This window comes from Leptosomus discolor, chromosome Z, assembly GCF_034619465.1.
Source record: "Leptosomus discolor isolate bLepDis1 chromosome Z, bLepDis1.hap2, whole genome shotgun sequence".
Lineage (NCBI taxonomy): Eukaryota > Metazoa > Chordata > Aves > Leptosomiformes > Leptosomidae > Leptosomus > Leptosomus discolor.
This window is the reverse complement of record NC_141419.1, coordinates 74,043,614-74,104,561: the sequence shown is the minus strand read 5'-3', so window position 1 is coordinate 74,104,561 and position 60,948 is coordinate 74,043,614. Positions and strand designations below refer to the sequence as shown.

The window sequence follows — 60,948 nt, the reverse complement described above, 5'->3', positions numbered from 1 at the left end:
TTAGGAGCAAAACTGTGCTAGTCTGCAAGCACTGTGGCTATGCCATCACCAGCAGTCTTACTCTGTCATTAATGGACAGACACAATAGACAGCAATGGTTTCTTTTTTTTTTTAATTGAACAATAATAATAATAAAACACAGTTTTTAAAACTAATCAGCTTATTAGATTTACGTTCAAGAGCTCGTAATGTCAGTTATGACACTGTTGCAAAATAGTAATAAAGTATGCAAATATTTACTACATTCTTTAAATAATTCTCTCCAATCTGCTGAAGGACTGTGGGTTTGATCTTGCTCTCACAGAAATCAAGAAAAAATTACTTTTGATATCAGTAGATAAGAATCAATACGTTTGCATGAAAGTAGTCCAAGATAATATTGCTCCCTCTCAGACCTGAACATTTAATACAGTTTAAAATACATTACATGCTAGCTTGAGATTTATGTTTAGGTGTCTCTGATTATCGTGGCAAGAGAGCCTCCACTCCTGTACTGATGTTTGCATGTCTACTGCTGTCATCGTCCTCTTGTTCTAGAGCAGCATGGCTCAGCACTGCTTTCCCAGGTGAAAGCTGCCAGCTTCCACCAACAGTGGCTTTGGGTCAGGATTTTAACTCTGAAGGCTTTGGAGTTTCTGTTGCTCGCAGTTTTAAAATTATGTTTTCAGATCCTGCAGCAAACTTTGGCTGCAGTACTGTGTGCTCCTTCTTTCACCTAAGTCACTCAAAGCTTACATTGATTTCAAAGGAAATACTTAATTCAACACACATTTTCAATGAGAGTGTTCTGTATTATGAGGCAGTTCCTAAACTCATGCAATCCAGGTTCACTCTGACACAGCTACATCAGTTTCCATTTTCTGAGGATCTGGTTGTTTCCAGACATATTAGCAAACCCATCTCAGCGTGGACCTTTATGTTACAAATACACCATCCAGACTGGACTGAATGAGGGACTGCCAGCTCCTACAACACACTAACATGCATGAGTTATTCGTCTGGCCGAAATCGGACCACTTGCGCATGCAAGTAAGAAACAAAGGACCGGGCACCAAAGTACTGTAGGTTGTGGCCACTCTACCACTCACTGAGGTCAAAGTCTTCCCTACCCCTTCCCCTGTCATGGATCAGATGAACTACCTGTGAGTCACAGCTGGGCTGCAGCCAGCAAGGAAGATGGGAAGTACAAAGATCTGTTTGCTGGCCTCCAGCATTGGACCCTCTCTTCCCCAAAAAGCAGATGTCGCCTTATTGGCACCAAAGTAGCTGCTTTGTAGGAACATATATATATTTAAATAATGCTAAGTAGCTTCTTTCATTTCAGGTCCCCCTCTACAAATCCATATAATTTATCAAGCTGCTGTTTCTCTGTACAGAATTTAACTTTAGAAATCCACCTCAATACAAGGTATGTCTACAGTGTCTTGTCTTGGCTAAGTTATTCACAATGCTGGGTATTTTCTCACTGGAGAAAGGTGTATTTATCTCTGAGGAATTGTCATCAAACTTCCAAAACCCAGAGAATTACTAACGACTAACATTGGTTTATTTAGTTCATGCTGTTGTGCTCCTGTATTATTATTATTATTATTGTGATTCAGGGGTGTTGCTTTCTGTCCTGGGATTTGTTGATGTGTGTTTCTTTCACATTGGCACCACACCAACAGTTACTCTTGCCCAAACTGTCCACTGAATTCAGAGAGCACTTTCCCAGTCAGCTGCAAGAGTCTGCCTCTGACATTATTTAAATGAGGAGGGTTGAATGGTGTTGGTTTTTTAATATTACTATACATTCAGGAATCCACAATACATTTCTCTGTTCAAATACTTACCAAAACAAGTATCAAAAATCATATACACTGTACAGTCTATTTTTAAGTAAACATTTTTCTCATGAAAAACAGAATCACAATTGGTCTTCAGAGGTTACATTTTCATATGCTATAGACCTACTTTGTTCTTAAAGTGTGTTGTTGCATATTCAATAACCTGTGAGAAATGGACTCACTTGAAAGTCTTATGAGTGTAAGTAAATATCAGCGAGGATTTAGCCATTTCATTACCGGAGAGCGAATAGCTTTCTCCTTAACAAATTCCTCTTTTACAGAATTGCCATCCCCTGACGCCATGTCGTTCTCTGAAAATATACAAAAATAAAGGTGGATTTCATGAAAACGAGAGAATTAAAATATTGTTCTGCAGCAATGTCCCTGGTTTTGGGACCAGTTCAGAAAAACCTTAAAAACCTTAACTGACAAATCTTGCAGGAATCTCCCTGAATGCATCCAATTATCTAGTTGTAAAATTTCTGCCAAATTATAGTATAAGCCAGATGTGTTTCCTAATAGTTTAAGCATAAGGCAGGTGGTGAGTTCGGTTTCCAGTTCTCACTGTAACAGTGTGACATGGGACCAAGAAGCACACCCTCAATAGCTACAGCAGTAAATTAAACATGCCTGCAGCTATTCTCTGACTGAGGCCAGCTGGCGTGAAATAGCCTGGTGCATGCCACTAAACCCTCTTATCCTCCAAAAAAAAGGTAAAACACGTCCAGTTTGTCTACTGGAAATGGTCACTTGCTGACACTGATTCATGAGCTGTGGCTGAGGTTGTTTGGCACAGCTAGCTAGGCTGGGACAAAGCATACTGGCCGCTGCCCTGCTGTTTGACCGTGAAGGTGGTCAAATTGCAATACGCAGGAACACACTGGCACCATTAAATTTACTAGGGTATATGTACCATAATGTCTTTATAAAATATATGGGCCAGAAGCTCACCTGTTTAAAATACAGAAGCATTCACAGCTGGTTTAATTTGCTGAGGATGCTATAGCTACCTCTGAAGATCACTATTAAACGAAACCCCGTGTGACCACCCGATGCAGTACTACCTGCAGTGTCCCTGGTCTACTTCCAGTGACGGACCTCTGAGGACAGAAATCAGCATGAAGCCTTTGCATCGGTAAAAAATACCATGTGTTTCTATGGGGTCAGTATCCCATCCTGGCTGGGATCAGACAAGCTGCTAAACATTGAGGCAGCAAAAGATTTGGGACCAAAGGCAAGGAAGGGAGAGGAAAGGGGAGAAGGAACTGATGAAAACAGGCTACCTGGGAAGATTTTGGAATATAGGCTAGATACAGAAAAAAGCAAGACAGGAATATTTTTGTGTGTTATTTCAGCACCCTTGGTAATAAACAAAACTTCGAAAGGCAAGAGAGCACGATCATGTAGAAAAATACAAAAGCATCAGGACTGATGCATCTCATAAAGTTTTTTTTTTCAAGATTATTTCACATGTGACATGATCTTAAACTGAAGAAGTTTGCTGCTGTCTAGCTCTCTAAATGCAGAGTGGGGAAAAGATAAATCGTGTTAAGGCAGCAAACTCTAGATAGCTTGATGTAACAGAGGAAAATCAAAATAAGGCACACAAACTGCAGCTGGAGGAGAAATAAAATTCAAACACTTTTTGGGTGAAATCCTAGAAATGCTCCCAGTAGGTCTAGGATTAAATCTCTGATATTTATTTAAAATCTTTACATTTGTATTGGTTTTGATTGGTGTTTAAATTTAGAGTAAACATTGTTCAGTCAAATATACTTCAGTATCATCAGGTGGAAAATAAAAGCAGAAGAAATTTCAATCTCAGCTTTAAAAACTTCAGTGATCTCTCCTGCCTGCCTTAAAACCACTTGTTTCTCACACACTTTTTTTTTTTTAATTCTGGAAAGATCTATTATAGGCTTCAGATATAATCTTAAAGGTAAGAACTTATTCCAGAGATACTGTGATAAATGATGTTATTTTTACTGCATATTAGCTAACCGTAGTAAATGTGACCTAGTTAAATCCTATTCTACACAAGCAGCTACATGCATCACGTCTGCACTGACTAATGCAAACCCTAGCATAGCCTCCCGTTGCGCAGGGGATGTTGTACTGCTAGCACATGCAATGGCTGTGAAGTATTTCGCCCATGTTAGTATTTCAAAATGGTTTTACCATGTGTCACAGCTCACCCAATTCCTTGATTCATGTTAAGGGAGCTGCCAATAAAAAAAAATAAACGTATCTTTTGTTGTTAGCTGTTTGCACAGCTCCACCAAAGTACACAACAATCATGCACAGCGTACACAGCATGGTAGTAGATCACATACAAGGTGATTTCTGCTAAAAATCAACTGCCCCACAAAGTCTTACCTGTGTGTGAAACTATTTTTCGTCGATTTGGAGGCTTTGAAGCAGACAGTTGAAAAAATGGGAACTTCAAACACTTCCCAGTTACTCTGTCACAGATGCCTGAGGGACAGTTGCAGGTTTTCCTGCATTCCATTCCATAGGTACCATAAGGACACTCTGAAAAAAAGTAATATAGCAAAGCGGTCCTCAGTGATCCAAGTCATCTGCCAGTGCTTTTAACAGCTGGTCTGCTTCTATGCTTCTATCCTTAAAAGTGGAAAACATTTGAGTGGAGGTCAGCTGAACCTTAACTGTTTCAGCATGCTGGCTGCTTGTTACAAGTATTTCCCAGTTTTAACAAACCTTGACACACATTATGTACAGAATTTCTTTTCCTATATCTTATTTACAATGTGCTATTGGTGCTCCTTCTCTGAAATACTCGTAGTATTAAAATGCAAATTAAAGGCGGTACGAATATGTAAGTATGTAACCATAGAGGATGTAGTTAAAGGGTTAGCACTGGATTTAGAAAAGAATAAGACTTCAGAAAGCTTCTGAATTCACTGTTTGGGCATGGTATTATCTGACTTATATGACTGTCGTGACTTAGAGCTGCAATCTATTGATGGTGCTGGGCTGCTTGTGGCCAGGGTCACTAGGCGTAGGTATAGTGGAGGTTGCCGCCCCGACCCTGAGGAGCTATCCAGCGAACGCACCTTCCTCCCGGAGACGCTCCTGGCTCTTGGGGAAGAGCCTTCTCCTATGCGACAGCTTCTCAGGCAGCAAAGGTCTGCCTTCTCGTGGCAGACAGCCAAGAGCTCACCTACACCTCCAGCCTAAAGAGTGATCATGCTCTAAAGGGATCACTGGCATTAAAAGGCAGCTGCCTGGTTATACTGCATCTGGTCACATAGTGCCCTGATTCAAATGTCTCATCCCTGAGCAAGCTCGAGGAGGACCACCAAAGGGCAGCTGTCAGGATGGGACCAAATTGTTGTCAAAAAAAATTGAGTCAGGTGCAGAGAATCTGCACCATTCCATAGCTGGCATGTATCTAATGCTGGATCACATAACTTCACAGAGGGTTTAAACCTTGTCTTCTGCTGCCTTGCTGTTGAACAGGGTACCTTCCCAGGACCATAGCTGAAAAGATGGAGACAAGGAAAATCCCGCTCCAACATCCCCTTTCCAAACCCCCAAACAAGAGGTCATCCCAAGAGAAGTTTGGGATGTCCCAGGAGAAAGGTATTTATGCTCAGGCTGTTCTTGCCAAACATTGCAACCCAGGGTGCAATATCACCTTAAATGGCAAGTCCTGAAGAGTTTCCAATTCAACCCCTAAGGGCAGATGGATGACCATTAAGGGCTGGACCAAGGATCCATCCAGCCCAGGCTCCCACAAAACACTTCAGAAAGAAGATGGCCATCGTAAGCACAATTTATACCTCTCCCCTCATATTGTCACCCATTTTCAGCTCTGGGACCTCCTGAGCCACACATAGTTTCTGTGCATATAACACCCAACAACAGGGTTATCCTTCTCAGTTTGTCCAGTCTCCTCTGCAATCAATGCAAATATTTAGTTTTGCTATACAGCCTAGGCTATCTGAAAATCAGGCTAAGGCCCTGAGATGAAACCAACATTTTATAATTCTCTGCATGTCCAATGGGTAAGCTTTTATAAATGAAAAGCACTGGAAAATCAGCCAGTTCCCAGCTAGGGACTGCACAGTGAGTACCTCCAGCCTGGAGGACCTCACTGAGCTTCACCATACTCCCTCTCCCAAGCAAAGACACCCTTTGGCTGTTGGTCCACATAAAACAAAAACAAGATCCTGCCAAAGCAAAGCAGGTTTTGTGTGCACAATCCTCCCTGAGGGACAAGCTGAGAGCACACACCATGTGGAGCATCAATCTGCCTGCTGCAGGTGCAGAAAGCTGGGATGCAGATGCAAAGCTGTGCACAACAGCATGGAAACAAGTCTGAGCCCAAAGCACTTCGATCTGTGTGGATTAATTCTGGCATTGATGCTGCTCTTCAGATTTGATGAAAGTGAGATCTGAGTCAATTTTGATGTTAGAAGGTTTTGTTCAACAGGAGCCTAAGATATTGAAGCCCTAAATAAATTGAAAACAGCTCCCAGTGATCTAAAGGAAGCAAAAGCAGGATCTTTACTGTGACAGTGATACCTCAGGTTTAGAGGGTATTCACTAAAAAAAAGTACTTAACACCAGTATTCCTCAGTTTAGTTTAGACAAGAATGACATTGCTTTTGATAATAATGTGATACACTCTTATAATTCTAAAAGTCCTAAAAAAATTGCTCTGAAACTTATAATGTCCAGGTTTTACCCATTTTAGAAATAAGAAATTGAAGAATGGAGAGTTCAGGTCATTTTTCCACAACTTCAGAGTAAATCAGTTGCGGGCAACCAGAAAGAATTTAGCCATCCTTACTCTGTGAATTATTACAAACATTGAAGTTATTAAAATCAGTGAGTGATCTGGTATCATAGACATAAATGGATATACAAAATAACAATATTTGTCCCCATACTTTGCCTGATAAAATTCACATAAGTATAGAGCAAGATTCACAAAGTACATTGCAAGATCTCAGAGCTGAGATGAAAAAAGAAGAATTAGAAATGGTATTTATAATATTTAGTGCAAACAAATATATGGGCAATATAAGCCTTAAATACCAATTTACAACTCTAAGTCAAGATATGGCTTTATTGAAATTAATGAGAGTTTTTCCACTGAGTCACTGCAAAAAAAAAAAAAAAAATTACTTTACATTTTCTACAGAGCTTCCAAGATTCAGCTACAGGGATTCAGATCTCATGTCCCTCAATGTTTCTTTCTTCCCATTTGAAATGTACTGTTGCAAAGGAATTCATACGAGGACAGTGAAAAGTATATAATCATTCAAAAGAACTGTTAAAGGAATTATAGATGGTATCTTGCACTGCAGTAATTTTTAATAAACTGAAGATCAGTCCGGTATCTCAGTAAAATACTTGTCTGCTGGGTGCACCAAAGATGTGATCTTCATGCGTAAATTTAGAAACAAAAGTAGTATTTTGGGTTTCACCCTCAAACATGGACACAAATTTGTTTTTAAATGCCAGTGTAAGTAAGTCTGTGCTGTACGTGAGTCAGCCTGAATGATTTTTGCAGCATCTGGTCTTAAGTCATTACTTTAACTGAGGCTATTAATACTCCTGATATTTAATTGCCAAGACATCTCCACTTTTAAGGAAGTTATTCAAAGGCATATCTGTATCTACTTAGTGAAGTGGTACATGAACATAGGAAAACTCATTGCATTCATACTTTGCAAAGCCTTTTTAAAAAATTATTTATTTTTAAAACTTTCATCCTACTTCTTAGTAAATTAATACTTCCTTTCCTTTTAAAGATTCTCCTTTTTGCATGAAGTGAGGGTAGCTCTTAAATGAAAAATGACATTATAGTCTACGACTAAAGAAATCAGCATGCATTATACCTGGAATGAGCTGAGAGCAGTGGCTGGCTGCTCATCTCAGTCAGCTCCTGTTCTGTTATTCCCACCTTTCATGCAGCGGGGTCTCTGTTTGCCTCCCCTGACCACATCCCTAGGGTAGCTGAGCACCTCAAAGGCAGGACTGAATTAAACATGACAACATCCCCAGGCACGCAGGCAGTGCTGTTATCTCCATCTCCCAGACCCCAGAGAGAGCACCTGGTCCCTGGGCAGGCAGCTGGCAGTGCCAGAGGGAACCTCACCCCAGGGAGGGTGCAGCAGGGGCAGAGACCCTATGACAAGTTTGGACTTGAAGGATTAAAGTCTTTGCAATTTATAGAAAGCCACCCACCTAATCAGCGGAAAGATCAGGACTAGTGCCTGGGTCTCCCAGGTCCCAGTCAAAAATCTCATCTCCGAGCACTCCCTATCTGTATTTCCTCACACATGTCCCCGAGACTAAACAATATTCTCACATTAATAACCCTGTCCTGCCTACATGTAACAACTTTTAATACCAGCAGATATTTTTCACTTTCTTCTTGGCTAAGGGCTGAGCTGGAAAAATCCAATTTTAGACTTTTCAAGCAGGAGGCAAGATCTATATGTAGGTTGCTGTCAAATTGCCACAGTGGGTGCATGCAAAGTGAATATTGTTACCTTTGCAGATACCAAATTCATCACCAAAGTCATCCTCCTCAGTGTAAAACTGGCACTTCAGCCCAGGACCACACTTGACACCATCCATACCCGAGACAGTACGATAGCAAGTCTCCCCAAGAGCAGCTGCACACACTCTGCAACAGCCACAGTCATCCAGCACCGTTCGTTTACAGCGCAAGGTACTTTTGCATGCGTTACTGTCACAGGGCTCAGGGCAATCTACTGCGTATTTCGCACTCCAAGCAGTTCCAGCGTGCACGGGCATCAGGAGGAGTGTGAGAAACAGGAAGCCCTTCATGTCTTGCAGGGGTAAGTGCTCCATCCCAAAGAGCAGACTTTAATGCTCAGCCTGCTGGTGCCTTCTGCCGAGGGAAGCAGTGGTACAGAATCCAAAGTGGTAGCTGCACACATCAGCCTGCAAGTTTATGAGCTTTATACAGTGTGTTGCCCACATGCTGCACCGTCGTCAGCTTCCTCAATCCGGCAGCGCTGCTCCTGCCAACCTCCCTTGTTTCAGTTTATGAAATCCAGGATGAAGGTTGGATTAGCACTCTGCTGCCATCCAGGAATTGAAAAGCCTGAGCTGATGTAATCTGTTATGTTTAGTTGGTTGTTTTGCATGAGGACTAAAAACTCCCTCACATCCGTCTGAAATGCTCAAGGACATCTGCCAAAAGAAAAAAAAAAACCCACACACAACCAAAAAAAAACCCAAAAACGCCAACCTCGAGTAGGTTGCGTACCTTCCTGCAGGACAGGGATCACTCTGACACTGGGCACACCGCTGACAGGACAGCTCTGCCTCACTAAGACAGCTCAGGCAGCCAAAATAAAATCACGCTGAATCATCTCACTGCTGAAATAATAATCTTTAAAAGAATAAATCTTTGCCATCCCCTTTGAGGGGACGTAGACAGTTACTTTAAGGAACAAAGTGAAATCATGCCATTTAACAGCCGAGCTCAGATGTTTCATATGTGTTTTTTCCTGCCTGCATTGAAATGGTACTTATCAGTATTTAGATGTAGATGAGTTAAACATTTCACTTACAGATTACTGCTAGAACTGAAAACAGGTCAGATAGAAACCAGCATTTTGTGTGATCTTTCACAGGAAGTTCAGGAGAATGATCAATGAGCTGCCCTGACCTCACAACTGAAGGGGGAAATCCCCATCCATCACCAGCACTGTCTGCACAGCCTTAATGTGGATCCAGGATGGGGCTGATTCTCCTCCTCTTTACACGGCTTCTATCCTGATCAAACTCTATGGGATGCCCCGATGTTGCTCTTCAATGAAATAAACAAAAAATAAGTCTTAGATTTCCCCCATTCCCCCCCTCTTAGACTTTATTCACTCTGCCAGAGCCTTGACAAGAAACAGCAAACAACCAAAAAGTTCAGTGAAACAGATGAGCCACCAGAGAGATGGAAATTTCTACTTTAAAGAAAGATCTACGGGAAACGAAAAAAGAAATCAAGCTAGCCATAAATAAATCTCCGAATATCAAAAGTTGCTGCCACTGAAGTTAGTGGGAAATGAATCAATCTAAACTTGCATGTGACCAGCTTGCCATTTGGGAATCCTGTGTCTCGAGTGGGCTGAGGACACTGCCAGTAGGCTGCCAAATAAAATGAAGGGCTATGCTGTAAAGACAGGAGACCAGGAGAGCCTTTTCTTCCTGAATGCAAATGTGAATTGGTAGATCCAAAACAAATTTTAACTCTCTTCTCTCCTGAAGAAGATGAGAAAACCAACAAACTGTATGTTGCATTTGGGTAGGTTCTTCATATACTGCTGGTACATGTAGGTATAAAAGCCAGGATAGGGTAGGGTAGGGTAGGGTAGGGTAGGGTAGGGTAGGGTGGGGTAGGATGGGATAGGATAGGACAGGATAAGAGAGGAGAGGAGAGGAGAGGAGAGGAGAGGAGAGGAGAGGAGAGGAGAGGAGAGGAGAGGAGAGGAGAGGAGAGGAGAGGAGAGGAGAGGAGAGGAGAGGAGAGGAGAGGAGAGGAGAGGAGAGGAGAGGAGAGGAGAGGAGAGGAGAGGAGAGGAGAGGAGAGGAGAGGAGAGGAGAGGAGAGGAGAGGAGAGAGACTTGATATGTCTAATATGTCAAAGGCAGACTACGCTCAGAAATATTTGCAGGTATCCATCTTACACTGTATTTAATTACTTGGAATACAGTTCTTCTAATCACAGTTGCCAGCTGGCAGATGTTTATATGCACTAGCTCATGCCTGTTTTCACATGTAATTTTGGATCAAACGGTGAATTTAAAGTTTAAACATTAAAGCATCAGGTTGAAGTCTTGTATAAACTGACAAAGTGCTATTGGTAGCCATGAGGTGACAGCAATTAGCAGTAGTAGACAACTTCGTCTTCAAAATGCAACTATCCTCTAGGAAGTGAAAGGAATACTTCAAACATGGAAGTGAAGATTACAGCTAAAACCCAAGGAGGAACAAAAGCGCAATGCTAAAATGAGCAAATAAACTAGAAATCGATGTGCTACCCCTGACATCATCACAACTACAACATGGCAAAAACCTATTTAAGACAAAAAAAAAAAAAAAAAAACACCAACATCTCCCACAGATCTGCAGAGTAATGTAAACCACTGCCCATTTCTGCTGGAATCAGCATCAACTAAAACTGACCTTGGTTTGTATTAATAGGTCAGGCTGTAACCTGTAAGGCTGAGGAGCCTATGTAAATCCCACTGGGCAGCCTCTCAGTGTGAGAGAGAGGCTGAGTTTGACCACAGGGCCAGGGAGCACAGCTAAGGGCAGTAACCATTTCAGTCCCCCTGCCAAATGTGCTGACAAGGGTGAAATAGCCCAAAGAAGCAGGTTGCATACTTAGTACATGAAACTTCACACCTCTGCAGCACTAAGGAGCAGGAAGGCTCTCCCTTAAGTCTCCCTTAAGTGAATTCACACCTGCCCTTAAATTCGTACCTGCTTGCTCACTCAGAGGAGATAACAGGAGTATGCAGACCCATCCACACATGCACTTAGGTGTTTAGGTGTGGTACTAAACATCAGCTGGTAAAATCCTGTTCTGTAAATAAATTTAGGAAATACTCCTTGTATAAAACACCAAACAAGATCTGAAAGGGCTGCACTTCACATTTGGGTTTCTCACAAGGAAAATGTCCTAGGGAGATGATAAATAAAAAAATTACACACAGATGTGGTAAGGAAAGAAATCATAAAAGAAATCAGCACACTCCCCTAGCAACTAGCCAATATTATTTGGAATAAGATGGAAACTGTATTCTGTGCTTGGAGCTAAAAGCCAAAGTAAATTATTACAATGGATCAAAAAATAGATGTAATGGAAGAAAACAATATGAACCCATAGAGGTCTGGCTTATACATGAGTATCATGGATGAAATAATGATACGATGATCTTGCACACTGTCCACTGATTTAATGAAATAAATACAATGTCACTCCCTCTGGTTTTAATGTTTCTTTGTTGTTTTACCTGTTGAATCCATTAAACTTTTCTTTCCAATGAACAGCTTGATGCTGTAAAGCCCTGAACTAAGCTCTCCCTTGAAAACTGGTGCAATGGGAATTAATGAAGCTTCCCCATCTATCAACAGCAGAAAATTTGGCACGATTATCTAACTTGTGGTATAAATTTACTTTAAATGTGGAAGATTTTCTGGATCAGATCAGATCAGCGCGGATTTTTTTTTTCCAGATTTACAGTATAAATTGTCTTGGTGCCAGTTTACATCATAATTACATCACCATATATAATGTTTGGCATTCCTTCTAGAAGCAGAAAAGGTTTCGACCCTTAGGTTCAATGCTTTACAGGGAACTAAACAATCACTGGTTTAGTATTAGTGAGCTGTGAACTGTGTTTCCAGCTGAATACTTCAGAGCACAATTTTTCTAGTTCTTTTGCAAATAATCCATTTCCCAAGCAAAAGCAGCTTGTGTGCGGGCCTTGAGGCTGCATTTATGCACTCTGAAAAGTTTGACCCCACCTGTTAAAGATCCCCATGAAGTGACATACCTCATGATACATGATTAATCTGTGCTGACACATGGGAGCAGTCTATTTACTAGGCCTTATATCTATTTATTAGCCTCTTAAGTCTTTTCTCATTTTACTCTTTAGAGAGAGTAACAATCACTTCAGTTCTTCTGAACTTAAGCATTCTGGCCACTGTTGTTATCCAGTCTTTTGAACGCATAAAGTTGAGATAAGCAGGAAGCATCAATATCTCTTTAAACATAGGAAAAATTTTAATGCATGACCCTTGTTGCTCATTTCTAAAAGGCAGTCCCTAAACTAAAAATACGTTACCGTACATTCCTGAATGATCCAACCTTTTCCCAGGCTTCCTTTACAAAAAGCAGTAAGCACAATGCTATATGAGAAGCAAAGATCCAAAGGGAAACACCGAAAGGAAGCTGAGCTGCAAAGTCCAAAATGAAAAGCCAGAAATAGGAAGTAAAAGATAAGAATCAGCAAAGTGAGATAGCGGCAAGGACTCCCCTTTGTGTGATTTCTTTTCTTGTATCTTTTCAATGAATTGCTAATTACTCTTTGTTTCGACTGTAACATGGCAACTCAACTACACTCTGGTAAAAATAGATGCTTTGGGACATTTCCTACTTGCTGAAGGCAAGAGGTGTTTACATCCTTTCTACAGGCAGACCAGGTGCTATGCAGAGAACTGGTAGGCTGGCTACCTGAGAAGGGGCTTCAGGAGCTACTATAGAAATGACTCTATATGGTGGTGGGGTTATCTACAGGGATCCTCAGGAACTAGAGCCGTAGCTTGTTTGGAGCATATTGAACATCGACTTGCCCATAACTCCACATATAAATATGTGGCACATCCAGCCTGGGAGTTGGAAGCCAAGTTGACTGCACGTAACTTCTGCTCTGAGTTTCCTCCCTCAGACCTATGGCCATACAAACGGAGCTGGGAACCTTTCAGGTATGTGTTACTGAGTCCATGTGGCACAGTCCTGTTCCTTGGCAGGTTACGGTCATGGCCTGACTCTGACTGAAGGATCTCTGCACTGTGTCATCCCTGCACTGTGTGGCTATTGCCAGTGATTTTACAACCCCTGTGATGATCTGCGTAGCAGAAATCACTGGCTTTCCCTCAATTAATTCATTAATTAGGTTTTTTCATTAACTCTGCCGTGTTTGGCAAACATGTTCAAGAGACAAAAAACATCACAGAGTGATGGAAAACCTCTACTACATGGCAACAGGGGTCAATTTTTTCCAAGGCAGGCAAGTTTGTGATTGCCACACATAATAAATAGGTAGTTGATATAAATGAGGGGAAATGATGAAAAAATAGGTTGTGATTCTGCTATGCTGAAGTCTTTTTTTTAATCTGCTTTCAAATCATCTACATTTCCAGAGGAGGAATGGAATTTCAGTGCCGAAGACCTCTAAGATGCATATTGGAGTTTTGTAAAAGTACACGGAAGTTATATATCTTCTCTGTACTTCAGAAAATTTACTTCTCTCAATACAATGCTCAACTTCACTGATTACTCACAGCCTAAACCAATGCTCTCCCTTTACACACCCCCACCTTACCTTATCAATAGTTTTGTCAGTAGCTGTTTGTTTTGTGAGACCTCTTGGTCCCAGGAATCTAAATCATCCTGATTAATTCATATGTCCACCTAGGAAAAAAAAGCCTTTCCAGAGAGAAAAACATCCCCACTATTTTTCACAGTTACTGATTTTCAAACATTGGTGAGGGACACACACACCTCTTTTGCAAATGATCTTCAAACATTCAGTTTCTTTATCAATAAAAGAAAACAAGATGTGAATGATGGTTCTTCACCTGTTCTACTTAAGTGCTCAGGTGCATATATTCTGTTCATACAGTACACAACTTTAACGCTAAGATAACGTGGAAGATATTTTGTCTCTCACTATTTGACATAATTAACTGATGCAGGAATACACACTCATTTCTCTATTGTCATGCAGCCTATGGTCTCAGTAGTTCTCTGGAGAACTAGAATAAAACATACTAGACTGGAACAAATATTTTCATTAGCTTTGTTGGGACATAAACAATAAAACAACAGTCAATAAAATTACAAATATCGTGAATTTTATCCTTTACCTACTCAATGCAAATGGTAATTGTACTCTGACTCTCGGTCCCAGATAATTAAGTCAAATTCTCATTTGAGAAATGTTTGTTCTTGATACCCATTCAGAATCTTAAAGTGACCATTTGGTTTTCAAATTCTAGATACCAATTTTAGAATCAAATATCTTAGGATTCCTGGGGAGTATCCTTTTACTTGCAACTCAAGCTGATTTTGATCTCTGCTCTTTAAAAAAAAAAAGGAGACATCTCTATAGTCACTTATGTGAATAGAACCATATCTTAAGTATTAATGCGATTTCTACTTTTCTGTACTAAAACATATTTTTGAAAACCTTGTTGCAATTAAGCAGTGCTATTGTCTTACAACATTTCTGCAAAATTTTTAGCTATGCTTTATATATAGTTCAGACTTGACCAAGTAGTTATTTCCTGTAATGAACAACAAGGCTATTAAAAGCTCAGCTCTTGTACTCCATGGGTTGCTAACAAGAAAATCAGTGGCCATATGCATGAAATGTGGAGTTGTTTGAGTTTGGGTTAGGTGTCCTCATGACCTAACATTTCTGTGTATTCTCTGCAATATCACCAGGATAATAACCTTTCAACATCACCAGGATAACCTTTCTAATGGCAAATCATGCCTGACAAATCTGGTGGCCCTCTACATTGGGGTTACAGCAATGGTGGATATGGGAAGAGCAACCAACATCACCTACCTGGACTTCAGCAAAGCATTCAACACTGTCCCACTTGACATCCTTGTCTCTAAACTGGAGTGACATGGATTTGACAAACAGACCACTCAGTGGATCACGAAGTGGCTGAATGGTCACACTCAAAGAGTCACAGTCAACGGCTTGATGTTCAAGTAGAGACCAAGTGGCGTTCCTCAGGGGTTGGTATTGGGACTGGTGCTGTTTAACATCAGCAACATGGACAGTGGCATCAAGTGCACCCTCAGCAAGTTTGCTGACAACACCAAGCTGTGTGGTGGTGTTGACATGCTGGAGGGAAGGGAGGGCATCCAGAGGGACCTTGACAGGCTGGAGAGGTGGGCCCGTGCAAACCTCATGAAGTTCAACATGGTCAAGTGCAAGGGCCTGCACCTGGGTCAGGGCAATCCCCAGCACAGATACAGGCTGGGCAATGAGTGGATTGAGAGCAGCCCTGCGGAGAAGGACCTGGGGGTGCTGGTGGATGAAAAACTGAGTATGACCCAGCAATGTGTGCTTGCAGCCCAGAAAGCAAATCACATCCTGGGCTGCATTAAAAGAAGTGCAGCCAGAATGTCAAGGGAGGGGATTTTCCACCTCCACTCCATTCTGGTGAGACCTCACCTGCAGTGCTGTGTTCAGCTCTGGGGCCCCCAGCAGAAGAAAGACAGGGACCTGCTCAAGCAGGTCCAGAGGCGGGCCACGAAGATGATCAGGGGGCTGGAGCACCTCCCCTACGAGGACAGGCTGCGAGTTGGGGTTGTTCAGCTTGAAGAAGAGAAGTCTCTGGGGAGACCTTCTAGCAGCCTTCCAGTACTTCAAGGAGACCTAGAGGGAAGGTGGGGAGGGACTCTTGATCAGGAACTGTGTGGTGGTTTGGCCCTGGCCAGATGCCAGGTGCCCACCAAACCCACTCTATCACTTTCACCCCCTCAGCTGGACAGGGGAGAGAAAATATAACAGGCATGTGGGTCAGATAAAGACAGTTTAATGAAGCAAAAGCCATGCGTGGAAGCAAAAGCAAACCAAAAGATCTTACTCTCTACTTCCCATCAGCAGGCGATGTCCAGCCACTTCCTGGGAAGTAGGGCTCTGGTACGCGTAGCGGTTGCTCCGGACAACAAACGCGAAACGAATGTCCCCCCCTTCTTCCTCTTTTCCCCAACTTATATTGCTGAGCAGACATCATGTGGGATGGAATATCCCTTTGGACAGTCTGGGTCAGCTGTCCTGGCTATAGCCCCTCCCAAGTTTTTACCCACCCCCAGCCTACTGGGGAAATGTTGGGGAAACAGCCTTGGTGCTGTGTGAGCCCTGCTCAGCAGTAGTCAAAACACTGGTGTGTTATCTAGCTACCACTGCACAGCACGGTGAGGGCTGCATCTCAGGCAGACCCATTACAGACTAGTGATAAGACGAGGGGCAATGTTTTCAAACTGAAAGAGGGTAAATTTAGATTAGATATGAGGAAGAAATTCTTTCCTGTAAGGATGGTGAGACACTGGAACAGTTTGTTCAGAGAAGTTGTGGCTGCCCCCTCCCTGGCAGTGTTCAAGGCCAGGCTGGATGGGGCTTTGAGCAATGTGATCTAGTGGAAGGTGTTCCTGCCAATGGCAGGGGGGGTTGGAAGTAGGTGATCTTTAAGGTCCCTTCCAACCCAAATCATTCTGTGATTCTACGATTCTTTCCATTGGCAGAGAAAAAACAATTTTAACTAATTCATTTATATATGCAAAATTATCAAATTTATATCAATCATCGTTTTTCTTTAAGAAGAAATCTCTCTTCCGTTTCATAAGTACTCATCTCTGAAGCATAAACACTTTGCAGAAAAATTAGATGATCCCAGAAAGGCCATAGGAGGACTTCACCGTCTCCTAGGTAATAAAACTCCAGGGAAGAGCCAGACAAAGGCTGAAAGGAGTAAGAACACCAACAGGAACTGTTAAAGAATTTTCCACAGTGTTACACACACTTTCTTTCCTTAGGATGAGTGGCTGTTTTGTCCTGGCTTCTCTCTGCCACACAATCTCTCCAGCTCACCCTTAGTCCTCATTCTGCTGTTCTTAACTGCTGACATTTTAATCTCTTTATTTCAGTGTGTCCTCTCTCTCTGATTTATATCCAGCTTTATTCTTCGCAACTCTATTTATGCCATGCACAAAACACACCCTAAAAATAAGAGTGGAACAAGACTGTATTCCTTCAGCCCATATTTATTGCTTGCTTTTGTTCACAGTCCTCACACTCTCCATCTCCTCCATCTAGACTGAAGCCTCTTTGAGACTTTGGGCTAACTGGTGCAGAGTCTTCTTCAAGGAGACTTTTGACAGTCGGTCTTCAGGCATTTCCATGCTATATTCAATTGATATCTGCTTCAGGTTTGGACACAAATTGAATTAATATCTTGGCTTCCATGAAAAAAGTCACCAGTCAAGGTGCCCTCCCAGAGCAATGCACTTGGAGGGATCTAGCACAGATCCATTTGTTTCCCCAGGGCATCAACAGGATTTTCATGCATGCATATGCTTCTTACATATTTTGTCCTTTGCCTCATCAATCCTATGGCTGTATTTTCAAATATTTGAATTTTTTTTTTTTTCTGGGGCACACGTATTGTGGCTGAACACCGACCCGAATGACATAAATGCTTTGCCAGTCATTTCAGTGAGGCCAGGATTCCACACAATACTTTCAATGTGTTATGATCTTCTCTGCTGTAAAGAAAGCAAAGCCAGTTCAAAGTAAGGAAAGCAAATAAGCAGTGAGGGGTAACAGCTGCATATTACCTGTGATAAGTTTGTGTTTCATTAAGTGACAAAACTGCCACAAATTTTAGAATTATAAGCCATAGACCTAAAAACAGCCTAATCACTTCCAAATCTATTTTAGCTTGTAACTCATTCTTTTAAAATTTCTTAATATATTGCTAAAAGAGGTCTTATAACCTCTTTTCACCTGTTACAAGTGCAGAACACCACCTCGTGTTCTTACTCAGAAATGTGATAATTTATATGCACTTGTATCCATTCAGTGTATTTGAGAGAATGGAATGAAATAAAATATGGTGAGTTGTATTGCCTTTTTATTTTACTCATAGATCAACCTTAATTATTTGATCAAAAACTTGATGTTAATTTTCAGTCATTTAATCAAATGCCCACGAGCTTTATCCTTTAAGAAAAATGCCTGAAAAAAATTTGAGTAAATTATTCAAAGCTGCAGCTATTTTCCCAAGTTATGAATCTGACAGACTGAATGTGTGATTTCTCCATACTGACATATTCTTCTCTCTTGCTTTAATGCCTGAACTGTCATAGACTGACCATGGGTTATTTTCGATGTTTCCTGCCACTGATAGAATAAACTATTTAGGCAAGCAGAATTTCTGAAATAGTTCACAATCAGATATGCTTTCATAGATGATCTAATTAAAATGAGGCAGCTACTGCTCAGCCCCCAATCCTATGTTCTAATTGCCACTCATGCTGTATTATGGATCCTTGTCACTGTGACAGGGTTTGGCCTATAATGGTACAGACTATGAAGGCTGGCCGGGTGCTGGCCAAGTGTCTCGTCCTGCCTGTCAAGAAGCTGCAAGTGGGATCAAGAGGAAGGTCAACTACAGATGCTTGTTGACAACAGGAAACAGCCCCCAAAGCTGTGGTACATGAGATGTTCCCTCTCATGGATCCCATGAGGCCAACTGGGCCAGAATTGGGCAATAGGTTCCTCAGTTCTGGCTTTAGTGGCTTTTCCTGTTTTATAAAACGAAATATTTTTTTTCATTTTATAAAGCACCAGCAGTAAACAGATAAGTCTGTTTTCTACAACCAACATAGAAAGAAATTATTTTTTTTTTCTATTGCCTAAGATAAGTGCCTGAAACAGGACTTATGAACCACTGGTTGTACCCACTGAAACCCACCCAGACTCACTAGCAGTGTTTGGCTAGGCAGATGAATACTGCCCAGGATGGCTAAGCTGGAACCATCAGGAGAAGGGAAAAACCCAACCCAACACAGCTGGTGGAATAACAAAACCCTTTTGAAAACCACTGTCCCAACTATGAATATCAAAGCCGGAAACGGTTACCATGACCCTGACTTCAGTGACTGGGTGCAGGACAAACAAGGGGAGGGAAAGAGGCCTGGAAGAGAAACACTTTAAATATCCCATTAGAACTCACTCTATTTTTTGTGTTATCACCAGCTGTGCTTTTACCTCGTGCAGATACTCTCAATATTTCTGCATAATAAGGTCTGTAAGATCAACATCATTGTTCATAAGACAGAATACACAAATTGTCTTTGTTTAATAGTTCAGGGCTCTGATGTGCAGTCCAGGTCAAATCTCACTGGCGCTGCCTGGCTGACTGCTGCTGCAGCAGAGTCTCATTTCACAACTCCAGAAACTAATTCACGGGGCAGCAAGTTAACTCAAACCACCTGTTTCCACTCCTGGAGAGGCAAAACCACAACTCCCCTCCAGCTATAGAGGTGATGATAACTTCTGAAGTTGGGGTAGCTTGAATCATGAACACAGTAGCCCCCTGTATCACACTCTTCAGCACACTCACATTCTCAAGTACTCATGTTTTAGTGTAGAGAAAACCTGTAGTTAGAACCCATCCCTTTGAAATACTGCAGAAAGAAAATGAACCGTGCAGCAGTGTCAGCAAGTTTATCTTCTGTTTCCATGTGTGTGAGATCTTCAGTGCTGCGAGTATAGTTGCTGCCTCCACATTATTCTTCTCATTATGATGTGGATTGTACATAGTAGGTATTCTTGGACAAGATCTGGCTGGATCACCTTGGAAGACGGGGCCTCTCACAATCCCCAGCGAAAGGAAGCAGTGCAAGTTTCTTCAGAGTGCTCCATCAGCATGCCCGAAGCCTCAATTCAGAGAATAATTGTGTGCTTAGTATCACCATTAGTTACTTGAACTCTGATAAGACCAGCGCTAGGACAGGATTGTGCAGGCCCCAGATTTTAATCAGTGAAAGCCACATCACTGCCTAGGCAGTCCATTGCCATTTGAAAATGTCGGGGGGGTTGCAAACATGCTAGGTCCAGAGCTCCCCCTTCTTTTCTTGCATCTGCTTTTATCTGGTACCAAGGGGGCTGAAAGGATATGTGATGTCACTTTGGTTGTAACAGCTTGAGATAGGGATGTTTCAAGAAACCTGGACACTACATCCTGATAGGTAACATCCTCTACATGGTTTCAAGATAACCTAAACCAACAACCTTATGCCATTTCTTCATTTAAGTGGAAATGGTTTATTAAATGCTTATGATTAGTAATTTTTAATGACAGCAATGATAAAGAGTCATGAAATTAACTTTTTTTTTTTTCGTTTACTGATGTTGTCAGTTCTAATTATTGCTTGTCTTAATTTCCTGTGTGGCTACAGAGAGGTTTCGTATTTTATCAAAATAAAGGTTTTGTCAGAGTGCATTAATAGGGTGAAGTTTCTTGCTCTTTGCAAACAAATGTATGTAAGAACAAACTCCATTGTTTATACAATGAATCTAATCTGTGCCTTTAGAAGTAGCTAAGATGTGTAAGTTTCTGTTCTATTACTTATTAAAATAAGGGCTTTTTTCTCAACTTCATGTGGTTTCCTCTTTGTCATGAAAAGGATGTGGGTCCTGGTACAGCTTTAAGACTCGATGACCTTTTGTGAAATTAGTGGCTGACTTTCAATGCACATTTCACAGCTGATTTCAATGGCTTTGAAGCAACTTGTGCCCCTTGAATTGAATTACAGTTAAATTTAACCTACTTGCAACCTGCTAGATATTGATTATTAAATATTATGAGTCAATCCAAAAAGAGCTTCATCTGATGATCTTGGGGTTATAAACATACTGAGATGGAAGTGTCTGAACCATCTGCCAGATCATTAATGAGATGAGGATAAATTTTGGAAACTAGTAAATCATAATTAAAAGAGGTAAAAAACATATTAAAATGACTGCTGTAATTTGTCCATCTATGGTGAACTGACCCATTCAGACTTCGGAAGAGTCTTCTGAGTTTATCTTTATTTCGCATTGGCATGTATCCAAGAAAATTATCTTGAAAATCTGATGGCTGGCTTTTTTTTTTCAATTCTGTTTTCTAAATGTTTCTTCCTGGTGCCAGATTGAGTTGCTCAAAAGGAAGGTTACTTTTACTGCTTGCTAGATGGTGGGAGGTTCTGTAGTCAGAAGATAAAACAAAGACTTTGACTAGAAGCTGTGGAGACAATCCATGCTCCAAACACATCACCACACTTTCAGGAAACAACAGGTGTTGACAACAGATAATGCCACCCTCTTTACTGAGAACTACAAGTTTGTTTTTAAAAAAAAGTTTCCCACATTGAACATACAGTGCATTAGATGTACAGCCAAAACAAGTACAAAACATCAGCTACAACTGCCCAGTACAAGGACTAAAGGTAGCTGGCATCTGCACCCCTGTGTGATGTATGAATATGAGTTGTCAGCCCGCCTCTATTGATAGAGAGCTGTCAGCCATATGTCAGCACTGTACACTCTACATCAACACTATGCACTGCATGGCAGTGCCTTTTGTCATATCTTTACGTGGCCTAGTCAGCCTTAGGGGCTGCTTTCTATACCCAAATATAACTACATGACAGGCAACAAGCAAGTCAGACTTCCCATAAAATAATCCTTAAGAAATATCGCTTACCTGGAAGACCTCAGTAAAAACAGAGATAGATGCAAATATCCAACAGAGAAGTCAGCTCAGCAGAGACCAAGCTGCAAAGTGCAAGCTTAGATAGGACCCCAGCCCTTGCTGAGGGGCAGACAGATTCCCGGAGCAGGAGTCCTTTAATCCACGCAGAAATTTCCAGTAAAGATAAAAACAGATGTTATGGGAGAGTTGGTCTGGTACGAGAAGACCGTATTTGGAAACTGGGAGGTATCTGCAAGGGGACGTAGGTACCTAGAGGTGAGTATTGAGATGTGACAGGTTAAAAGAGCCAAGACTAGATTTCTCTTACTGAAGGAAAGTGGAATTGCAAATGCTGTGCTGGAAACAACTGCAATTACACTAAACTGCCACAAGCTGCTGAATATGAGCTCCTCTCAGCCTAGTAAGAACGCATTTCTAGCTAAACTTTATCAGGGTTTGTGGGTGTCTGTTACTGTAAAACTGTAACATACCTGGAGCTACTGTCTGTGGCTTTCTTGTTTCCAGCTCAGTTCTGAAAACCAGCCCAGCAGTGGTTTCAGCAGTGAGTGACACCAGTGGTCACCTTGTTAGGCAACATTCACGCTTTCCTGGACCTTTGCCTACCCCTGGCTGCAGACCCAGTCATCCTTCCACCGTGTGCTTTCACGGGTGCTAATAAAATGCAGAATTGCAGGGCATTTTGCAGCCCTGCTGCAAAACTCCTACCATGCTCTCTGGCCCAGACTGCCACTCACCCAGAGGGGCGGATGGGCAGGCACTCTCTCAAGGTCTCAACGCTAGCAAAGACTTCCCTCCAGTTGCATGTGCAGGGAATAAAGACTCTGCTTGCCCCAGGGTGGACAGAAATGGAGTTAAGGTTTCTCTTCAGTGCACTGCTCCCGCACCGCCAAGGCCAGGCCAAGATGTCAGCGGGGCCCATGGTGGGGCAGGGCCAGGCTGCAGGGAGCTGTAGACTGGCCCTGCTGGGGGGTTGCTGGGGCAGGGGCTGATGACCCTGGGAGTTCACATGGGTCCTGGGCCATAGGCAGGTGGGTGGGGGAGCCCTGGGGCCTGGGCAGGGACAGTCAGGCCTAGTGGTGCCCCAGGGGCCTGGCAGTAATGCCCGTCCACCTGCTACATCACCCATAAAATAAGAAAAAATGCTGTAAGGAAAGTCATTACAGGAGATTACACACACAAAGCCCTATATCTGAACTGGAATTAACCTGCTGGGTTATGGTTTCCAGACTCTTATCATTCACTATTTCCCATCAGTGACTGAGATACAGACACTGTTCACATGAACAAAAGTGAGTGAAATCTTTGTCTTTTGAGAGGTTAAACACCAATTAGTTGTTATTGGGCTGCAGGGTGCGAAGTCTCCTGTGGGATGGGAAGAAGTATATCCCCGCTGTTATTTACCTTACAAAGGTAAAAGGGAATAATTTGTGTTCGCAACATCCTCTGAAACTCCCAGCTGAAAAGTGTTAACAGCGGTGTATTATTCTTTCCACTTTTATATCACTTCCTCTTTTTTACCCCAGTTTTTCCCAGTTTCTGTCTGTATTCCAGTCCTGAGCCAATTCTCACTGGCATCTTTTAAGATGTTCCTTCCCATGCCCTCCAGCGAGAACTGGATCAAGCACCCATACACCACATCAGCAGGTTTTATTGCACCATGGCTGACTATCAACACAGTTTTGTGGTGTCCATTTGTTCCTTTATTTGCATAGCCTTTATGAGACAGGGCTTGCTCTGCTGAGTGCAGTGACATGGCTGCTGGTCAATAATCAAGGCCAGGACATTGATGTGTTCGAGTTATTTATTCATGCCTCTGCAACATCCCAAAGTTTACAGTATTTGGTACATATTAATGCAATAACCAAAGAAGCAGAAAAATCCTGCAGATGGTCACTTCCAAACTGTTGGCAAAAAAAGACCTAGAGAATATTTGGAGGATAATGGGAATACACCAAGCTAACCACAGGCTTCCAGAAACACAGCAGGTCCTTCTGTTAGTAGAGGTCTGCTGAAATCCATAGCAAAATTCCTGTTTGTTTTGACAGATGTTAGATATGCATGGTGTTAGAGTAAGTATAATTACTCCCATTGCAATCAGTATTTATACTTTTTTCAACAGACCATTCACTGAAAGGTGAGATCATGAACCAAGCTGTGAGAAGACATTTTGTTGATTTGACCACCAAAAAAAAAATAGGTAAAATAATCTAGAAAAAAAAAGAGACATTCTTTTTTCCTCTCTCATAATGGAAGATTGGGAAAATGTTTATCTGTTTAATACTTTAACTCTTTGAAAATTAATTTAGTTAAATAAATATTTAGTAATGGAGAACTGAAGTATTTGGTTTTGTATAACGTCACAGCAAAATATTTGAACATGTAAAGCTTTTGTTCTGTTTTTTCTCATTCAGTGGACATCTCATTCACTACCAGTCTGAAACTGACTTTTTCTGTAAGTACACATTCAAAAATATTGCCTTATCCCAGGCACAATGAACAAGGTGAGCAGTACTTTCCCATCACACTAAGAAGTAGGGTGAAGTTCAATACAAATTGCGTTACCTAAGAAGCAGTTTCCTACTAAAGATGAGTAAACACATTATTTGTACAATGGGGAATATTTTGATCTGTTATCATAAAGCTGTGAGGGTGTTAATAAAGCTGGGAGGTACTTTTTAAAAGTGGTGCGCTAAAGCAGCAGCATCTAGTTCTAATGCACAGCACGGTATTTGTTAAAATTGCCTTGCCTGTCTCATGGATCTCTGTGAAGGAAAATTATTTTTTTAATCCACTCAACATATTTTTCAGTCAGTCGTGTGTAAACTCCAGGCATGTTTCTTCTTCCACATCCTTTTCCAAAAGAAACAATCCCACTGTATTGACCAGCACAGATTAACGGCCCACCTGAATCTCCCTAGAATACAAAACAGAAGTGACTATCAATGTGTGCTCGTTGCTCTCCAGGGAAGCATGCAGTGCCACCTGCAGTGCAAAAGCATTTTTGGAAATGTTGCTTCTAACCTGTGCCAACCTATGAAATGGATTAGTTGGTTTACACCACGTCATGGGAACTGGGTGAGGTATATGGAGAGGTTTCTTTTCAAGCCTGAGGCAGCCTTTGATGAAAACATTGTAGACCAGCACAGTGCTATCATAATTCTATTTCAAAAGGTATTTTTTTGTTGTTGGTACAAATTGACTCTCACTTCTTTAGCAATTGGCCCTTCTGGACTTGGCACAGAAGACATCAAAAGCAAGATCCAAGCAACACTTTTGAGGGTACAGTTAATTCTGTACTATTCAGATGTTGACATCTGGAAAGGATCAGATGATTCTGACCCCAAAAGTTCTTCTTTTTCTCCAATAACTCTAGGTGGTGCCTAAGGAGAGCACCTTAGCTAATGAAATGCACCTGAAGTTACCTGAGATAATCCGAGACTCAAATTCCCATACTCTCAATCCTGTTGTGTGCGTTGACCTAAACTACTCAGTTTTAACACTTCTTTTTCACAGCAATGAAGTCTCTTACAAATGTGGTTAAAATCACTGTGAATCTGATCAGACTCATTAAGTGCCCAGCACTGCTTTGTTCCCAGTGGAAAGGGAACCATTGTTAGAAGTACATCCCCTCCTCTTTGTAACTTTTCTTCTTACCTGGCAAGCATCTCTCTTCAAAAATTTATTTTTCCCTACAGCACATAACATGTTGCTGGTTATTTTTATGTAATTTCTGTATTTTCTCTCACAGCTTTTTCTACCAACAATTTTAAGAGTTGTCTTCCGAAGATATTTTGATGGCCTTCCTGAAGATGTTACTCCCCAGCCGGCCACCTTGCACATTGTGCCAGGTTTGATATCTTCACAAGAGTCAGGCAGAGGCAAAAGTTGCACATATTTATTCAGCTTTGCAATACCATTCAGCTGGAAAAAAAAAGGAAAGAAATGCATTCTCATGCAGAAAGGAAGAAAAGTATAATCTAGTTTTAATTGGCACTTAATCTCATTTTACCAATACTTCCTTATAAATCACTTTTCAGTATTTAGGAACTGATCGTGAGCTTAATTGCCCCTTTGCAAATCCAAAAGGGTGTCTGTATAGCAATTCCCTATCTATGGCAGGAGAAGTGAGTTCAAGCCCAGCTTCCCATTGATTATAGTAGGAAATTAAAAATCTGCACAGGAGTTAGGCTGTTGGATCTATGCCTTATTCAAGAACCTAACTTGCCACTGAACTTCTGTGTTGAAATCAGGCTCTGGTGCTTGACCGATACACAGTCAAGTCTCAAAGCATGGTGCAATGTACCCAGTAATAAAGATGAAAACAAAAGGTATAACCAATTAGATATGACAGCAACAACATAACTGGGGGAAAATGTGGTCCTGAACTCTTCAGACAGCCAAGTTTTTGCTCTGAGAGATTCAAAAGGGTGTAAATGATCCAAACTGTCTGTGTTTTGTTGGCCTTTACATGACACATTCATCCTTCGGCAGAGACCAATTTAAGCCTGAAAATGAAAGCGTAGCCCAGTGCTAACACATATCCTCCATACGCTTGGTAAGGAATCACAGCTACTGAACAGACATTTTCTGCTTTACCCATGATCACTACACCATGATTCATTTCACAGGTGGTTATACGTGCTGCCGAGTGGTTGTCAGTTATACAATTCTGCCTTTATACCTTTTAAAAAAGGCACTACAACAAATCACAAGTTTATAAAAAAAAATCTTTAGTTTACTATCACCAGTGCTGGTGGAATTGCCAAAGATGGAAAGTTTATCCCAAGTCACTTAGTACTCCATTACAGCAGAACTGTAGAGACGGGAGGTGAGCCCTGGTGCTAATGCTATCCCTGCTCCTGTGTCAAATTCAGACAAAGGATTTTATGGTACCAGTGTCATTCTGGAACAGAGTTGTAACTTTCAGCTCTAGAAATACTTCTTTCTAGCGACCCATTTTGGTATTCTGTTCACAAGTAACCTGGTGCTCCTGATAAGCTGCTGGTGGCCAGAGGAGAAGCCAGTGAAATGAACCTGTCCGCCTTTACAATGAAACAGATGGAGAGTGCTCACTAATATCTGGTAGTATCTCACTAGTAGAGCTTCTCACACTTGGGCAGTGATAAGTTGCTGGAGCCACAGATGCCTGTAAATGCTCCAGCTAGTTCCAGAAAGGGACTTTACTAGTTTCCTCCCTGTGTCAGTGTCATAGCAAACCAGTGATACCATCTAAATATTAGAAATGGGGTTCAATCCATCACTTCCTTTTCCATATAATTCCACCGGTTATTTTAGAAGTGTGGTAATATTCATCATATACTGTACCTAGTCAATTATTTTAAATATACATATTGATCTTTTACATAAAACTGTTTCTTCATTATCACAGGCATAACATTAAAGCATAGCCCAATTAAAGGTCCATCCAAGATTTGTTACACATCATAAGAGATGACATTTCTAAAGGTATAGGCAAGATGACATACAAGTTTTATCTTTCTCAGGGACTTTGGAACAGCACTGAAGGGGCTGCTGCAGTGGACAGGTTAAAGGGAGTTTTAGAGCAGAGAACGGGCTTGAAATGTCATCCCTGCTTACAGCAACAGTGATCTGTAACCTTGTCAAGATTAGTACAACCAAAAGCAGGGTGTTCTGTGATATTGTTAAGCTATCTAAACAATGTACTCTTTGATATCAAAGAATAGCCAAAATGATTATCAGCAAAATTCCTTTTATAATAATACACACATATTATAATTTATAATAATTAACACAATACCTTGAGGAGCATTATATCATTTTCCTTGGAAGACCTGCCAAACTGCGGATTAGGAAAGTAGTGCATAACCTTAAATATCTGCTGTTCTTTTTCAGCTATGGATGCTTGATGGGCTCCAAGAACAACTCTAACTTCTGATTTGTTTAATCTGTAATTGAAAGAAAGTACAGGGAGAGAAGGTCACTACTGGAACTGAGCAACCTCTCTCAAGATAATCAAAAGACAATGTAACACAGTACTCACAATTTCATTTTACAACATGACTAAAACATAGGGAAGGATATTGTTCATTTCGATGTTTTGACATCAGCTTGTATTTTACTCTACAAAGTAGAATTTCTTTACTGTAAATCTAGTTTAGTGAAATAATGGTGTGATATCCAACCTTCAGGGACTTCCAGAGTTTGCAATTGATGTCATGAGAAAAGCCTACTGGCTTTTAAAGGAGAGTCCCTTGCACAAGGACTCCTGGTACTGATGCCTTTCATTAATCTTTTAATGGTCTCCTTTGGACTTATGACCTAAACCTGCAAAGGAGTGAAACATGCCTGACTAAATAGCATGTAGTTGCCTTGCTGACATCAATGGGATGTCAGAACACACATCGATACTCAATACTCATTCTGAGCATTATGCATACAGGCAAGTGCTCTGCTAAAGTGGACATCTTTAATATTAATAAGAGTGTTGCCCTTAACTTCACTAAATACAGGATTCAGACCATTAATGAAGAAGGGTGGGTGTTGCCTAACTGAAGACATCCCTATAGTGAATATTAGAAAGGGAGACTGCCAAAACCCAAAGAGACTTATATGTTCAGTTCCTGCTAATAAACAGTTAAGTGACTCATTAATGTCTACCTTCCCCAAGCTCTCTGAGTATCATCAGAAATGTATTTATTAGAGTTCATCTTTCTTCATTTTGCCCCGTTAAACTTAATGCAGCCCAACAAGATGACATTGCCAGAAGACACACTGCTGGTTTCCTGTGCTTCATCTTCAGAACACAATCTCTCTACACTCAGGACAACTTATCCAAGCCAGAATGAAGAAGTTACCAATCCAAAACAAAACAAAACAAAAGTTATTTTCTTCATTCCAGCTGCAAGTTTCACTGAAAGATACAATTAATTTATTTTGTATGTGAATGTTTGCCTGTGCAAATAGCTGCAAAGGTAGTGCTGGATCCTAAAAACTTCTCTTTTTATCTACAAAGCACACTTAGACAGTGAGAATAATATAAGACTCACAAAACTCCATCCCTGGGCCTCTTTCATGTTTCATTCCCAACAGAGGGGTGACTGCCGGACTTGCAGAAAGTCCAAGCAATTGGCCATTGTGCATACAGAGAAGCTTGGAGGGAAGAAGAAAAATAAGCAAAAAATCCACTGCCACTTCATCCAGGTTTCTGACAGGTTGTTTGCAGGTCACAGAGAAATTCACATTGCTGGATTCATGCTATCTTGCTAAGACAAAAATTATTTCAGAAGCAATTATCACATAATATTCATTAGTTAAGAAGGCTCACATGCACTGCAATTGCACCTGCTAAGAATAGTCTAGACACAGCATAAGGGTGGGTGGGTTTTGCAAAGGCATCATCACGCAGCTCAGAAGAAGGAGACCAGACAGATGTTTCAGTTTGTCCCAGTGACAAAGACTTAAAGTCAGCCCAAATCAATGTGCTTGTTAGAAAACCAAACCAGCGACCCCAGCACACACTCCACAGGACCAAAGAAAACCAGTGCCCTTTCCCAAATCTGAATTTTTATAACCATAACTGACTAGGTATCTCTGACCCATTGACTGAGGAGTAAGAGAATCCAGTTCTCATCAAAAAATCCCTTTATTTCAAAGAGGAAGGCTTGGCTTTTGTTTTGTAAATGTCCAAAACAGCACATGCTAGGTGTGAATATTTCTACCCTTTCAAAAAACGCAAGCAAACGTGATTCAGCTGAAGAAGTGTGAAAGTCAAATTCACTTAGAAAGAAGGAGCTGTGTCCTCTATTTCAGACTAACTGATGGAAGAAGGCTGCCCAAGATGCCAACATTGTGTTTGTGGAGGTCAAGTTTGCACAGGTTTATTGTAATTGACTTGCTTTTAAAATACAGTGAAAAAATACAGAGGACTAAAATACGATTTAGAGAACATTTTAGTGAAAACAGGGCATTTTACTCCCTAACATGAACAGTAGATGTCCTCCTTACCCTGAGCCAGCTGTTCAACAGCTGTGCCAGCCTTGGGGTATCCCACCTGGGGAAGGGGCACTTGTGCTCACATTTGACTTGTCCAAAGGACTCCTTGTCATAGTCATGACTAACATTCAGTTTTTATGAGCCCAGGTCACTTAAGATAGGGGGAATGCTGTTTCCATCTAATTCAGCTTCATCTCTCAGGGTGTTTTGAGGCTTAGTCCCAGTCACACAGGTAAGATTTGTTTAAAGCACTTTTGAGTATATCCCCTTCTCTAAGACATTGCCGTTTCAGATGCATAAATAATCAACTGGGTCTTTTATCAGCTCAGCCTGTATCCTGTAACATTGGCAAGATCTGACTAATGAAGGTAACTGTACCCAGTGCAGATCAGTAATTTACAAAACAAAACAGAATGACAAGTTCTTAGATCATTTTAGTGACAGAACTGCAGCATTTAACAATTCTTAAAAAATCAATATCCACCTTTCTTTACTTACAGGCTTGCACACCATGCCCCACCTCAATGAAGAGTTAAAATTGCCGAGTATAAGATACTTACTCACAATGCGCTGCTGTCAAAACCCATTGCTTGTCCACAAGAGCTCCTCCACACCCAGTTAAATTCTTTCTCTGGATAGCAGCCATATAAGGCCAGGAATGAGGACGCACAATGTGTCCTCCGATAATGTCCGTGCAGCCATCTGAAATGCAACAGAAGTGCAATTATGTTACGTGTTATCCAGAGGAATTGTGAATTTGGATATTTTTATCCTTAGATGAGTACTTACATCTTGAGGGTAGGATAACAGCAATTAGGGAAAGCAGGAGAGCTAACAGGTGGCTTGTCATAGCTGCAGCTATTTACTGACAAGAGCACTGTAAATTAGGATACAGTCTCTTCTATTTAAATGTCCCCTACAGGAAACAGTGGTTGAAAGGTTTTATCAATAGCTCCCTCTCTTAAAGTTTCCCTTTACATCATTAATATCATATTATTTAACTGTGGCTTGGTTTCTTTGGGTTCTTTCTTCAGGTTTCTTTAAAACTTGCTTGTTTCTTGAATCCCCAACATATGTCAGTATCAACTGGTCCAAGTCTTACAGGAACTTTAGCAGCCCTTCACCACAGGTATGACATAAGAAAACAAGCACACAAGAAAATTCCTGAGCATTACATGGGATGAATGTATAATAAAACCTAAGCGTCTCAGAGAATTAAACATTCTTTTGTCTTTAAAGGAAAAAAAAAAGGAAATATGTGAGAAGAATGAAACTGGCCATCTTCGAGCTGGTGAATGAATGGGAGAACAAACACAAAGGCCACCTGAAAAGGCTTCACAGAACACCAGTGAGAGGGAAGACTCATAGCAAGTATGACAAAAGTCATTTTCAAACTGCGGACCAAGATACACCAGCAGCCAGCAAATCCTCTGCAGAATTGTTCTGCCCAGGTAACATTTTCAGTTGAAAGACTGAAAAAGATTCATACATTAATTTTATGAGAGCCATTGAGAATTGGCAGGCATCTGTTGTCTCATAAGCTTAGAAACACCTGACACGGAAGATAAGCTACACAGAGCAGAGCAATTTGTATCTTCTTAGCAATAATTTTTGAGGGCGCAGGATTCAGATGCAGAAAACCCTAGAGCATGCAAGTGTCAAATACAAACAAAATATCTAGTCAGTGGTCACTAGAAAAAGTTATAAAGACACAGTGGTGGGAGAGACATTTCTATATTACAAATCTCTGTGTCTGCACCCACGTTTTGCATGCTTGGATGGCAAACCACTACAAAAAAAACCCAGCATGCCTTTGTGTGAAGAACTTAAAAAACCTGCTATCATTTTAAAGTACCTTTATAAAGAATCAGAAACATAACTTGGCCAGTATTTTTATTCAAGAGTTAAGAGTACAGCAGTTATCAGATTGTTGAATGAGATTATAACACTGAAATGCTTATTTCTATGGCACAGAATCCTCCCAATTATACCCAGTTTGAAAACAGGTACACGATGCAACACAATGTAACATATTTCATATTTCAGAAGACTCTTTCAAAGCTCTTTCAAAAGAAAATACATGACTTTTAGAATTCCTCAGCTCATGAAAGAGCCAGGTCTAGTTACCCCAAAATCACTCTCAGTCCTCCAGCTAATCCTGAGATTATTGACCCACTGGAGGTTATGTCTGCAAAGAGGGTCCTAAAGGCGTAATTATGTTTGAGTCCTTTATGGCTTTGCGCTCCCACTAAGTGGATGGCTTTGAAAGCAGCATAAGAGACAAAACAACAGACCCATGTTCTGACCAGACAGAAAGCATGAGTTTCCAGACCATAATATCTAATGCTGGATTCTTTCTGCCAAGTATATTCAACTTCACAGAAGTAACACTGGTTCACTACAAGGGTTCGAGGATGCTCTGAGTTAACCACATCTACTTGTATTTCTGTGCTACTACATTTTTCTATGATATCACAAAGTAAATAGATGAAAACAGGGAAGCTGAGCAAATAGCTGAGGCAGAAAAGACAATAGGTCATGAGACACTGGTATCAGAGAAGAAAGTAAAATAGGTATCCCCAGCATATGTCCTGTCCCTTCCCCAGTGAGTCCCTGGGAGTGTATGCCCCAGACACTGAGCAATGTGTCCAGACAAACACAGTGGTGTGGGGATGGGGATGGGGCAGCCCAGGGAGGAGACAGAGAAGGCACCCCAGCTCGGCCATGCTGTGCTCCCAGCAGCTGCCCACTCTGCACCACTCTCCTGCCCTCCCTTCCCCAGCCCCAGGTGCCAGCCCCGCAGCTGAGCTCAGACTCTCCCTGAACTCAGGCACCCAGCAGTTCTTGAAGGTTTAGAGCTGCAGTTTAAATTGGTCTGCTGAATTGGTCTCATAAAATCACACCTGATGCTCACCTTTAGCACCACAGAAAGCAGTATGAAGGAATAAAGAGCATAGTGACTGGGGAAGTAAAATGATCAAAATGACTGAGTATGAGATAAGGGACAGAAGCGCTCAACACAGTACTGAGCAGAGCTGAAAGGGATCTGCTGACCCGTGGGCTTAATGCCTATGGGTAATGTCCTCAAAGGCAAAAGCTAGAAATAGAACAGGCAGCTGTTTCTGCTGAGAGTGGCTACACCTCAAGGGCACTGCGGAGAGAAAGGATGGAGCATTTTTCTTACATATGTCAGTCCTCTTGAAGACCAATTGCATATGCAGCAGAGGAGCTAATAAAAGAATTTCACAATGCACTCAAATAGAGAAGGAAGTTTTGCTTTGAGGTTTCCCTTTAGATGCAAAAGGCCAGTAAAATCTAAACTTGTCCATAAATTAACTTATTGCCATAACCAAAGGAGCCCAGCCAACTTGTTGCACACCCTAAAATTTTATGTCAATTTTTCAGCTTCATCTACCTAAGTCATAAGATGAAGAGGACACTGACAAAAGCATTTGGGTACAAAACTAGAGGCTGATTATGCATATATCAATCTGATCTTTAATACCTGTTCAATCAGTCTTAGGACTATGTGATAGTCAGAGCTGTTGCTCCGAATGATCTTGCACAGAAAGCAATCAGTTGTTATCAAACAGTAGTTCAGACTGCATATTCCCAATTCCAATTATCAATGTGAATGGGATCCCTCAGGATTAGAGGGGATTTTTTTTAAAGGCATGGGTATGCTAATATCTATAGAATTACAAAAAAATATCTTTAGAAGATAGGGTTTAGAAGTAAATAGCAGTGCATTTAGATATTGAAAAAATAGAAACAGGCTATAGAAGATTTGTTTTTAGATGGGAGGCATATTTATCTTACTTGCATGGAAAATATCTAGCAACATTTGCTAGTTTCATTCTGTGTCTTTCAAACAGATTTTTCTTGAAAATAGATCAGGTAAACATAGGATGATACATACCAAACTAGACTAGATACATATTTTCACTAGACATGCCACCACATATAGGAATTTCCAAGGATGAATCATCGTAGTACTATGAGTTTAAGCAGGTCTCAGTGTACAGGATTTTTGCTCACAAGTGCTCATACTGATCACGTCTGTGCATAGTCCAGAGAGGAAAAAGCTTCAATATGGTAAGACTGCTAATAAAAATGTTATAAAATCAGAGTTTGGCAACTATTTATAAGTGATAAATGAAAGAATGTTATCTATGACACCTGGTGATACTGTGTTCAAGAGAACACTGAAAAAAAAAAAAAATGCCAGTGCTACAAACTGCTGATAATTACAGGGGATGTGCAGGTAGTAAGGAGAAAAATTAAAGACATTTAAAAGCTTGGTGTGGTTTTGCAGTGCACAGAGCTGTCACCACATCTGTTTGTATGAACGATCAAACACACACAGACAGTGGCAAAGAGCTCTGTGATCTCTAAAAATATCTCCACTTCTGCTTCTTCAGAGAAACCACCAACAATTATTACCCTCTGTCCCAGAAGGCAGGGAAACAGCAAATTTGAGCCAGCTGTCTGTTCAAGGTCTTCTACAGGTAAAACTCACATCAGGCTGGGCCAACTGAGCGCAAAGGTGTGACACAGCCAGAACGCAGAAGCTTTCTGTAGGCTGACTGTAGTGTAGAAACCTTCCAGGCTCTGTGGTAGTGACACTTCACTGAATTAACCTAGTTAGTTAGCAAAATATTCCAAATTATTTAATATTGATGGAAGTCATTTCTATTATTTGGGTATATATTTGGAAGTGAGGAAATGTGTCTTTACAAGGCCCTAATAAGATTTATTCAGTTTTCCAGACTCAATTCAGTTGTCTAAAACTTGGCATTTAGTGACATTTGAGATACCCTGGGTTTCCCAGATGTGGGCACTGGGCTGGCAAATCTGACATAGCACCTACAGAAGAGCCATGGCTTTCTGTACCAGAAGGCAGACCTAAGACACTTAAGACACTTTAAATGGCATTATACCCTTAGCTCCAGGCCACTAAACCACACTCAGTGCTATACAGGTGCTCATCCAATGCAAAACTAATGAGGTAGGATCAGATGCTGAAAGGAGCAAACATCAGATTCCTTGGCCCTGAGGGGCTCCTGAACACCACAGATAACTCTGTAATGGGGAATGAGCTGTGATTCATCTCTGACCTGGAGGCCACTTGGGGTGTCTACAATGAAACTATACATCTTCATGTGGGCAACTGAATCAAGCCTAAATTTTTGTGATCTGAGTCCCACTGCATAACTGGTCACATAGTGGCTTGCAAGGTTTCACTTCAGTAATCATATATTAGTTCTCTGCAAACGCTACAGAAAGAACACGAAGGGGCTAGATCCTGTCTTCACACCACAACAGATGATGCAATTTCTCACTAACACCTCTGCTGTAAGCTACAGTGTCGGGGAGGTTTTTTGCCTCTGTTGCAGTTACAACTGTCAAATACCCTTAAGAGGAAAATCAAAACCCACATCCTTTTTGTTTAGAGAGATATATATATCAAACACTGAATAAGGGGGAACACGAGACAGAAATCATGGGAGCTTTCCTCACTTTGTCCACCTCTGCTGCTGTTATTTTCCTGGTAATTTGTGGAGGTAAGTGGCCAATTCAGTCCTTTATACAGAGCTCCAGTTAAGCCAACAGAAATTAATGTAAAGGAAGTAGTTACAATTACTGTCTGAGTTGTTATTATTAGCTCTTTTCCACTGTCTGCATGTGTTTGATCTTTCGTACAAAGTAATTTCTGAATGGGTAGTACTAATTAAAGCTGCACAGAGGACAGGCTATTTGGAGGAGTTCTGAGGAGGTAACATACGATTATTTGACCTTTCTCTTCAGAGGCATACACATACATTAATCCTTTGATTTTCTGTTTTTCTGAAAAACAGGTTCATGTAATGTGACTTACACTAAATAGCCCTGTTTCCAGGTGTCTGCATAAGTCACATATTATACAACATTTACCATGTGGTAGATCTGAGGTTGTTACTCACAATGAAAGCCAAGAAATTAACCACACCAGCAAACTTCAAGAAAAGAGAACTGTGCAAGAGCAATAATACTTTGGTGTTTTTCTTGTCAAAGCTTACCCCACTGATCTCATTTTGGTCCCATTGAAACATACAGAAGAAATACTGCTGAACCATTTTAAGAGTCTACCCTGAAGACCAGCATTGTGACATACTTACAATACCTGTGTGTCTGTATACTTTTTAACTACATTAGCTGTTTTTTCTGAGGGACTTTGAGTGTCGTAAAGTATTTGTTAGCCCAGCTGTGTCTATTGTGTCTTATTTTTATTTTTAGGTTTGTGTGTGGATATCATTGGAGGAAATGAAGTAGCACCACACTCAAGACCATTTATGGCCCTAATCAATGGAGCAAGTGGAAAAACTATTTGTGGAGGAGCTTTGATCAAGGAAAACTGGGTGTTAACAGCTGCCCACTGTAATGTGTAAGTTCTTACTCTGATTCAGATTGTTCGTAGTGAGTATCTGGTGTCTCTCTTCAAGAAGGAAAGTTACCCTCATGGTTTTCTGCATTTAGCATGACCATGATCATGTTCTGATTACTGTCTTTTATAGTTTATATTGACAAACGTGCTTCAGTGAGTAAAAAATAATATAACAAGGTATAGTGATCTTCACTGTTTCTGAAGAGGTATTTTACAAGCTTCTAGCTGCATGCAAGCACAGAATAGCAACACTGAAGTAGTGAATTTGGGGGAAAGGGTTAGCCCTGTTTCCTCAGTTAAGCAGTGCACTAGGCCAGAGGACTGGCCAGTCTAAATAGCTGCTCAGAAAAGAGAAATAAATTCTTGTTGGTTTAGTCTGTAAAAGATACGCAGTTCACCACAGAAAGAGACAGAATGCAGTTATACAGGAGCAAAAATCCTCCAGATAGATGTCAGGAGACACTGAGAGATTTCTGCCCTGCTGGATATGTTGGCTTGTCAGCCAACCTTTCTTCATCCTGTGTGACTCAAGATGCAAATGGCTATTTGGCTCGGCAGAGTCCCTCAGGGAGGCAAGTTCTGAGGTTTAAATGAAATGTCCAACCCCTTGCCTTTGTGTGGAGGACTAGAGCTGCCGCTGAGCCAGACCTCACACAGGCTCTGTCAACGACCTGCCCAGGACCAGTGAATCCCTGGACTCTGCAGACATCAGAAAAACAGACCCAACCCTCCTGTCCCTGTCCAAACAGGGAGATATATGGGACCTACTATAAAAACAGCATCGGGCTCAAAAGCTGTCCTAATAACATAAGGTAAAGAGTGTTTCTAAATAAGATCTCATTTAAGAGAAAATACAATTAACCTAATGATGCTCAGTCAACAGTCAGACAGCTCTTAATAGCTGAAGGAAAGGAGCAACCACTTCCTCAGGGTTGTGTTTGCTGCAGTAAGACGCAAACGAGGGTCAACCTACACATCTGCTCAAAGAATATTCTGCCATTCAGCTGTAACATACATCGTTCTCCCACAAACAGCTATACTCGAGGTCTGATCTAAAGGTCTGCTTGGACTGCAGGACCAAGGAGTCCTACACTCCTGGTTTCTATATCATAGTGCCCCAACAGGCACAACTCTGTCACCACCTCAGTATCTATTGAGTAATACGAAATTGCAGAACAAGTTAGAGAAAGGGAATGAGCTATGTCTCACATGGACTCAGAAAATGATGTTTAAATGGTGCTAGGGCAAAGCAATGGTACAATTCAGTCCAGGTGTGATGATATCTGAATAGTGCTGTGAGTGATACTCTCAAATTTTCAGCACAAATTGCAGAGGGTACAGTTGGTGAGACCACTACCAACAGCAAAGCTGATGCATCCACCTCTCATTCACTTCCCAAAGCGAAACAATAGGGGTAGGTTCAGAGTCAAGTACCTGAACCCTGTCTATGCTCCTGGGAGTCTGAAAATAGGATAGCATGAATTCTGATTCATTGAGTCAATTTTTTTCAACTATTTGCAGAAACAGGGCAATCTTTTATATTTTTCTAAATTACTGTTGCTTTTCAGGCATGAGAAAAGAGACTCTGTAGCAGCTGCACATTATAGCACCACATTTAACAGCAAAGAATTATGGAGTTAAGCAAGTGAACCCCACTAACCATGTTGCTTCTCTTCTCAGGGAAGGAGGCACAGTTATTCTTGGAGCTCATTCGCAGAAAGCAAGAGAAAGAGAAAAACAGTTTTTTCAGATTGCAAAACAAATTCGCTACCCATGCTACTGTTCCAATTCTAAGGAAAATGACATTATGCTGCTGCAGGTATAGACTGACACATCACTTATGGAATCTGCACCTCCTAAAATGTACCAGTTTCTTCCTTCTTGTAAGGGAGATGAGCCAAGGGATTTTCTGGTGACTTTTCTTCTGGGGTGTAGTCTGGTCTGCTAATCCAGCAGACTGGGGAATTAGGGATGAATTGGGAACTAAGGCAATCAACAATTCCTGTAATGCATGTCAATGCTAGAAGTAGAAAAATTCTGGAGCTTGACCAAAATATTTCAATTTCTGGCTTTTCAGTGAAAGCATAAAGATTGTCGACAGAGAAGCCTATTTCACACATAGAAAGAATTTGGTTAAAACCTCTAATGTTCTGTCTGAAAAACAGTAGTAATTAAAAATGTCTGACTTCTCTGATTCTCAGTTTTGCTAGCTTCAGTGATTACTGCTATTTTGTCCTCCCAGTGGTCTGAGAGCCAAGGAAGTAAAATGGTATTTTTAAGAGCTAGTATTTCAGCAGAAGCTAAATGGGTTTTCATGACACAAAGAATACTTATTTTCCTCATTCTTACATTGACTACAGAAATCCTGGCACAAAGAACTGAGGAATTTCAAAAGGGGGTTGCAGTAATCGCCCACTACCATAGTAGAAAAGATCCAACTGTTAACATGCAGGGGCCTCTGTTAGACTCTGCCCTGTAATAACTATTTTCCATATCTTCTACAGCTTCAGAAAAAAGCAAAACTTAATAAAGCTGTGCAACTCATTCCTCTGCCTACTTCAGATGATGATCCTAAACCAGGAACAACTTGCACAGTAGCAGGATGGGGACAAACTCACAATCACCTGAAAAAGCTTTCTGATACCCTGAGGGAGGTCAATATCACTGTCATCAGCAGACAAATCTGCAATGACAAACATCATTATAAAAACAACCCTGTTATAACAGACAACATGATATGTGCGGGGGCTAAGAATGGAGGAAAGGACTCATGTTCTGTAAGTATATTTACTGTCTATATACAGATAGATTATATTAAAAATAAAATATAAAGTACTAGCTTTAACACATTCATAATTTCTGCCTTTCTCCAGTTCAATGAAGAATTTTACTATAAATGAGTGAATTTACCAAGGCTTGTTCTTCTAAGCCATAAAATCAAAACTTCTGATTAATAAATTCACCTTCACAAACTTTGGGTGTTGTGGTTTTATCCAGGCACAGCAGATAGATATTTTCTTCTTCTTCAATAAAATTATCTTAATAGAAAAATCTCCACAGAATAGCTTATGAGCCCACTCTCAAGCAGCTAACCTCAGTGGAACAACTTCTCTTACATCAGAGGGCCTCGAAACAGGTTTTTATGGTAAAAAGCACTTTAATTTGGCCTCAAGTCAAATGCACAACTGTGTAAGAACTACCAAGTTTTAAAGTATGTAAATACTGAATTAATGAAGTTACACAAACAGTACCAATTTCTAGAGGCTTTACAAGAGGAAAGTTTCCGCCTTTTTCTTTTCATATTCAAAAAGACTATTCCTTAGCACTGAGTTAGATTCATTCCCCATTAGTCACACTTGAAAGATCAGAATGAAGTCTTTTTTTCTTTTTTGCTAATGAAAATAAGAAACTTCCAAGGAGGGAAAAAAAAATAAATCCATAACAGCACTGTCTACATTTTTATTTCCTCCATGCAACTGGTGCAAATTTTATTTAAAAGAAGCAATTTTTGGCTTTTGTAAATTTGAATGACAATTGTTTTTCCAGGGGGATTCTGGCGGACCTTTAAGATGCAATAATGTGATAAGAGGCATCACTGCTTTTGGGAAGGCAAAGAAGTGTGGTTCTGTTGACGGCCCTGGTGTCTACACTCGACTCACAAAGCAGTACCTCCAGTGGATAAGGAAAACTATAGGCGGAGCCTAATAGGTTGGGTTTTGACCAAGTGATTTCCTACTTTGTACTTGTGTAACAATATCTGGTTTTGAAATACGCTTTTAAAAATAGCTTCATTATACTGGTAAAAGAGATATTCCTACACTGAATTTTATCAGCTTGGCATCCTTATAGATGAAAACGCATGTCTGTTTTCAGGACAGACGTGATCTTAACAGGGCCAGAACACAGTGCTCTGCTGGAACAGTATTTGTAGCTTATACGGTCAGCCACGGAGTCATCTGTGATGGGTATTTGTGACTCAGGCTTCCAACATTCTTACATTCCATGCTCAGACTAAGGTCTACATGGATGAGTATTTCTGACCAAGAATTTAATCCAGCTGTTTGTGTCCTGAGTATACACTGCACTCTTCTGTATATGGATTAGCGCATATAAGCCTGAAAGTTAGTGAGATGCTAGGTACAACTCCAGATACCTGAAAAACTTGGTAGTTTCTCCACAGCAGAGCTCCTGGTTTTAGAGGCATAGGGTACTGCTAAGCTTTAGAAAAATTAAGTTTCAGCAACTGCATTTGATTGCGGGACATAATAAGTGTGTGTTTTCTAACTGTCTTGTATTTGGAACCTCTAGATTTCATCCCTTTATATACTTTATGTATGTATTTAATAAAGAAATAGCAATAAAAATCTGCTGCTTGCAGCTGTCAATTTATGTGGAAAGCTCTGGCTGTTGCAGTGCAGACTGACTGTGTACAACAATGTTTTGGATGTGCAGTATGTTTGTAGAATGCACCAAGTTCGGCAACGTTATGCTAAAAAATCAGCTGAAAACCCATCCTCCAGAGAAATGACAGAAAGTGTCTCAGCTGCAGTATCAGTATGATAAAGCACTGTTCATAACATAAAATGATCTTAATTTTATGATGCTGCTACTGCTGTTTCAGATATGCAGTGAAATTTTTAAGTGCTTCAACAACCACCTGTCAAACAGCCAACAGACCTGTTGCGAAAAATGCTTCTGCCCATCTCTGTATTAACAGTCTTGGGCATTTTCAATGCCATAAACACCTCAAAAAGGGCTTGGTCTCATTTTGTGTTGCTTTGGGGTGTTTTTACTTGGAAGTAGGCATTAGCTAAGAGAAAGCAGAGGACTTTGAAAAGGTGGAGAAATCTTGCATTCATTTTAATTAAAAAATGATTGCTCAGTTCATCACGAGCAATTAAACACCACTTATAAATACAACATGAGAAAATACAGCACTAAAACTTTTTTACACAACTGCCTTCACCTGATCTTGTTAAGAAGAAACAGTACTTTTGTCATAGAGGAATGAGGCAGGGTGAGGAGGGAGAGGGACTAAACTACAGGGATCTTTGCTAAATGTTTTGATGCTGAACATCTTTTATGTTTTCTGTCCATTACAAACGTTACACAGCCAGAACTTTTCGCATTCCTTATTCTTAGTCCCAAAATTTTGCTCTGACTCCTGGGCTGAACACACCAACAAGCACACAAACACAGTCACAGAGGCAGACACAGACAAAGAAGCAAAGCAGGAGCAGAAAGAAGGATTCCCAGCCAAGTAAGATTGCAGCAGTGAAACTGAGAGGAGAATTTGGAGACTGGCACAGACACCCTAAGTGGTGACTTTGATTTTGTCTTTAAACATACAGGAAATAAGTAGGACAAGTCCAGACTTTTTCTGTTATTTCAAACTACCAAACCCTTGCTTAGGGAAGAACTGATTATAAAACCCTTCAGAAAACAAACGCATCCTTATCAATCTAGTGAAAAATCTGTAGCTGATTTTCAAGACAATTGCTCACCTAGGGCTATTTCACTCTTCACATTCATTAGTCTTATTTAATTTCTTTCCTCTTTGCCAATTTGTTCACTGTCTTTCTTTCATTCTGCTATAGTATTTTTTTCACCTTACCACTTCCTCTTTGGTCTGCTTCATCCTCTTCCCTGGAAGTCACAGGCAGCACCTTTGTCAGTGAAAAATCCCTCTTAAAGCCTACCATTCAGTATTTCTCCGTTTTTCAGACAGTAGTTCTGACACAAGTGTTACAGAATCTTAGAGACCAGGAAGGAGGGGTTCTAACTAAGAAGTTTACAATGCACAAAGAAATGTGCAAGAAAAAAATGTGCAGCCTTCCTCCTCTAGCTTGAAATTTAGGATCTACCCCAAAATACTTTAAAAACTTCCTTTTTTACATGAGTGGTAATTAGTGAATTGTTCAAAATGAGCCAGTGAAACTGCATTTACATGGTGCACGGGAGGAAGTCAGGATTTCATATTTTGCCCAAGACTCCATATGTTAAGACCTCTGCACTGGCAGAATGAGGCAGCTATGTAAGGACAATGATCTACTTTCAGCAACTGCACATTCCACACCCGCAAGTATTCAGCAACATTACCTGCAAAAGATTAGTGAAGCAGAATCATGCTCCCTACTCAAGTCCTCAAATTCTTATTACAGAAAGATAGATATTTGCCAGAATATCTGTCAGTAAAGGAGCTTATCTAGAAAAGAAGGACATCCAGAAAAGGCACTCCAGTATATGTTTGATTTCACTCCAGATTAGTCACAGTCTGGAATTTAAATGCATGCCTAAATGCTTTCTAAGACATGGTCACAGAATAGAGCTACAGGTCACACATACAGGACTCTCTCATATTTATGGGCTGTTGGTTAGTTCTACTGAAATCAGTGACTTCTCACGCTTTTAGATATTATGTTAAAAAATACTTCTGCGGCAGTACAGCTCAATCACTCAATAACGAACAACCACAACTAACTAAGAAATGAACACTTCTCAGGCTGACAGAAATGTATTTTCTTATTTTGACAGTTGAGTATCCAACAAAATATACTTGGCTTCAATATTGACCAGCTCCTTCCCTACCACAGACCCCCATCCTGTGTTATACACCTCTTCCTATATTTTGCAAACCAATACCATTTAGGTACTGTCAAAGGAAAGAGAGAGAATTCCTAGGAGAACCAAAAAAATCACAGAATCACAGAATGTCAGGGGTTGGAAGGGACCTCAAAAGACCATCTAGCCCAACCCCCTGCCAGAGCAGGACCACCTAGAGTAGGTCACACAGGAACGCGTCTAGGAGGGTTTTGAATGTCTCCAAGAAGGAGACTCCACAACCTCTCTGGGCAGCCTGTTTAAAGAGACTACTTCCACTCCTTTTTTCCCATTCAGAAGAGAAAAAATATTTCTAACATTTTTTAAAACTTTTAAATTATTTAAAATATTATTTTGAATATTTAAGTAAGATTTTAAATGTGTGATAAAACCCACTGCAACAAACAAGCTCATATTAGAAGACAGGCACAGTATATTACTTCCCACCATTAGACATCAGCTTCTTGGTAGTCATTTCTCTATTGATAATCAACATTCCCATTTTCTAACCCATTTCAAAGACTACACAAGATGACTTCAGAAACCAGCAGTTTAGTAGCAGATTTATTGTAAATTAACAACTTACTAGGTAAAAGAAAATGAGTGGTCTCAACCTTTCAGACCTAAAGTTAGTAACCACGTGATTTATGAACAGCAGAAGATGAGGGTTTAAAAATGATGAGAACTAAAGACATGACAGTTTCACATTCATTTCCAGAGATACCAGTTCCCCTGCTAACATTGCCTACCTCTTTTCATGCATTTGATCACAGTGTAATTTTCCATGGGCTGACAGTGCTCTACTCCCCTAAACAAATTTCCAGCAGAAAAAAAAAAAAAAAAAAAAAAAAAAAAAAAAAATCCAAACAATACAAGTTTCTGAGCTTGCAAGACCTTTTAATATACAAATGCAAGAGTGAATCCTTACCCCTTGCCTCTCATCATTTCTAATAACAAAAGTAAAGCTCTGAAGATGTCTGTGGATAGAACATGTTTTGAATAGCACTACTGAGTTGCATGTGAATAACATCCAAAGACCAGTCCTGACATCCTTACTTAGCTGTTGACAGCATACAAGTCTTAGACAGGCAAACATCTGTTAATGTCCAAGAGGTTTGGTCCTTTTGAGCACTACATAAAATTCATATGAGCATGACAGCTGCCAGGTTTGCTGACACCCAGAATGAAACTGGTACCCTTAAGGAATGAATGAACTAACAATTGTGTTTGATCCAAACAGCATGCTTCTTTAACTATGCCCATCTAACTCCTTAACCAGTTGCTTACATAATTATGCATAATAATAGAATTATTATGCAATTACTTATATATTTTCAATCATTGTCAAACATAGTAGGTGGTTTAAGGAAAGGATTCAAAATCCAATAAAGACAGTTTTCTAATTAATCTAGCTATCATTACCGCTACAAAAAACAAAAAAGAATTCCCAATAAATCATTTGTATTTAGTTACAGTTACATATTTAACTTAGATCTCTAGAAATATTTATAGATTCTGTACCATGATCTATGTGATATATAGAACAATACAGACCCCTGGACTGGTCCCTGCTGATCCTAGCCTTTGAATGATTCAAGACAATTCACACAAATTGGCACATGGTTCCCAATGGGGACACTAAGATGATGTAAAATTCTAAGGGGGATGGGGTTGTAGCTGGGTCTGCAGCGGTGCAATGTTCTAGTATTAACAGGTGCAATGTTCTAGTATTAACGAGGACCAGAAGGCCTCCCATCCCCCTAGGGTGAAGGCAGTGTGCTCAGGTCACTCCCTGAAATGCCTGCATACCAATCCATGGGGAATAAACAGGAGGAGTTAGAAATCTGTGTGCAGTCAAGGGATTATGATCTGGTGGCAACTACAGAGACATGGTGGGACACCTCACATGACTGGAATGGGGTCATGGATGGCTACATCCTTTTCAGGAAAGACAGGCCAGCAAGGCGAGGAGGTGGAGCTGCACTTTATGCGAGAGCAACTAGAATGTCTGGAGTTCTGGCCAGGGGTGGATGAGGAGTGAGTTGAGAGTTTGTGGGTGAGAATCAAGGGGCAGGCTAGCATGGGAGATAGTGTTATGGGTGTCTATTACAGGCCACCTGATCAGGATGAGGAAGTTGATGAGGCCTTCTACAGGCAGCTGACAGCAGCCTGGCAACCACAGGCTCTGGTACTCATGGGGGATTTTAACTACGCAGACATTTGCTGGGAGGCCTCCACAGCCATTCACAGTCCTGGAGGTTCCTCCAGTGCCTTGATGGTAACTTCTTGATGCAAATGGTGGACGAGCCAACTAGGAGAGGAGCACTGCTAGATGTTATACTCACTAACAAGCAGGGTCTGGTTGAAGTGGTGAAGGCTGAGGGCAGCCTTGCCTGCAGTGATGATGAGATGGTGGAGTTTGGGATTTATGTGGTAGGAGCAGAATATCAAGCAAGATCTGAACCCTGGACTTCAGCAGGGCCAACTTTTGCTTTTTCAAGTAATTGCTGGGGGAAATCCCATGCAACAGGGTACTAGAAGGTAAAGGGGACAAGATGATTGGTTTATATTCAAGGACCACTTTTTCCAAGCTCAAGATCGGAGCATCCCGGTGGGTAGGAAACTGAGAAAGGGAGCCAGGAGACCCGCATGGTTAAGCAGGGAACTGATGGGCAAACTCAAGTGGAAGAAGAGAGTCTATAGATCTTGGAAGGAGGGGATGGCCACTTGCGAGGACTATAAGACTGTTGTCAGAGGATATAGAGAGGCAACTAGGAAAGCGAAGGCCTCCTTGGACTTAAACCTTACAAGGGAGGTCAAGAACAGCAGAAAGGGCTTCTTCAAATACACTGCAGACAAAACTAACACTAAAGGCAATGTAGGCCCACTGTTGAATGAGGCAGTGCCCTGGTGACAGGGGATACAAAGAAGGCGGCGTTACTGAAAGCCTTCATTGCCTCTGTCTATACTGCTGGAGACTGTCCTCAGGAGTTCCAGACCCCTGAGGCCCCAGAGGAAGTCAGGATAAAGGAGGCGTTTGACTTGGTTGATGAGGACTGGGTTAGGGATTAATTAAGCAATCTGAACATACATAAATCCATGGGCTTGTAGAGAGAGAGCAAAGTTAATCACATGCTTGGAAGCATGAAACTCAGCATTGGGCGAGGTGGCAAGGCACTGGGCGAGGGTGGCAATCATCACTAGATCGATATCTGGTGTTATCTGAATGCCTGGAGGAGTGTGAAACTGGGTGGAGGCCTCGTGGTCCCAGTCCCCCACTTTCTTTGCCGTAAACAAAAGGAGCCACTACCTCCACCCATGCAGGTGTGAATTAATGGACTTTGTGGCATTAACATAAGTCATAAGATTGTCTATAGTCATCCCCACCTGCACATATACCCCGGTGATGTAATGTAAAAATTCAAGTATAAATATCACCCCAATTTCAGCCCAAAAATCAGGACAGGATCAACTCGGAACCATATTGACGACCGGGCGGATTGACGAATTCGCTCTTTCTCCACCCCCCTGACTCGGGATGCCTTGCGAGTAAGACTATTTACCTCAGCTGACGCTGAGAGATATACTTTTCCTCGCCGGGTGTTTCACATTTTCTCCTCAGATGCATTTCTATGCTTCCCTAAGTGTACCCTTGGTTCTTCTTTGTTGTGACTTTACTGTCTCTTGTTCCACTGTATGTGTTTGATGGGCTTGTCTACTTGCCAGGCAGCCGGGCCTACAGCGGGCAAGTTGTTATTGTTATTAGTGTGTGCCTGTGTGTATAGTGTGTGGTGTTGTTCTATTAGTGATAAACCTTTAGTTATACCTGTAGCTTTTAATTTATCACGGCAATCCAAAAGAACCTGTAAGTGTTGCTGTAAATAAATGATTACTATTTGTCTCCCCATTTGTGTCTGTTCCATATTCGTTGCTGGCCACACAAGACTGGATTTATTCCCCCATTTTTGCAACAGGGCCCTGATGGGGTGCACCTGCAGGTACTGACAGAGCTGGCAGAAGTCATTGCTAGACTTTAGTAAGTTGTTGGGAACAGAAGAGGTGTCTGAGGACTGGAAGAAAGCCAATGTCACTCCAGTCTTCAAAAAGGGCAAGAAGGAGGACCTGGCTAACTACAGACCAGTCAGCCTCACCTCCATCCCTGGAAAGGTGATGGAACAATTTATCCTCGGTGCTGTCTCTAGGCATATCAAGGATAAGAGGGTCATTAGGAGCAGTCAACATGGCTTCACCAAGGGGAAGTCTTGTTTGACCAACCTGACAGCCTTCTATGAAGACATAACCAGCTGGATAGATGATGGTAGTGCAGTGGATGTGGTTTATCTTGATTTCAGTAAAGCATCTGACACCATTTCCCACAGCATCCTCACAGCTAAACTGAGGAAGTGTGGTTTGGGTGATGGGGTAGTGAGGTGGGTTGAGAATTGGTTGAAGGAAAGAAGTCAGAGAGTTGTGGTCAATGGGACAGAGTCTAGTTGGAGGCCTGTATCTAGTGGAGCCCCTCAGGGGTCAGTACTGGGACCAGTACTATTCAATAGATTCATCAATGACCTGGATGAGGGAACAGAATGCACTGTCAGCAAGTTTGCCGATGACACAAAGCTGGGAGGAGTGGCTGACACACCAGAAGGCTGTGCTGCCATTCAGCGAGACCTGGACAGGCTGCAGAGCTGGATGGGGAGAAATTTAATGAAATACAACAAGGGCACGTGTAGAGTCTTGTTTCTGGGAAAGAACAACCCCATGTACCAGTATAGGTTGGGGACTGAGCTGTTAGAGAGCAGCGTAGGGGAAAGGGACCTGGGGGTCCTGGTGGACAGCGGGGTGGCCATGAGCCAGCAAGGTGCCCTCATGGCCAAGAAGGCCAACAGCACCCTGGGGGGTATTAGAAGGGGTGTGGTCAGTAGGTCGAGAGAAGTTCTCCTGCCCCTCTACTCTGCCCTGGTGAGACCACATCGGGAATACTGTGCCCAGTTGTGGGCCCCTCAGTTCAGGAAGGGCAGGAAACTGCCTGAAAGAGTCCAGCGCAGAGCTACAGAGATGGTTAAGGAGGTGGAACATCTCCCTCCTGATGAAAGGCTGAGGGAGCTGGGGCTCTTTAGCTTGGGGAAGAGGAGACTGAGGGGTGACCTCATTAATGTTTATCAATATGTAAAGGGCGAGTGTCAGGAGGATGGAGCCGGGCTTTTCTCGGTGATGGCCAACGACAGGACAAGGGGCAGTGGGTGCAAGCTGGAGCACAGGAGGTTCCACATTAACATATGGAAAAACTTTTTCACTGTGAGGGTGACAGAGCACTGGAACAGGCTGCCCAGAGAGGTTGTGGAGTCTCCTTCTCTGGAGACATTCAAAACCCGCCTGGACGCGATCCTGTGTGACCTACTCTAGGTGGTCCTGCTCTGGCAGGGGAGTTGGACTAGATGATCTTTCGAGGTCCCTTCCAACCCCTAACATTCTCTGATTCTGTGATTTTGTAAAATTACTTAACAAGAATCATAACTAAAAGCAGGACCTAAGACTATGCTGGCACTTGACATAGGGTGGATTCCATCCATGCTTGCTAGTTTAATGAAAATAAATATGATGTTATTCTTCAGAGTTAGAATATTTTTCCTCTAGGTTAAGTAAGACAAGCTACTAACATTTCACATGATGGACTGATGGGGAAAATTGCTTTCTCTTGAAAAAATTGTACTATCTTTTGCTATGTTTCCATTGGAAGGAACACACATGGTTGAACGGGCTTAATACATTTAATCACTTGCTTTCAAGGAAAAGAAGTCACAAGAATGAGCTCAAATAACCATTAGAAAAAGCCTTGCTGCTGCACTTGCTCTCCCCAGACTGGTGGTATTTCCACAGACAAGCTATCCCATCAGCTGCAACAGAAAAGAGCCTGCTCTGATCTGGGCTCAGGGCTATATGCAGGACTCTCCCTTTATGACCTGTAAAAAAAATATGTACAAAAAAAGCAAAGATAACATCACAATCCTACATTGATTATGCCAGTCACTTTCACCACCCTCACCCACACTATGGCTTGTTCCACTTTTACTGCAGCAGTAAAACATGCTGTATACGATCTGGGAAGCTAGCATTATCTATAGAATATTTTCACATTAAGAAAGAGCTGAAGGCAATATTTTCATATTAGGGACCAGGTGTTAATTGCCAGGACTGCAACACATTGAGAAGACCTTTCTGTTAAAGGAGAACATTGAATCTGACCTCTTGATTCTTTGCACATTTACAACATCAGTCTCATCTGTGTTTGGTAATGTGTCTCACCGTTGAGCTTTCCCATCTGGCTGCACACGCCTTGCAGACAGTTTGCAGCTGATCCAGCAACAATGAGATAGTGTCTCCAGCTGCTCCATTATTACTGTTAAGGATCTTTTAACTGTGATCCCACTAAATAATTTATGGGAATTGTATATTGAGTTTGTCTGCAGTTGTAGTAAACCTCACTGCTCTGCCATAGACCTCTCAGAACATCATCTAACAAAATGTCAATGCTAAGCAAACCCATGAGGTTTTTAGGCACACAGGGGCATGAGAAATTAGAAGCCTTTTTACTCTAAGTTACTGACCACTAGCTTCTCTGGCTGGGTGAGTTACTGACAATCACACAGCTGAGTAGTCACCCCAGGGGGAAAAAGAAACTTCTGAAAAATAATGTGTCTCATCTAAACCCGACCAGATGAACCACATCCTAAAAGGCATGAAGGAAGCCTTGCATGACCAACTTGAATGAATGTAGGTGGCCTCTGTCCTCCCACCATATGTACCTGAGTTCTCTATGCACACAACGGGACAGCTCTTCTCTAGCCCAAAATAATTTTATGAAGATAAACATGCGAGGAACTGTAAATCCCTCTGAAACTGTGTTACTTATCGCAATGGTAACAGATGAAGATCAACAGGATTGTTGCACATGCACAGTCTGCCCTAACTTTGCGAAGCTGCTACAATGGCTCTCTGGAGCCATTGTGACCAAAAGCAAGTATCTGCTGTCCTGGTGCTGAGTAACACATGTCACTCCTATACTTTCTGACTACAAATTTGACAATATCACTAAATTATTTCAGCAGAGATTAATTTTAAGGGTTTGCTCCATTTCAAGTTATTGAAGTGTACATGATCTTTGTCAATATTTAAGATCATAAGTTTACAACTTATGATCTTAAATTCACTTAAAGTGAATTCTTTACCCTGTCTCTGTTCAGTGCCTGTAACAATTCTGAAGGAAGAGCTCTCTGTTCATTTCCTCTGGGTGTAAAACTCATGTGGTTAAGGTGTCTAAGGGTGTCTAAGCCTGACTTAGAATCGTCTCACAATCACCCATCACAGTATTTTTTCTGAACGTATGTTGACACATTCACAATTTCTTCCAATATTCAATTTCTTATAGTAAGGTATTAAGAGTCTTCATAAGCAGGAATGTACCTGTAACAATTACCCGGTCTTTTTGTTCACGAAAGTTACTTTCTCTTGTAGACAATAAAACTGAATAGGAAACAGGATGGTAAGTAACCCTTTAGCTTCACCAAATTACCAATGCATTTGACTTAGATGGTAAATGTTTTACACCACACACTATTCTCAAAGGTAAGATTAAATCTAGGTTTCATTTCAAATAGCGTATCCAAGACTTACAAAGATTTGAGAAACCTCAAGCTACAGTAGTTAAGACTAATGATCATGTCACTTTCCAGATCATTCTCAGAACACCACAGGCACTACCTTAAGAGCTGTACGTAAACAAGGAGGGATGAGGAAGGAAAAGCAACACAGACAAGCAGTATCGCACAAGGATACAGTATAACCAGATGAACATGCCTCTGCTGCCCTCTCTCTTCTGGACATCTTTGTTTTGACTCTCCTGTGCTTTCCTCTTACAGACTAGTGTTGAAGCCAAGTCCCTGGTTCCACTCAAGTCCCTGGTTCCAAAGACAGCATCCCAGTATAGGTGGGATTCACTGAATAGGGAATTCAATAAATGCCTTCAAATGTAGCAAACTACTAAAAGTATTTGTAAATATCAGCCATCTGGTTAAAAATACAAAGCTTCACTGGCCTTATCTTGTCAGTGAGTGTGAAAAAACAACCACACATGGAAAAATGCAGCCAGTATGCAAATAATCTGTTATTTTCCCTTAACTTCAGATGCTTCTATTGGATCACTTCAGTTAACACTGAAACAAGTAAAACTTAATGGATAGGAGCAACACCAAGCACCAGAAACAAGAATAATAGCAAGGAACAACTTTTATGTGTAGTGTAGCCCTACAGCACCATGGACCAATACAGAGCTGCAAGGAGACGTCACTTTCCTCAGCATGGTACAAGGGAAACATGCTGCACCGCATCGCTTCACAGCCAAAATCATTCATTAAAACCCAGACAGCTCTAAATAACAAATGGAGATTTATTTCATCATTTGGAAGCTGGTTTGGTATCCTCCCATGATGAGCTGCAAAATCAAAGAGCCATATCTAGTTTGTGTATCTAGAAGGCCATCAGCCTGGAATATATTGGAAGCAACCTGACATTAGCACACTCAGTCCAGGCCTAGTAAGCCTTAGGGGGAAGTGGAAATCCACATCCTGCACCTGGGATGCCCTTAAAAATGACAGGAGAGAATCCCATCATTAAAATCAAGGAATTTTACAAAAGCAACTTATACTACTATCTTAATAAGTCAACCTTTACAATCCCAAGAATCAGGATTGTGCACAGAAATGCATGTGTGTAGGCTGAGGGAGGATGTGCAGGTGACTGCTCTTTTAACTCTTTTTTTAATGCAAATGTGTAAGGCATGCACTTGAAAAAACAAACTGATTAGACAGATTGTTAACTGAACTAGTTAAAATTATTAACTGAAATACTTGCCATAGAGTTCTGATGAATTGATAAGCATGGGATACTTCCATATTTTCATCTGGTTTCCAGGAAGGCCTTGTCCAGTCATCAGTTCACTGGTTTTGGGTAACCAGAGCAAAGAACAGATCTATAGCAATTTAAAATTCTGCTTCAGTTTTCAGAAAGTGTTAACATACAACATTCAGTAGATTTGAAATGTTATCTACAATGTTTAAACAAGCTACTGAGAAATAGTCCCAGCAGAATATTTACTTATTTAGCAGGATCATTTCATTCCTTACAACACTTCAAAGTACAGTTGCTTATTGTCCTATCTAAACATGGTTACAGTCTAACAGTACAAAACCAAAGCCTTTCAAACACATCCTCAGCTAAGCTGCAATAGCTCCAGGAAAATCAGCAGTTATGCTGCTTTACTCCAGCTGAGAATCTGTTCCTCTGTCTCCTAATATTCAAACTCCAGAGACGGATGTTTGCCCTCTGACCCTTACACCTCTTCTCACCCTAGCACTCTGGGAATTTTCCCTCCCCCTCAACATTCTCTTCACATCAAGAGTTTTGGCCAAAACTATTATTGACAATAAGAAAAAGATGATGAGAAGCGTCTGGCTGCGAGACCACCTTCTCTTCAACCACTTCTGTGTGGAGACAGAAGTGGTGAAATGAGAAACAACTGCTTCTCAGTCAAATCACACACTGCAGTGCCGAATGTAGCACAAGAGCACATCCAGAGAAAATCCTGCTGCTCCTCTGACCGCAGAACCACCCTCAAAGTCAGTGGGAGTTTGCCAAATAAGCACAGCTATACAAGAAGTGCATAGCCTAAGTATGCAGACATTTCATCATTTCACCTGAGAATCTGTAGCTGCACTTTGGATGATTTTCTCACGATTTATGTCCCAGACACGCAAAATCCCATCCTTCATTCCACCCCCCGTAGCTAGGACTTTGGACTGCCAAGGACACCAGTTCATCGCCTAAAAAGAAAAAAAAAGAAAACAGATGCCAGAACAGACTAGGAGGTTAGGTGGAAAATAGGAGTAGTTTTTGCTTAAAAGCCCAGTTGGAAAAACGAACTGCAACAAGCACCCAGAATGTACACCCACAGTAATTAGGATCCCAAAACTCCAAATGCTGCTTCCCTTGCCACTGCTTCACAGTAGCCTACGCTGTCCCACATATGCTCATAAAATTCCAGCTTCTCTGCTTACCCGTCACAGGTCACAGACTCACACCTTAGTAACAGAAGAACCCAGCAGGATGGAGTCTTACTGCCTAAGGCAAGCCATCACAGAAGCCTAAGCAACGTGACTTACAGTGCTTACAAGAGACCTGGTTTCTTCTGAGATATTTCCAGGATATGCCTAAGGCCCAGACTATTCCTGAAGAAAATCTTCTAAGAACTCAGTTCGACCTGTTTCAATAAAGTACTCTGACCATTTAACCCTAGTGCTTCAGGCCAGCCTCGGAATCTTTTGGGAGGATAAACAGCTTATACATGGTGGACTCCCCTGCCTCATATTGCTAACACCTGTCCTCTCTCCCACACAGCCTGGGACTTCATAAAGATGATTAATCTTAAATTGTCTCATTTCCAATTTCCTACTTCAGAGTATTTCCTACCAGCAATGACATGAAAATACGTGCAGGAGGGCAAAAGAAACCTCACGTTTAAATTAGTTGCAGCAGTGAGAATTTTCCAAAACTCTAAAACTTTAAAGATCTTGTTTGTTAACTTTTAAGTATTGCACCACCAAACTTTGCTGTGCAAGGGAGAGAGACAGAGAAGGTGGCTGTAAATTTTATTTCTATTTGGCATTATTACTTACAAAGGCCTACTAATCCAGTAAAATTTCCTAATCAAAGCCCTAGCAAACTTATCTGTGACTTGGAATAAGGAAAATTGGTCTTAAAATTAACTGCATCACAGAAAGCGAGAAGAAACTAATAGATATCAGTGACAGAATTTGAAAAATCCCCTAACTGTCCATGTTAACAATGTGATTTCAAGAGAGCAAACACAGAAAAGCAGACACTCCTTCTCCATATACCTTAACTGCTGAGGAATGAGGTATGGTTTTCAGTGGCTGTGACTGCAGTTTCACACCAGGGTCACTAGGCCAGATATTCAATATACCATCACTAGACCCACTTGCCAGCAACTGGTTGGTTAGTGACCATTTCAGGCTGCAAATGCTTTGTTTGTTTTGGCAAAGGGTACCAACATGGTGCTGAGCAACCCGAACATCATGGTGATGAATAGTTCCTAGTCGTGAACCACTGTAGATGGGAAAAGACAACATGGGTTTAATGTTAAAGAAGAAAAGCCATCATCACACTGATGTTTCTTCAGTGGTTTCAAGAGCAAACCACAACAGAGTGAAATGCATCTGTAGAACAGAATTTCAGTAAAAGGAAACACAAACCAACTATCTAAACCACACCCTGACTGCAGAGGCGGCTGACGACAGAACGGAGCCAAGCAGCTGCTCAGTTCAAGCCAGGCAGAGTACCTGTTCTCTCTCATGGTTTTCATGTCCCTGAAGATACATTGCATTGTATGCCACTAATCTGCACCCTGTTCAACTGTCAAGCCATTTAATGTAAACTATTTCCTGTTCTTAATGAAAAATCTTTTTGCAAGGTGACTTTTGCCAAGGCCAGATATGACTCCATGCCAAACAAAGACCCAGTGTGAAACTGCATTGCTCTGGCAAAGGGCTTACTAGCAAGAAACAGTATGTTCTTTGGTTCTGTCCCTTCCCTTGTCTTCTTTCTCCCTCCCATTTCTAGGCTTAAACAAAATCTGCACAGCTTGACACTGTTGCACTAATTGCCTGTTAGGAAATGGATTCACGGTTCCACAGCGCATATCATCAGTCTACTAAAGGAAGGAAGAAAAACCCTGCCTAGAAGCACAGCTACTGTTGCAACTTAGCTCCCAGATACAGGTTGTACACATCAATATTAAGAGTCGAACTGAAAATATTGAAAATACCTTGCAGTGCATTTTCTTTTCCTGTCTTTCTAAAGATATTGCCTACATTAAGCCCATGACAAAACAGAAGATCTTCCTGCTGGAAATTCACACTCCCAACTATTAGGATGACACTGAAAAAATCAGGAAGTTCAATAGCATCTTTCTGGGTATCTGAGAAACAGATATCTGACATTACAGCAACAGATTAATTTAAAGCAATAATGACTAGAGACTTTCCCATACTGGCTCTTGAAGATTTTTCAGATGCAAGTTGAGTGACTTGGAAGCTCTAAAAATGCACACACAAAACTGACTGATTTCAAGAAACTTCATTCTGTTGTGCTTGCATTATGAACTTGCCAATCTCACAAAGTTCATAAAAGCATGAAAGATTCCAACCAAGCAGTGCTCCAGTGAATATTAAGGACATCTTTATGGAAAATACATGGGAATCGGTGCATTATATTTAAAGGCATCATCATTTGCCTCCTGAAGATTTATATAGATTTTGCCTACTAAATAATAAGAAGAATCACAGAATGTTAGGGGTTGGAAGGGACCTCGAAAGGCCATTTAGCCCAACCCCCCTGCCAAAGCAGGACCACCTAGAGTAGGTCACCCAGGAACGCGTCCAGGCGGGTTTTGAATGTCTCCAGAGAAGGAGACTCCACAACCTCTCTGGGCAGCCTGTTCCAGTGCTCTGTCACCCTCACAGTGAAAAAGTTTTTCCTTATGCTAATGTGGAATCTAACACAAAGAAGTGGAAAAAATCTAACCAAGTGTGTTGGGTCTGGGTGAGATGCAGTTGGTTTTCCCCACAGCAGCCCTCATAGTGCTATGCTGCGTAGTGGTAGCTGGAAAGGTGTTGGTAACACACCAGTGTTTTGGTTATTGCTAGGCAGGGCTCACACAGCATCAAGGCTGTCTCTCCAACATTCCCCCCTCACCAGGAGGCTGGGGGTGGGCAAGATCTTGGGAGGAGACAGAGCCAGGACAGCTGACCCCAACTGACCAGAGGGATATTCCATACCATACAACATCTGCTCAGCAATAAAAGCTAAGAGAAAGGAGGAGGAGGCGGGGGGACATTCATTATTACTTTTGTCCTCTGGAGCAACCGCTATGTGTACTGAGGCCCTATTTCCCAGGAAGTGGCTAGACATCGCCTGCTGATGGGAAGTAGAGAATGTATCTCTCGTTTTCCTTTGCTTCAGCACGTGGCCTTTGCTTTTGCTTTATTAAACTGCCTTTATCTTGACCCACAAGGTTCTCTTCCATCTTATTTTCTTCTCTCCACTATCCTGCTGAGGAGAGCAGTGATGAAGCGGCTGGGCAGGCACCTGGCATCCAGTCAAGGTCAACCCATCACACCACAAGAAATAGAATTGAATTGCCAGTGTTGACCATATTAAGTATTCAATTAAATATTCAGTAATTCTAGTGGTATGAGCGGGAAGGAACTGGGCTCCTCAGAATGCTGGCTGAAAGGACATTTTTCCATTTGGCATAAAAAGAAATCAGAATGATTTGCTTTTGACACAGAAGATGGCATCTGTTTTGCTAAAGACAAAGAGAAGCCAACAAAATTTTGTGATGGGCTAATTTATGGTACTTAAATTTATTTACAGATTCATGACGATGAGTTGTCGGACTATTTTTAACCACAGGAATTAGTATGTAATCCCAAAGTATTAATTGTCCATAGTGAAGTTCAGTGTAAGAATGCTGCTCTTATTTTAGTAACAATTAATATTAACGTCATGTCTTTTTTTCTACTGATACAGATATTTTAACTCTGTCCTAATGCTAGCATGAATCTAGCAAGAGAAATAAACATTATCTCAACATAATCTGTCGACCATAACTGTAGTTCACAGGTCCATGCTGAATTTTATCATCAAGTTCTACTCAGAGAGATTCATAATTTAAATTTCTGTTGTTTTCACTCCTTTGGCCAATCTAAAATGCAAACTGAAACTAATGCTTACTCTAACAAGGTTCTGTCACTTGGCACTGGCAGGATGTTCCAGCTGCATCTTTGTAGCTTAACCCACCCAGCACACCTACTCCAGCAACAGCATTTTATTAACCAGTTGTTCAGCTGCTATCCCTTGTATCTCACTCCACCTACCAGACCTAATACAATCAAAAGCCAGAGCATCTTGTGAAATCAAAATAAAACTGTGTCTGGTGTTCCTATCCAGAGATACTGAGTTTAACAATAAGGTCAGTCCACCTTTGCTATTATTTCTGCATTTAAGTAAAACAGAAGACTATCATATGATTTTAAAATTGTAGAAGCATCCAACATAAGGAAGTCTCCCCTCAGCCCCTTTAAGTGTGAGTCAAAGATCTGAAACAGAAAGTGGGAGGGAAAAAAAACCACAAGAGAGTACACTTGATCTTTCTCATCTGAGTTCCCATATTGAAATGATCCCTAAATATAAAATATTCACCAGCTGGTATAAAATGCATCCTCGGTAAAGCAAAGGTCAATCACTTCAGTCCTCCTTGGGTCCGTGGATAGCAATGAGCTGGCCTTCCCTTGTAGATACACAGCTAGATAGGTGTGGAACTCTGTAAGAGCCATGTTTCGCTGTGCATCTGAAAAGACAGATCAGTCTTGATACCAATGGAGGGGCAGTCTAAACTACATGCCCTCTCCAGCATCAGGCAGGCTATAATTTTTGGAGTCCAGACCCACTGGAGACACCACCATTTCAAGATCAGGCTTTCCACAAAACCAGAGCCACAGCCTCCACATCCTAGGGCAATTCAGCAAGTCATGAGTTTTCTGGAAGGAGAGTAAGAAACAGAGACCAAAGAGGCAGGCTAAATCCTCTCTGTCTGCTTTCCTGCCATACAGTGTATCTACACATGATCTCTGAGATGGCTGATAAGTGGAGGGACAGGATATAACACCTTTGAGCAAAGCAAAGGAAAACAGCTAAAATTAATGGGACATTTGTCTAAGTAAAAGCAGCAGGACTCTTTCTGGGACTATACTATACCACTCACCTGCTCAGAATATAATGATTCCAGCTCAAAGCTCCAACTACAGACAGGTGACCAAACATATTTCTCAACCTCTTTTTGGTTTCAATGTCCCACAGCTGCCAATCCAAAACAAACAATAAATATAAATTTAACAACAAAAATAAATATTTTTGTTCTCTTCATTTGTTTGCAAGTAAGCCACTGCCCAGTTCTGATCAACATATGGACAATCTCAAGCTCCTTTATTTCACAAGTAAGACAAGAAGGAGTATCGCCAAATTTTGACACCTGTATCAGTGATGCTCAAGACAGACAAGATTGAAGGGAATGCACATCTCTGAGTTTAAAGCTATTTATTTACGCATCAGTATTTGGAAGTCCATACTGGACTGGCCTTCAATTATCTTCAGATTGCTGACTCAGGACTGCAGCAGGTAGATCCCCATATTATCGAGCATCTCAGCCAAAGTCCCACAAAAATCTTTTGATAATAGGACTGTCCTACAACAGCAGACTGAGACGTGTATAACCAGAATGAAGTCAAATTTTTATGTGTGAATCCATAAGGAGAGTTTTAGACTGAGTTCCCAAGGCATTGATCACTAGAGCGATCTTAGCAAGAGAGATACAAGAAAAAATAGCCTGTGGTGAGTAAAATTATTTAATAAAAGAGTTCCTTTTCCTAGTGGAAAAAAAATCTGATTCTCTCTGGACCACTGAATCATTAATTCCGTCATCAGCTTTTTAGTGGCTCCAGAGGCTCCACTACACATCGATAACACTGGATGTCACTAAGCCATTCAGGAGGTGCAGTATAATACAGGGAAGTACTATATATTGTCTCCAGCAGAGTTCTTCTGTAGTTTAGCCAACTCTTTTCATTCCTTTCCTTAAAAAAAAAAATCAGTATCAAATTGTCTTGTGACCACTTTAGCTAAAAATGGAGAAAGATTAAAAAGGTAAATTATCTAGTACTTGCACTTCTCCATCACTGGTGCCAACTGCAAGGCAAGTTCCTTCTTTTATCCAAGCCAGAGAAGAAATATATTTGGAACTGGAATTCAAATCAATGCTTTCAATGGCTTGAAGGGTTCTTCCACTCCAGATGTGTGCAGCAGATCCTACAGCAATAGCAATGAGATTTTCAAGGCTCCAGTCCAGTATGTTTAGATCTAAAAGAAAGCTATTAAAAATTACTGCAAAAAAGTTGTAGGTAATAGGATGGGGTGAGGGGGCTATGGTTTGGGGGAGAGAGGCCTTCTTTTTTTAACAGCTATGGAAAAATTTCAAGACAATGCTTCTGTGAAACCATTACCAGCAAGTATTCCTCCTACGTGAAGGAGACTATCTCTAACAAGCCAAGGCCTTCATAAATCTAATCTCCACAAACTGGTATGTTTGTACAGCAGGATCTGACTTACAGCTTCCTGACTAGAATTTTTTTAATCTATCACCCTGCATTTTGGATTGCCACAACATTCACCCTAATTTCTGCCACCAGAAATGAGGCTCCTCCACCAACAGCTACAGTTCCAAAAACACCCTTGATCCAAGGTAATTCTTGTCACTGAGAAAGACATAGGAGAGGCTATATGCTACAGTCTGTCCTACATCCTCAGGTTAATGACAACATTCAACCTGAACACGACAGGAAAAAAAAAGTGCAGAAAGGAATTAGGGGAATTCTGCTCCTCACCTTCAGACCTTGCTCAGCAAGCATATGATAGAAATATTGTTTCCACTGCCCCTGATGCTGAGCACATTGCACTTGCAGATCCTGGCAAGGAAGTCACTACAGTGATTAGCATCAGAACAGCCTGCTATGTCAGGCAAGACAGAAGAAGTTGGTGTACAACATTTAATACCAACCCAGGACATTCTCCCATGTCAAGGGAAATCCTCAGCTGTCCATTTAGGGAAACTTAAAAGTCATTTTGCATGATCCCTGAAGCACAGAAGATTGTTATCATAGGCCAAGGTCTGCCATCACATTTCGGTAACGATAATCACTCTGAAGAACAGCTGAATCTATCAGTCAGCTGTTTGACTACAGTCCTGGTTGCTGCTGCCAGAAATCACTTCCAAAGACTTCTGTTAATGCTGTTAGTCTTGGTACATACCTTGTGCACAATCAGTGTAAATCAAACAAACTTTTGTCCTATTCATAGATAAACATGAACACTTGTAAGAATATGCTGAAAAAATCTCCACAGGGACAATTACGAACACTTGCACATACAGAGCTGCTCATTAGATCTTATGAACTGTTAAAACACGTATTTGCTGCTGTATACCAGAGATCTGTGTGTGTTCATGTGTAACCTGTGTATGTTTAATTTTTGCCTGTGCAGCACCAAAGATGTAAAGTGAGAATTTAGCTCAGAAGGTATCTATCATTCAAACCATAAACAACGTCACTTATGTCTCCCAAAACAAGAGATTTCAAAGTCTGCTCAATAAGGTTGCTGCAGTGTTGACTGGCTGCTAGATATCCAAGCCTGACAGTTGAAATGTTTAACTAAGCAGAGTTAAGTATATTGGTTTGATTTGAAAGTTGTATTGAGATCTACAGCTGAAGGAAACTGCATGAGAGTCAGGTAGTACTGATTCCAGGGTTTTTATCAGTCATTTCTCCAGCCTGGGACAGGCAGTTTGCAAAGATGCATCCTTATGAGAAAAATAACATCATGCATATGTCCTGCAGAGTTTCCATTTTATGTGAAGGGGACAGACCTTTGCCATCTTTCTCGAAATATACATAAGAATTCCCAATTTCTGCAAAAAAAAACCCACACAGGAGAAATTAACTTACAGTAATCATTGCGCAAGCCAGTAATATGAAGCCTTACTTCTGGTTCCAATGGTATCGAAGGCTTCAAGGTGGTAACAGCTCTAAACTCACGCTGGGTCCCCCCTCGGCATCCTGTATTTGAAGATTCATCACACACAAATCAGTAATGCAAAACGCCACTGGTTTTTCTCAGGCCTAAGCCTTTCACATTCTCACTGTATTTGTCTCTTTATGGTCCAGAGAATACCAAAAGAGTCTAACCTACCCCAGGTAGGCTCAAAACACTAGGTACACTAAACTAGTTGAAAGTCACCTTTTACTATCTCTTTCAAATCTCCAGGGATTTAGTCAACTAGAACAGAGAACAGGGTCC

At 41.2% G+C, this 60,948-nt stretch overlaps 4 protein-coding genes across 6 annotated transcripts in view; 1 reads left to right on the top strand and 3 right to left on the bottom strand.

The window, feature by feature from the left end:
- Positions 1-2,036: 2,036 nt before the first annotated feature.
- Positions 2,037-8,678, bottom strand: ESM1 (endothelial cell specific molecule 1). Of its 2 annotated transcripts, XM_009956218.1 has the most exons (3): positions 8,354-8,678; positions 4,203-4,358; positions 2,037-2,137 (listed from the first exon to the last, which is right to left on the bottom strand). In XM_009956218.1, exons 1-3 carry the CDS (start codon positions 8,676-8,678, stop codon positions 2,037-2,039), a joined length of 582 nt encoding a protein of 193 aa, XP_009954520.1. The 2 variants fall into 2 exon arrangements, with proteins under 2 accessions (XP_009954520.1, XP_009954521.1); XM_009956219.1 differs by lacking the exon at positions 4,203-4,358 and having other exon boundaries at positions 8,354-8,654.
- Positions 8,679-24,660: 15,982 nt separating this feature from the next.
- LOC104355129 (granzyme A-like) lies at positions 24,661-30,732 on the bottom strand. The gene is made up of 5 exons (XM_009962238.2): positions 30,672-30,732; positions 30,443-30,584; positions 27,688-27,835; positions 25,563-25,829; positions 24,661-24,822 (listed from the first exon to the last, which is right to left on the bottom strand). Exons 1-5 carry the CDS (start codon positions 30,730-30,732, stop codon positions 24,661-24,663), a joined length of 780 nt encoding a protein of 259 aa, XP_009960540.2.
- A 4,653-nt stretch (positions 30,733-35,385) lies between these two features.
- GZMA (granzyme A) lies at positions 35,386-40,011 on the top strand. Of its 2 annotated transcripts, XM_086479292.1 has the most exons (6): positions 35,386-35,446; positions 36,159-36,306; positions 36,879-36,890; positions 37,987-38,125; positions 38,811-39,083; positions 39,853-40,011. In XM_086479292.1, the coding sequence occupies exons 1-6, from the start codon at positions 35,386-35,388 to the stop codon at positions 40,009-40,011; spliced, it is 792 nt and encodes a 263-aa protein (XP_086335418.1). The 2 variants fall into 2 exon arrangements, with proteins under 2 accessions (XP_086335418.1, XP_009960539.1); XM_009962237.1 differs by lacking the exon at positions 36,879-36,890.
- An 8,694-nt stretch (positions 40,012-48,705) lies between these two features.
- Positions 48,706-60,948, bottom strand: part of CDC20B (cell division cycle 20B) — a 20,704-nt gene continuing 8,461 nt past the window's right edge. The window contains exons 2-8 of the mRNA XM_086480122.1: positions 60,597-60,707; positions 58,760-58,956; positions 57,806-57,900; positions 53,859-54,087; positions 52,659-52,784; positions 51,817-51,934; positions 48,706-48,869 (exon numbers count right to left, since the gene is read on the bottom strand). Of these exons, the coding sequence (XP_086336248.1) occupies positions 48,706-48,869; positions 51,817-51,934; positions 52,659-52,784; positions 53,859-54,087; positions 57,806-57,900; positions 58,760-58,956; positions 60,597-60,707 (1,040 nt within the window). The remainder of the gene's footprint in view (positions 48,870-51,816; positions 51,935-52,658; positions 52,785-53,858; positions 54,088-57,805; positions 57,901-58,759; positions 58,957-60,596; positions 60,708-60,948) is intronic.

Excerpts from the sequence above, each read along its gene's own strand:
- GZMA (XM_086479292.1), top strand. The coding sequence starts at position 35,386 with ATGGGAGCTTTCCTCACTTTGTCCACCTCTGCTGCTGTTATTTTCCTG. Across the intron at positions 35,447-36,158 it reads TTTCCTGGTAATTTGTGGAG|GTTTGTGTGTGGATATCATT; the intron begins GTAAGTGGCCAA and ends TTTTATTTTTAG. Across the intron at positions 38,126-38,810 it reads ATGACATTATGCTGCTGCAG|CTTCAGAAAAAAGCAAAACT; the intron begins GTATAGACTGAC and ends TATCTTCTACAG.
- LOC104355129 (XM_009962238.2), bottom strand. The coding sequence starts at position 30,732 with ATGACAAGCCACCTGTTAGCTCTCCTGCTTTCCCTAATTGCTGTTATC. Across the intron at positions 25,830-27,687 it reads ATGATATAATGCTCCTCAAG|CTGAATGGTATTGCAAAGCT; the intron begins GTATTGTGTTAA and ends TTTTTTTTCCAG. Across the intron at positions 24,823-25,562 it reads TGAAGAGAGATGCTTGCCAG|GGAGATTCAGGTGGGCCGTT; the intron begins GTAAGAAGAAAA and ends TTTGTATTCTAG.
- ESM1 (XM_009956218.1), bottom strand. The coding sequence starts at position 8,678 with ATGGAGCACTTACCCCTGCAAGACATGAAGGGCTTCCTGTTTCTCACA. Across the intron at positions 4,359-8,353 it reads TGAATTTGGTATCTGCAAAG|AGTGTCCTTATGGTACCTAT; the intron begins GTAACAATATTC and ends ACTTTTTTTCAG. Across the intron at positions 2,138-4,202 it reads AAAAATAGTTTCACACACAG|AGAACGACATGGCGTCAGGG; the intron begins GTAAGACTTTGT and ends GTATATTTTCAG.